The sequence below is a fragment of the Aricia agestis genome, chromosome 10 (genome assembly GCF_905147365.1).
Source record: "Aricia agestis chromosome 10, ilAriAges1.1, whole genome shotgun sequence".
Lineage (NCBI taxonomy): Eukaryota > Metazoa > Arthropoda > Insecta > Lepidoptera > Lycaenidae > Aricia > Aricia agestis.
The window spans coordinates 4854048-4915478 of record NC_056415.1 but is presented as its reverse complement, the minus strand read 5'-3'; the positions used below and the strand labels follow the sequence as shown (position 1 = coordinate 4915478).

Below are 61431 nucleotides of genomic sequence, written 5' to 3'. Positions count from 1 at the left end.
TTATTATAGTATTAGTATTATTGTACTCAACATTATTAATGTTTTTAACATTCCTATTCCATACTAATACTATTCTATAGACTATATACTTAATTAAATATGTCTCCAGATCTATGTCCTTTCCCGGGACTCGAACGTCGAAAGTAAATATTGAGTACCGGGAAAGGACTTTTTATCCCGGAAAAATATTCAGTTCCCGGCTATAAAGGAATTTTCAAATCAAACATTTATTTCGGGCATCAGAGGCCCATATAACAAATATTGTATAATACATACTTGTTATATAATAAATACTTTAAAACTAACATACATAATTATTAATTACAGAGTGTAACAAAACTAAGTGATATTACTTTAGAGCGTGTATATGTTCCTTGTAGAGAGTTCACTGTGAAAGTAGCATCACTTTTGTATGGGAAAATTCGTGACGCTGGGGCCTATTGAATATGTGAAAAAAAATTTGGTCTTTCAGAACTGCTACTTTCACAGTGAACTCTCTACAAGGAACACATACACATCCTTAAGTATTATCTTAGTATTGTTACACCCTGTTTATATACTTAAATACTAACATTGTCACGTTTTGCCGACTGACTCGCTTCGTTCCGGAGTCTCCACCGGAACCTCCGGTAGACTACATTCATCGGCCAGAACTCCGACCCTCAGGCGCAGTGTCGTCTTCTTCTGGATGTAGTCGTCCTCGACCTCCATGGACCAGTGGGCAGTGCAGGCGGGATATCTACAGGGGCGCCGCAGGGACCTCGCTTCGCAGACGCAGCTCAGGTATATATGGTGCGGTGCCGCGATGGTTGCGGGCGGCGGGCTTCCTCTTCCTTCGCTTCACCAGTATGAAGCCCTCCTCATCGCACCTCCTGCTGTCGTCCTTGCCAGGCCGAGAAGACTCCACCTTGCGGGCTGCGGCTCTCCTTAGTCTTGCGACTCTCCGGAACCTTGCGGCTCTCATTCTCCCCTTGGGGGTTTGTGGCAGCGGTAGTCTTCGTTGACCCGTCCGATAATGCTGATGGGCTAAACGTGATCGCCTGCGCGCCTCGCCGAATGGCGTCACCATTCGGCGAGGCGCGCAGGCGATCATGTTACCTACATTACATATTGAATTACCACTTTTTAATTGCGATAATTCAATACGTAAGTCACTGATCGTAGACTCTGATGCCTGCAATCTACCTCCAACTCTGGCCAGCTCCTCCTTCAGGAACCTGATGTCCTTTAGTAGGCTGACGACTTCGACGTGGTCCAGCGTGACGGGCGGCAGCTTGTGCAGCTCCTTTGCCACAAAAGCCGGCACCTCATCAGGACCCGTCTGCTTCAGCAGGGAGATGATGTCCTGCACGTTCCTTTCCGTTCCGTCTTTTCGTCGCGACGGCATATTCGCGCTCTGTCCGAGCGTCTCGTACAGCAGCTGCTTGCCCTTGCAAATCTCCTCACTGGAGAAGGACGACTTGCAGATCTGCATGATGCTGACCTCGTCCATAGTGTCGATGGCGTGCTGGATAAACGCCAGCAACTCGTTGGCCACGAGCGCCATGGTCACGTGCAGCGGCAATGTGAAGCGCAATTTGCGAAAATATTAATTAATATTTGCAGCGTGTGCAACGGGGAGCACGACCGTTAGCTAGCTCGACAAATGTGTCGAGCTAGCTAACGCCTAACGGTTAATAATAAGTAGGTTAATAGTTAGGTAAGTATATGTAATATAATAATAAGTGTAATGAGTAATGACACACTTATTATTATACAGCACGACCAGTGAGACATGATCAATACTTAAGAAGAAAAATGCCCCTTCTTTTTTGTATGGGGCATTTTTGTATGGGACCCGTACCCAAGCTGTAGCACGTTGAGACATATATTAAATAAAAGGGCTTGAAATATTGTACATTTTCTTGTATGACATAAAATCTCTAAACCATGGGAGAAAAAAGTTAACGAGGGTAGAAGGTTAGAAAAAATCCCAATAAAACACCGTGTATTTACATCATTTATAATGTTGCTGGTAAGGAATCATTTCTAGAAAGTAATAAAAGTAAAGTTAATGATAAACTTGAGAAAAGTGTTGTATTTTAGTATATTCTTTCATATTTTAAAGAAATGTATGAGAAAACAATAAAACCTTAAAATGTAACCTTTCCTGGATTTGATCGTATTAACGTACAATGAAATGTTCAACTTTTCAAGCCCTTTAATTTGGTATAATATGTCTCAACGTGCTACATTGGTGGGCACGAAGTGCCCCTCCTTCTTTCCCTAATAAATTAATCATGGACACTTTAATAAATTACTACGCGTCCGGCGCGGGGCGCATCTGCGCGCGGTGTCCATGCGTTGAGTAAATAATTATTTAACTTTAAGCTACATTTACTCAGTGATCAATTGATTTTTTTTCAACTAATATAATAGCTAAATATCACGTGTTACCGGTCATGCTGTATATCAATATACAACAAATCAGCTGGTTAGGGTTCCGTTTTAGGGTTCCGTAGTCGACCAAGTTTTGTTGATTACAGAACCCTAAAACGGAACCCTAACCAGCTGATGTTTTGTATATTGATAGGTTGCCTATTAGCTGTTGCTGTAATGAAAAAAAATTGTTCTAAGGAACCCTGACCAACCCTGACGGAGGGCGTTCGCTGCGTTGAGCATGTGCCCGGCGCGGCTGCCCGGCGCAGGCGCCCGCGAGTCGCGACGGTCAGACGGGCCACAGTATAGCAATATGACATATTCTTTCTGTGGGCCAGTATTAATTTCGATCGCGCGAGTGTACAGTCGATTACATAATATGGATTTTTTATTGGTATATTACCTAGCCAACAGACGACGACGCCGACGTAGTGTGTATAAAGGCGTCAGCCAATCAGCCCATTTGTCACGTGACACGTCTAGATTGTTTACCCGTCGCCCGCGGGGCGGGCACCGTTGCACGCGCCGCGTGCGACGGCTGAACCGCCTCACGCAGCGCTTCTTCTTCGCTTAAAAAATCTTGTACGAGAGGACCTTCCTCTAGCGATTTCAACTATGTACTGAGTACCTACTGACGCTGATAATATTGACCGTGTAATAGGGCGCTTCAATACTTGTTATTCGCGTGATACTATAGGTACTTATAGAATCATAATAGTATTGATGCGTGTAATATCTGCCAATAGGTAAGTCACAAGGTTTGTTAAAAATTATAAGGGAATAAATGAGTTAATTGCTCTTATGTTATAAAAAATTATTTGTTAATTATCCACCTCATCCACTCATGTTTTCACTGCGCCTAAATGTGCAGCTTTCTAGCACATGACACTGACACAATTTTTTTACTTTGCGTATGCGCAATACGCATTAAAAATTGAAACGAATACGACTAAAGTCAGTTGTCTGATATTTACCTTTTTAAATACGGAGAAAAATATGACGAGAAAAGTTTTAGCCATTTACTGGAAAAAGTAAAAAAAATGCTGTCACCCTGCACGTCTTTCCATTGACTTTGTGTCTTTCTCAATGAGTAAGGAAACAGATGGAAGCGACATAACTACAAAAAAGTGTGGCCGGCGCCATATTGCCAAGAACTAAACATGGCGGTCTATAGTGATGGGACACTCGGTTGATATTTGTCGAGGATATCGATAAACTAAGATGTTATAAGTGAGCGTCCTGTTATATATATTACAGGTTGTACAGATTGTATATATTATATTGATATCAAAAATGTTTTTTTTTTAATATTATATTAAAAAAATATTTTTGCCTATTTTGTCTCTATGTATGTACATAGAGACAAAATAGGCAAATATGTTTTTTTTTATATAGGAGCCTCCTTTATTTTAATAAAACTATTTAATTTATTTTAAATTTATTAATTAAATAATTTAAGTTGCCATTATTGATATCGGGCAAAAATTACCAAAAAAATCGGACAAATACTAGTTGTACTCGCGCACGAAGTGTTTACAGTTTATTTTAATTTTGCCATAAATTATTATTATTATTAAAGTATGTATACAACTGAGTATTTTGTGAACATTTCAAGTGCCTATTTTTTTCGCGATATATCGAGACCGATATTGATATTTTTTCAAATATCGATGTATCGATATATCGATATTTTTTTCAATTTCGACATCCCTATAATACGACACTTTGATAGTTTATGTACCTCGGAAAACCGGAACATAAAATGGCGGACCGACCACAGTATTTTGATTTGGTAGAGACCATTATGCCGAGTCCACTTATAAAAGTCAATGGTCTTTCTGAGATCTGACAGATGTCATTCTTGATTCTGAAAAAAAAAACTGTCATTTACAAAAGCCAAAACAAAAACCTTACCGATTCTTTAGTAAAGTTTTTATAAGTACCTAAAAGTTTTATCACATTAATGAAATACACAATATTATCCCAGCTAACATAATGACGGCAAGAGAAATTCTTACCTTGCAATTCGGCCATTATTCAAACTACATTGGAGCACATTTTTGGAACATTCAGGAATTAAGTTTTGATTACACAGGGCTTGTTAAATCCGAAACTAATCCGGATATATTGTTTCGCGAAGGAAAAACATCGACAGGGGCTGTTACATACACTCCACGCCTGCTTGTAGCAGATTTAAAAGGATCTCTAAAAACTTTACCAAGCACAGGTGGCTTAGAGTCTGAAGAAGTTGAAGAGCCTCAGTGGGAATCAGTAGAAACAATAGAGGAACCACCAGCCCCTAAAAATGAGTTTATCAAAGACATCAATTCGGACTCTGAAGTGAATACAGAGGAAAAAGATTATCAGCTAGATCAAGAAGTCAATACATGGACTGACTATGTTTATTCTAGGTTTCATCCCCGTACCATAAACATTGTTAAAGAATACTGTCATGGAAATGAGAGTGTAAGTATTAAAAGAAAATAATAAAAGAGCCTGATAAATTCTTATAAACATTATATTTTTACCTCTGCAGCTTATTAGTTTTTTAATTTAAATGTTTGCAGATTATTATTTTTATTAATATTTTCATGAATTTTTAGGGAGGATTCGATTTAAATATAAGTGGACATTCTCTATGGAAAACTGATTACGGAGATAATTTTGCTGACAATATAAGAAGGTATGTAGAAGAATGTGATAGTATGCAGGGTTTCCACATTAACTTTGATTGTACAGATGGTTTTTCTGGGTTGGCACTCAGTTGCATCGAACATTTAGCCGATGAATACAATAAAACAATAGTAGCATACCCCATAATAGCTTCTCACTTTGAAGACAATGATCCCTCTACTCCCGAAGAAAGGGAAAAATCAACTCTCAAAGATTCAACAAGATTAGTTAACATAGCACTCGCTATGGAGCAGTTATCGGAACATTCCACAATGTTTGTCCCATTATGTACCTCAGATAAAGGTTGGAGAAAACCTGGACATGCAAGAAAATTTGAGTATATAAAATACGACCCTGCAAAGTACTATCATAGCTCAGCATTACTGGCTTCTGCTCTCGATACGCTAAGCCAAAAGTATAGACACAGAGATAACCTTTTTACACTCTCAGACTTGTGTGCTGACATGACAGGCTACGGCAGAAAAATGGCTTCTGCGTCTCTTGGTATGCCCATTGCCTTGAATGAATCTGAGTATTTAATTGATTTCCTTAATAACACCACCAAACCTATATATCAATCGATTACTCCTAGTTGCAAGATAGCAACAGATAAAATCTTCCAACTCATAACTGTAAGAGGAATACCAGATACCTACTTGAAGGCTCCCCCGAAGGAGGCAAAGGAACAAATGAACTTGCCAGCTTACAGGTGCAATAATGTTAAAGAAATGTTTGAATTGTACTTCCAAGCTAACAATTTCTTGTCTGCCACGAACATGACTGTGTGCGAAAAACCAATGGACATTAAAACACCATTCCCCTCAATATTTTCGCCTGAATTAAATAAATATGGATTTGTGAGAAATAATGAGATTGAGGAGAAGGTACAAAGTTGTCCCATAGTAACTGGGTACCACAATGGTAATTTTATGGCTGATATGATAGAGAAGCTTCACAGAGAAGTTAGTCGGATAAAGATAGCTAAACTGCATAAATTCAAAGAAGAAGGTTTAGAGGCTGCTGATTATCAAGAGAGTTTGGACAAACTTGCTGAATTCAAAGATAACTACGAAGATGATTTTGAGCTTTAAAAACACTTTACAAAGATATTTACAAATAGTCCGGGTTCCCTAGAACAACTTTTTTTTATTACTATCAAGCAAAATTTATGTGAGTAGCTTCATTTTGATAGACGATCAACAATTTTATTTGCTAAAATCCCGAAAGTGGTAGCTAACAGAGATAGAAAGGATTTCATACTTTGATTTGATGGTCCTAAAATATGGATTGTTATAATAAGAAATTAAAACAAATTTTGTTCTAGGGAACCTGGACCAACACTAATTAATTGTTATTTAATAATAGTTTTAAGTTTTAACTATATAATTTAATAGTAAAAGAGCTTAAATGACATGTTTGTGTCATTTATTTTATAGTTCAGACTTCATTTTGTGGATCCTAAATTTAGGATCATGCCGCAACATTACCGCACAACATTGCTGTACTACATTGTCCTGCAACCTGAATTTTGGTGCCTAAATTGAGAGGTTGCTGAATTTAGGTTAGGTACTGAATTTAATATTGCGGCCTCAAGTTGCACGATAATTTGAACATTGCCGCGCATCAGTGACGCGTAACATTGTCGTGCCACATTGTCGCCGCCACATTGCTGTGCAACGTTGTCGCTGCAACATTGCCGGGTAACATATTGTCGTGCCACATTGAGGCCGCAACTTTTTCGTACAACATTGTCATCGCGACATTGTTACTGCAACATGGCATTGCATTGGTGCACCATGCATGCATTGATGTACTGAGTGCTACTTTGCCGTGCAACGTGGTTGTTGGTTTCTGAATTTTAGTTTCTGAATTTAGTTTCCTCAATTCAGATCCCAAATTCAGGTTCAGGGAAATGATTGTTAAGACAGTGACATTATTTTTTTACTTAGAGAAATGGATGTTTGACACTTAAAAATTTCGATTTTTCCAGAGCGTTAGAAAAACAAAAACACAGGCAAACAGTAATTTCCCAGACTGTACAATTTAAAAAACCTACTGTCACACTTATTTGCCAAACTACAATTTAAAAAAAATTAGAAACCCACCGTCAAACATGTATTTCCCCACTGTACGATTTCCGTCAAACACCCACTTCCTTAATTGTACAATTTGCTAAAAAATTGATATTTCGCTGTCAAACACTCATTTCCCAACTGTACAGTTGTCAATTAGCAAAAATCCAAAACCCACCGTCAAACACTAATTTCCCAAACTGCACAATTTGTAAGTATTTGAAATTTCACTATTAAACAACTGTACAATTTGTAAAATATGAAATTTCACTGTCTGTGAATGGAATCGTGCGAGAACAATCGGCCGACTGTTGTCTAGTCTGCGCACTCACCACCAACCCAACTGTGTAGTTGGAGTAGTGTGCGCGCGCGCGATTAGTGCAGGTGATTATTAATCAGGTGCAAGTGTGTGGACAGCGTCTGATTAGTGCCAGTCCATTATTTTCTCTAAATCACTTATCACGTGCACTTATCACTAGCACTCGCACTAATCAAAGTGAATACAGGCCCTAACAACCCAACCCTACCAAACTATCGGCCGATAGAAAGTCTGCAGTCTGCGGGGGCTCATTTTGATGTCCATAACATTAGAATACTTTTCTACGCCACGCAATGTCACATCTTCCATTTAATAACTCTCCTGACCATTTCCTAAGCAAAATATACAAAAATAAAACAAAACTTACAATCATATAACTTTATTTTAAATGATTTAGATAAAATAAATCATTTCAACCACACATGTACACAGTCACAACCACTCTCACGACGACCTTTCTAGCGCTCTTTCCTTCATCCTCGTTATAAATGCTGCACCTTTGTTCTTCCTAAAGTTTTCATAAGGATCATTCAAGTTTACTCCTACACCTGTAACAAAAAAACAGTGTTGTCAGTATGTGTGGCTGTTATTGGCAGTGTACAGCAAGTATGACCACCATAGAAAGCCTTGTCTGCGGAAGATTCTGCGACGAGATAGCGATGGACGTTGCCATTGTTTGCCGTTTGCCGAAACAGCTAATATATATTATATAAAAAAAGTTAATCTGCGATATACGGTACATAGCAGAACCGTAGTTCAAGTTTTAAGTATAACACATACCTTTATACTGGTCCTGTTTGTCCCTCACGGCGCCACCGCTGATGGGCTCGGCGATGCCCTGGCCGGCGGCGCCCAGCCCGCCCGCACTCCAGCCCATCTTCTGCAGCAGCTGGTGGCCCTTGTTGCTCGGGTCTAGCCCGCCGGACGCACTGGGAAACGTCGCTCCACCGCTGTAATGGTTTTTTTATACTTACATGAAATACCTGCACTATGTATAAGATAAAAACGGGTTACCCCAATTGGCAATTACAATAATTAACTACAACTAATAAGCACTGTCTTAACTTTTTTTTATTAATTAATTTATTAAAGTTCAGTTTAATAAATCTTATATTTCTACTCCCATCTATCTACTCACAAGCTAGGCGGCGTGGGCGATCGTTCTCTCTCCACTCGCCTCGCGCGCGGCGAGTCGCGGTGTCTGTCCCGCTCCCGCGACCGCGACCGTGAACGTGACCGTGACCGCGACCGCGATCTTCGACGACCTGGGAAAAAGAATTTCAAAAATATTCTTTAAATCTGTCAGTTACTTGTTAAATAAGTGCAGATTTACTTTTATAATTTGGAGTGCGCTAGAATCACTGGTTTCCGAAGTTAGATCAAAATATCGTCAGTCTACATAGCTCGTAACTAAATTTTTTTGGTAAAATTAGATTTTGATGCAGAAAGTTTTACTAATTAAATTATTGATCAGGTAGTCTAAATTAACCAGGAATTGTTAGCATATCACATCCAGTACGACGATATAATTTTACCCGCTACTGTGTCAATGTTAACATTAATAGACTGCTCAGTAAGAATAAGCGGAAGTACTATACAGAAAAGCTATAGTATGTTACATAAAAATTGTAGCACAAAAGTCGAAACAATGCAAATAAAAACACTTTAACACCCATTAATTGTAGTGGTTTTAACATGGTCCTTTTAAACTTAAACAAAGCAAACAATTATGTCCTTATAAAATCATGTAAATCCACAATCGCTAGTAAAGAAATAGTTTTTGTTTTGTTCTATCGCGGTGCAATTATGGCTTCTTTGAGCCTTTAGGAATTTGAAACGAATCTGATGATATTTTTAATTTTAACATCAAAGCTTGGATGCATCAGATAACTGTTACAAAATATGACATAATATTATGTCTGATGTTCGTATACATATCTGTGACATCATGATTACAAAATATATCTATCTATGGACGCTTCACACCACGTCAGTCTGGCCCTGTGGTAAGTACCTGAAGGACTTGTGTTACAGGTACCAGACAACGGAAATATATTTAATACTTTTATACTATACATATATTTAAGATTTTTATTATATGATACATATATTTAATACACATCCATGACCCAGGAACTTTGAAAACTTTTTGTTCCGTCGGCGGGACTCGAACCCGCGACCCCCGGCTTGAGCTACCAACGCGCTCACCACTGAGCCACAGAGGTCGTCAAAATATGAAAGGCTTATTTTGATGACTTTTTATAAGTTATACCCGACATGAATAACATGCTTAGCGATATCTCATCATCACCATTTAAAAAATCCATACTAGTATTATAAATGCGAAAGTCTGTCTGTTACCTCTTTATGGCTGAACCGATGTTACTGAAAATTGGTATGGTGATACCTTGAGTCCTAGAAAAGGACACAGGACACTTTTAATTCCGGAAAAATGTACGGTTCCTACGCGATAAACGAATTTTGGCCCAACGAAGTTGCAGGCGTCATCTAGTCTAATATTGTTGATTCACTCACTATTATCTCTCTCTCTCTCCCGCCGCCAGTTGTTGGGTTTCCTTTTGGGTGACGGCGAACGTGACTTCGCCGGTGACACCGCCCGCTCCGGCGTTCTACTTAACGACCTGAAATAGTGTTATAATTTTTTAAATAAGGTGCCCTGGGAACCGGGTGGGCTGACTTAATCAAACGTTTTTGGGACTTGGCTGATTGAAAGACTAGAGCTTAGATCAACACTTTCTCAATAGTGTTTCTAAGGTCCTTATCACACTGGCGATTAGCGAGCGATTTGAAAGCGACGCGACTGCGCAGCGCACACGCCGCGATTGCGCGGCATGCACGCAGCTTGCCTTCGGCGTTTTGGACACTCAGCAGCAAAATGGATTCTGACGTCTTCTCCCTAGACGAGTCTACTCTATATAATAATAATCTGTGTAGACGAGTGTACAAAATGGCGTCCACGCCACGCCGCGACGACGCTGCGGTATCACGACGTACACGCCGCGCAATCGCGGCGTGTGCGCTGCGCAGTCGCGTCGCTTTCAAATCGCTCGCTAATCGCCAGTGTGATGAGGCACTAAGCATCTCTAGGCTCGAGTGTAAGAATATGAAGATATAATTATTATGAAATACTACGACAAGCAATGTGAAACAATTTGATGACTTTTATTTAAAACAACGTCTTGGTAATACACAGCATTGTTTTTTTTATCTGTACTTTAACTAGTATCTAGTAATTTAAATGAATGAAACAAAAATTTATTACAATATTCACAAATTTACCTATAACATCTCCCAGGTGGCGTAGGCTGTTTCTGTAGATCTTTAGGTATTGGACTAGGCGACTTTGATTTCTGTCTTCGACCTTGTGCAATTGCTTCCTCTTTATTTTTTCTCGCCGCATTTTTCGCTTTATAATATTCGTACAAACCTAATTTCTCCCAGCCCTCGCTGAAATGAAAGAAAAATATTTTAATAAATGAACAAGTTACATAATCGATAAAATAATAATAATAATAGAAATTTATTCAAAAAGCACATACACATTACACCACATTACAACAGATGACAGCAAAAACAGAAAATAAAAGACAAAAATACATTTAAAATATAAAAAAGAGGACAATAAAGCTCATGGGTAAAAAAAAAAGTAAAATAAAAATAAACAAAAAGAAAAAAAATTTGTCGCAGGTACTTGAAATGATTTAATGCAGTGTAATGCGAGCGCAGATGAAAAAGACCCCACTCAGTACCTACACCGCGATCCCTGGTATTCTATGAGGCCTTGTTGTCGATCGCTCGACAGATGCACACAGCTGGCGTACTCAATAAGTATAAACTAATAGGATAATATAAGTAATGATAATAATAATACTTGTATGTATATTGTATAATGTATACTATACAGTGTGTAACAAAAATAAGTGATAACACTTTAGGGTGTGTACGCGTTCATGAAAGTAGCAGCTCTGAAAGACGAAAAAAAAATTTTGGTCCCTCAGCGCTGCTACTTTCACAGTGAGCTCTCCATAAGGAACACGTACACACCCCAAAGCACCATCACTTACTTTTTTTACACCCTGTTTACAAAATGTAATATTGATATGTAAATAAAATAAATATAATGTGTAAATGGTAGCAATATGCATAAATTAAATAATAAATCAAATATGTATAAAATATGACGTATTTAATATATAATAAATAGTGTCAATTTATACTAGCGCGGAGTCGAAGTGCATCGAAGCAAATTACCAAAACTGAACTTAACAAATTCCACCTTAGCTTCAGAGCGTAACACACACCCTACTTCGCCTCTGCGCTAGTATAAATTGACCCTTGGCATAAACAAAATTCTCACTTGTCTCTCGGCCGCTCGTGGTTGGGCGAGGCGTAGAAGGCGTCGACGGCGGCCAGCAGGCGGTCGTTGGGTGGCGCTGGCGGCGGCAGGCGGATCCGCGCCGGGTCTATCGGCTTGTATTTGTCGTCTTCTAACTGGAGAATAGAAATATTTTCTAAGGGCCTGTTTCAACACCTTCTGATAAGTGCCAGATAGGCTATCCACCACTTATCTGACAGATGCTCCATACTCTATGACGAAGGTTACATAATCAGTTTTTAATCAATCTGATCCATCAACCTGATAAAGATTGACGGAAAACTGATCGTCTAACCCACGGATTGATGGACTGATCATTTTTTAATATGTACTTTTTATAACCATCAATTTGGCGTCAATCCAGATTTACGCCAGATTGATGACAGATTAATCGTGTAACCTATGTAAATCTGTCGAGTTAAGTTGTGCATAGCCTATGTGGCACTAATCAGGAAGTGGTGAAACAGGCCCTTAATCTTGGTGTTAAAAAACAAAAATATCACTAAGATGCTGCTCTGACACTATGACATATGGCACTAATATATTTCAAAGGCTTAAAACCTGAATATTAAGATTTAATTACTATTCATAGCCACTTTTTGTCTGGGTTTATTATATTTTTTTTTAGAAAATGTACATATTATTATTTCTCTTTCAAAGCTTAGAAAAAAATGGTATTTAATCCAATATTCATTTAAATCTTTACTGAAAAAGGTAAGGCAACTTGTGACAGGTTCTTAGCAAGTTTTTCTCTAGCAAACTTACCATAATGAGAGGAACCATGAGTCCCGCAGGTAGCTCAAAGTAGGGGACGGACGGCATAAGATCGTCACTGGACATTTCAGGGAACGGTGGGAAGCCAGGCGGGGGCTTACTGAGATCGGGGAGACCGTTTTGGAAGGCAAAAGGTGGGTCAGGCACAAAGCCAGGAGGGGGTTGGGAGAAGTTTATGTTTGGAAGAGCTGACAGATCAGACTCTTCGTTGCCATCTGCCTTATCCCTTGACATCTGGTCAAATAGCTGACTGTCATAGCTGTTTTCGTTCCCGCTCATACTGTTATTCGACTGATAGTTGTCCCCACTCTCGCTGCCGTAGTTTTGGTGGCTAGAATTAAAGTTTTGCTGCGGAAACTGGTGGTCCCGCTTGGGAAACCCTTGATCGCTGAAACTGTTGTTTTGAAAGGAATTTGACATGTTATTCTGTTGGCTGTCGTTGTGATCTTGGTTGTTCTGGAGCTCCAGGGCTCTCTTCTGCATTTCCATCTGCTGTATTTGCTGCATCGTGTGCGTGACGAAGGCTTGATGCTGCACTTTGTAGCTGAAAAATTAATTTTATAGTGAGTACAAAGAAGCACAAAGGAAGCCTTAATGTATCAACTAAAACATACTTCTCGAACGTGTTTTTAGTTTGCTGCGTCAAATGCGCAATCGCGTTGGAGTGTTGCGCGATCAGATTGTTTTGATACTCTTGATACGAACTAGTCGGGCTCTTCATTTTCTCAATGACGGCCGAGTCGAAGTAGTTGGACTTGGACTCCCATAGCCGAAGCAGCTTATTCAATTTAGCCTCCTGCTCTTCCGTTACGGCTGAAACAGCAGAACGATTAAAGAGTTGTCATAAAAGCGAAGATGATTCAAGCAAGTTACCTGAGTGGTATCTCACGGCGATGTTCTATGTACTTTAAATGAGGAATGACAATGCACAATCATACAAAAGACCTAAAATCTTGAGGACATTATTATAAATATGTTACCTATACTGGCATTGCAAAACATTGGAACCACGACATTTTCCAAATTTTTCTTGAGATCTTCGGCATTTTTTCGTGCACTGTAATTAGGAATAATAGTATCATAGACACCGAAATTATGATTTCACGGGACACTGGATTAGAGTCAGTCAACAATTGTAAACAGCAATTCAGACATTTCAATCTGTTTATTATATTTGTAACACCAATCTAATGTAATTAAAATAAAAGTGAATCATTAACATCAAATTTTTTTCCAAAACAGATGAAAATGTCTAAATGAATATTTCACAAGCAATTATAAAAATTAATACATAATATTCTGTAATTATTTTACAATAAACATTTTTGTAATAAAATAAAATCTTCTTTGAAGTTATTAAACTACATTGAAATACAGTGTAAACTCTATATAACGACACTGAAGGGACCATGCATTTTATGACGTTATATGGAGTTGTCGTTAAATGGAGAGAAGAAAAATCAATACTTTTTCGTCATTATACAGTGATTTTCTTTTACTAACCGTATTTACAGTTTGAAAGTTTATGTAACTATAACTGAGAATAATTATTATGATAACAAATAGATATTAATAATCCATGACTCCTTATTATTAGTTAGGGACTAGGGTCTAAAAAAACCTACACGTGCAATCAATCTCAATTTGTAAACAAAGGGACTAATTTCTTAGAAAGTTCTGTATGCATGATGCCGAAAGTCGAGTTTATTGCGGGCTAGGATAACAATGCGACAAAAAAACGTACACAGCTGTGCAGTTTTTACTAATTTTAGTAATTTAAAAGGTACTTTTTATTGTTAAATTGTTGTAATGCTGATGTTATTGGGAGTGGGTGTGATGCTATGTAGAGTGTACCATTGTTTGGTAGACAAGCTAAACCAACCAAAGTCAATTGATTTCGACACTTTAGAGTTTGTCGTTAAATAGAGTGACATTACATGGAGTTTACACTGTATATTGGTACTATATTTTGTAACAAATAAACTACCTGATTTGTTTCTTCCTTGTGCAAATGAAATTTAACCAAAACCAAAATCTTCTTTCAAAATCAAAAAAAAATTCAAAAATTTAATCAACATATTTTTTTCTAATAAGAAACTTTTCCTTATTTTTATTGCATTTCTAAATACTTATTATCTAATACATATTGACAAAAATCTCTTACCAGTACACTATATGAATGAGATAAGTACAGTACAAATTTGAAAAATCACCTTAAGCTAGTAATTAGGATATAATATATATTCGTACTAACCAGTGGTGTAACACGTCATTCACAAGGTAAATGACATGCAGTTTCTGTGTGAATTGTGCTCCGGGCTGCGTCACCTTTCTGAGCAGGTGCTGCGATATCACCTTGCCGGCGTTGTTGTTGGTTGCGTGTTGCAGTATCCACCCCTTGCCTGGAAAAGTTAGAATTTATCTTATATCCAAGAAAGCCTTTGCTCAATACAAATCTAGTCATGAAAGAAAAGCTGAAACTCAAAGGCACATTATGCTTAAGTATAAAGCAAGCAAAAAATTATCTGAACATCACAGAAATACAAGATATCACAAAATGAAAAACCTACTCCTAAGCTTATAAATTATAATTATAAAAATCTTGGTTGTGTCCTAAACTGTGAATGAAATGAGATAGACATAAATATAGGTTTTCAACTGTGACGTATCAAGCAAGCATGTAACGCGTTACATGCTTGCTTTTAGGCGTTACATGCATCAACATTATCACGATTCCGTGATAATATTGATGGTGTAATAGGCCGAATCGCAGTATCACAGTACACTTGTGAATCGCATGATACTAGAATCATGATAATATTGATGCATGTAATACCTGTCAATAATCACGGGAAATATTATGTATCAATATCATTCTAAAATAAGAATTGACCAATAGAAGTGTTACTAAAATATTCTAACCTGTAGAGATGCTGTCTTTAGTGCATGTATCAATGATTGGTTGCAGTATGCTATCCAGCTCCGAAAGGCTGATGTTGTTCTCTTCAGCCATCATCTGGATGGTTTCCACCTGAGCTTTGCTGACCAGCTCATTGATCTTAACCTGCTGCTGTTGTATTAAAACCTACAAACATACACACAAGTAAATATAAATATATTAAAATTGTGTCATGTGTGTGCACAGTCTCTTAATGTGAATGCATGCTTTAGCACTAATAGTATTAATGCGCTGTTAAGCATATTTTGTGTATTATCCCACAAAAAAAATATGTATAAAGTTATGAATGAAGTCATGTTCTTTAGATTGTTTAGAATGTGACAGAAAAAAAAACATTTTTTTTGTGGATTAATACACAAATGCTTAGTAGCCAAATAAATATTGTATCTTTGGTGCAAATGTCACAAAGAATAATCTCATGTGTGTAAATTATTTGGCAGAAGGCTGGTTTGTTGTTACATGAAGACAATCCTAATCCCACAAGTGATGTTTATTAAAGGGTATAGCTGAAATAGACATAACCATTATTCTCAGACTTTAAAATGTATACCACAAAAAAATTAAATGCATCAAAATTTTATTTTCTCACATTCACAAAAATTTGTAGTGTTATCAAACATCATAATAAAGCCAGTGTTGTGAAAACTCACATTATGTTGAGCATTCAAATTGCTCTCCGACTGTGTTATTTGCTCCTTTAGCATGTTGATTTGAGTATTGACTTGCTCGATGTCATGCGAGTGGGGCTGTTGCGGGGGCACGGAGTTGGCTGCCAGCCACTGTTGCAGCGCCGGCGCGGCCGCGATGGACGCCGCGAGGCCCAGCTGCACGGGGGTGGCTGCGGCCTGTTGGGGCATTACATATTGCCTGTTCTGTGCCATATAAGCCCCGGCGGGAGCGGGTGCCACCTGGCCACCGGACGATTGCTTTAGAACTATAAACAGCGGAGGGTCACTTGAAACTGTTATAACAACACGCATACAGCGATCTCGGGCGACCGCGATTATTTGTATCCATCATCATCAATATGCTTACTTGCTTGCTCTGTCGTCACTTTATACTGGTAGTAGTTGAAGTAGTCGCCGCCGTAGAGAAAGCTGAACTTGGGATTGTTCTTTTGCTTTGTTTTGGTCATCTTCTCGAACTCAGGTCCATTTCTTGCGACAAACTGCGCCAGTTTGTCGATGATGTTGCGCAGATCCTGATCTAAGTAGTAAATAATTAACCCAGATTAGAATTACGGCGTCAAATCATTCTGTAAAATGATTAAACGATTTTGTCCTATCTAACAAACCTTGCGGTGGTTGTGGAAGTTCCATTTTGGCTAGGTTTTGAGGTTACTGATAATTTACACAATCACTCATATGAACTGGATGTACACTTCTTTCATCGTACTTTTTATTTTCTTTGCTTTTATATTTGAATACGACGCCAATAGACGATACCACAAAACTTTTATTTTTAGCAAACTCTAAAGTAAAAAACACCATCGGCCATATTTTGTAGCTTTGTAGAATCATTGACATTCAATTTTTTTCATAATTTTATTTTTCCTTATAATGGCACTTCGGCTATAACCATGGCCAGTGTCGAGTATATATTATGGCGGGAAAACAATATTCTTTAATACAATTTTTTCTATATTATCGTCAGGTCAGTCAGGTCTAAAGTCTAGTCAAAGTCTAAGTATAAAGTCAATACAGTCAAGAACTCAAGTCGGTCGATTCAGTAAAGTGGTAGACGCTTTGTAAAGCTCCAAAACTCCATCGAAACAGAAAGGGAACACAAAAGAGCACGTTTCTGGATAAATACAAAATTTTACATAATTATTGTTATTACAAAACTGTACAGAAACTGAAAAGATTGATTTTGATTGGCTAACAACATTAGAAAACGACATACAGAAAGGGATACAAAATATTCACAAATTGAGAAAGAGAAAAAAATCGAGTAAGAAATATTTACAAAGTTTTAAGATTGCTGCGCGGGAAACTACTCTCGCGGGCCACGAATTCAGTCCGCGCGCGCATTCCATACCGACGTCGTCTCGCTCGCCGCCGTGCCGGTAATAATTGTAGTGCCGCCATTTTGTGAAGATGTTATGAAGCTCTGCAAACGCCATGAAGACCGTAGCCACGCTGCGAAGATCTCTCGCTCGACGTAGCCTCGATGTGAAGACGTGTAGTGTTGTGTTGCGAAGAATTCTTATTAGAAAAATGCCTTTTTCAAGGCCGGTTCATGTCCGGTATTATTACACGGACAGTTTCTCTCGTCATTGCGAACGTACGTTCTTTGCAGAGCGCGTTGTTTTCTTTGTTTCAATCGGCGCACGAACGTAGGTACTGCTACAATATAATAAAAATCTTAAATATATGTATAGTATAAAAGTATTAAATATATTTCCGTTGTCTGTTACCCGTTACACAAGTCCTTCAGGTAATTAGCACTGGGCCAGACTGACGTGGTGTCCATAGATTAAAAAAAAAATGTTACGGTCACAAATGTCACAATTCTTGTTTTGACATTTTAAAAATAGATCATTTAATGCTTCCTTTAAGCCACTCTGACATTGGCAACTCACCTAGGCGGCCATTTTTAAAAGAAGAAGAAGATCATAATGCTTGCTTTTGCAGCACAAATATTGTGGTAATATCAGCAGCACGTCCCCATAATAGATAGCCGTAAGACATTCTACTATTAAAATAACTATAATAAATTAATTTCGCCGCGTCTTCATCACAAATGTCTCAAAATTTTCTAATTGTATATGCTGCAGAACTGAGCTTATTGGCCAGTTTGGCAATATGGGAACCCAACTGTAGTTTACAATTTAAAAGGGCCCACTCACGGCAGGACTGCCGTGCAGTCCTGCGTGAAGAGCCTCACTGATTGGTTCACACTCTGTGTTGCCGGCCGGAAACACAGAGTGTGAACCAATCAGTGAGGCTCTTCACGCAGGACTGCACGGCAGTCCTGCCGTGAAATGGGCCCTTTAATGTTACTTCTAGAAACACAGTAGTTACAAAAATTTTGCTTTATGATATTATTTTATTAATAATATTGATGAAAACCCATTTATTGTTTAATAATTGGGTTTTCAATATTTACTAATGCATACACAACATAAACTATTTCATCCCTGTATTTTAAAAGACTAATTGGTATTTTATCAAAAACATGGAATTGCTTAATCTGCTGTATTACTATTTCAATGTGGATTCTATGTGAAGCTATTTTATAAGTTTCTTCTACTTCCTCTGATGAAATTTGTTGTTCATGAAGAAACAGTGACATAACTAAAACAGCTTTTTTATCATCAACAGATGTTTTGATAGCAGGGAAACCTTTATCAGCAAGAACCATGGCTCCAATAAGTCTATCACTCCGCAATGATTTGTAATGAAACTGTCACCAGAATGTCCTCCATAACATTTAGATACAAAACTTATGAATCCACAAGGAGTACAGCCAACCAAAAATTTAACTGTGTAACCATGTTTATAATCAGAGTACATGTGAACTCTCTGTTTAACTGTTGGTGGACATTCTGTGTGAATCTCGGTACAGTCTATTATGACACGAGTGTTTGGATAGTGTATTTTGAATGACTCTGGCATATTTATTTGCACAGTTGATTTTGAGGGCCAGATGATGATTTTTTTTAACACAGAATGTAATAAAAACAAGTAGGTTTTAAATATTCTACATACAGTTGTTCTGTGTATTTGAAATATAACACTCAATGCTGAAAAACGTAATCCAGTTTTTAGTTTCATTAATAATATCAATAGTGTAATAAGTAATTTCGTTTTTTTATTTATAACTGAGGTTTCTACTTCGGGGAGTAATTTCAGGAGTAGATTCAAGACTGGAAATGTAATACCTTATTAAATTTGCGAGATTTTCTTCAGTTTTTATTGAACTTATCCCATTGAATTCAGGGCATACCAGACTTTGTGAATTTTGGACAATAGGGTCACAACTGAAATCCTTCATAACTTTGTTAACCACTTTGATCTTTGCTTCACAGCTTTTGTCTGTCATTATTTTTGACGTAATTTCGGTCTGGACCTCAGCAGTGCAAACACCATTTATATTGATTAAATTACACACAAAGACTGCACTATCTATAGTGCAGTCTTTGTGTGCAAATTTATAAATCTTATTTCCACTTGAAGTATCATCTTTCTGGGAACCAACACTTCTACAAGATGGTTCAAGTTCCTCACTATCTTCACTGCTTAATTCCGGGCAGGACTTCTCCAAACTTTGTTGTTGTTGTATTCTATGTTTATGTCTCTGAAATCTTTCAATTTTTTTATCCAAGTTTTTTCGCTTTTCTCCTCCAGGAAAAATTGTTGGTATATATGCCGGGTGAAAAGGATTTTCAGATTTTTGTTGGCCGATAAAATGAGCGCTGCATATAGTTGAATATTTGGATGGATGCCAGTTTGGACGTTTACTGAAAGAAGCAACAGAGGTTAGGTTCATAATATTATGTTCATCAAAAATGAAACAGTTTTAAATCTTATCAACAAAATTCTGTGTTTTTTGAGTATATAAATAACATCCAAGGAACTTTTAAATACTTACGTATGTTTTTTAACAGCGTTTATCCATTTATTACGTTTTTCAATAAGCCATGGCATGTGAATGCTTTTGGCCGGGAAATAGTAAAATTTTCCATCTTTTGATTTGCATTTATTTTTCTTGTATGTATTATAACATCCAGGAATACAACAATGCATTTTTAATTCGTGAAAAGGCTCAAATTTCTCAAGCTTAACTTGAGCTTGACAAATAACGACAATAAAATTTTCTCAAAAGTTTGAAGTTTCGGATACCTACTCGTCAGTCGTCACTAGTTCCAGACTCCAGTATAAAGTTCCACAGATTACTAGTATATATTTGTAGAACTAGTATTTATTTGTTAAAGTTCTCTGTGGTCATTAATGGCAGTTGGAGCGGTAAAAGCAGCTCTACAAGATGGGCCAGCGTAGTGGCCCATCACGTTAGGTCAGCGTGGGGAAGACGTAGACCATCGACAACTTATGGATACTACGTATACGTAGACGTAGGATGGCCGACGCGATCACGATGGCGCCAGCGATGGCCGTGGATTATTTAGAACTTCTAAATTTAGTTAAATGGAATAACAACTTGTGTGAAGTGCCAGTATTAGTGGTGTTACCTACATTAAAAAAATGATTTTTTCCGTCACTCGTACAGCGTACTATGGATCAGGGTTACATGTACGATAATTTTGCCCCCGGTACGATGTACGATGCAATATGTATTATCGTACGCAAAAGTACGATAATTTACAACCCTAGTCCGAAGTTATGTAAAAATACTAGTATCCAGTGCCATAAAATCATCAAAAACAACAAAATAATGTCTATGGTCTGGGACTTCCCCTCTAATCTATTAATGAGTAGAAGATTAAATTATAGTTCGACAAGGCTTTTTATGAACGTGGGTGATATTGACGGGAGCGCTGCTGGTAAAGGAAGAACTGTCATTTTTCTTTGCTTGTTTCACAACTTCCAAAAAATCCTTTGTTTTGTGAAATAGCATGTTTCACGCAGTTCTGGCAGTTGTACGATATTTTTTAGTCTGGTACGATAATTTTCGAATTTCACTTGCACTCATCTGGCAACCCTGGACCCTGGTATGGATCAGGGTTGCCAGATTGGGCGACAAGTAGCCAATTGGGCTATTTTGCGGTCCTCCGCGGCTACAAAAAATTTGGAATGGCGACTTATCGCCTGTTGGGCGACACGGTTTTTTACTTATCGCCTATTGGGCTACTGCCTACTATTGTATTTTCGTGAACGCGGCCATAATATCAACGAACGCAGCGATGCGTTGTCTATGCGCGGCCACTTTCACTCATAATCTGTGGTTCGCCGCGTGGGTGGCTGTTGAATATCATTCTGTTCAGGAGCAGAGAGAGCTCCGGTAGGAGTGTTAGTGTTCTGTGAGAGAGAGGCAGTAGATATCATAGATAATCTATACTAATATTATAAATGCGAAAGTATCTCTGTCTGTCTGTCTGTCTGTCTCGCTTTCACGCCAAAACTACCGAACCGATTGTAATGAAATTTTGTATACAGATAGTCTAAAGCCTGAGAAAGGACATAGGCTACTTTTTTACTGGAAAAAAGGGTTGTAAGAGGGTGAAAATACGAAAATTTGTTCAAATTAAGTTAGTTCCAAAAATTCATACTAGATGGCGCCTTACGTCTCTTACATCGCGCTAACGCTTGCCCAACATCTTTCTATAAGAGGTGGTATCATCGTGAATTTGAGTTTCGATTTTTTTCGATTGTTATTTCTTTTTTACATTATTTAATAAGTCAGTACTTTATATTATATATACAGTGACGTAACCTTAAACCTATCAATGATAAATAGTTTATGGGTAAAGTTGTGTAATTGGAGGGCTAAATAAGCTTTAAAATTTGGCATATTATATTATAAAGTTTAATTAAAAAAAATGAAATATTATGTGCACACTGCACAGCTGTTTTGATTTAAGGGGTACCAGGGTTTTTTTTATAAAAGCTTTTAACACCAATTTTGTTGACATCGCGCGCTATAAACTGAAGTCCACGCGGACGAAGTCGCGGGCAACAGCTAGTACATATATATACTTACTGAGTAGATATGTTGGATCGTAATTTGCTCGACACCATCCAACTTTTTGCAGCAGATGACGATTAATATGCATAAAACATTTTTTATTTGTAAACACATAATTTTAAAATAAATACTACGAATTATAGATTTTCATTGCTAAATGTCACTTTTATAGTCGGGGAAAAAACCCCAAAAAATAAAAATAACTCGTTACCACTAATGCAAATTTACAAGTATCCAAGTAAACCAAGAATCTTATGTTATATTATATAAGCTTCTTGAATTAAACGAAGCAAGTCTCCTTAAAATATTGATAAAATTACATGTAAATACATAACTCTAATGTAATAGAACAGTAGCATATAATATTATTCATACGTTTTATTGACATTACGTTTAATTACCGTGTTTCTTTTTTATTGGGCTACTTTGGGCTATCTTTTTATCGCGAAGTGGCGATTTGATCGGTCTTTGATCTGGCAACCCTGGTATGGATGACACTTGACAGATAAAATGTCAAAAGTGACAAATGAGGATTTCAGAATTTGAGGACAATTATTTACGATACCTACGGTATTTATTTTTTACTTCATTTATGTATTAAATAAAACCAAGCTGTATCAAATAAGGATACCTATATTTCTCATTTTAAAATTTCGAGTTAGAAACAAAGATACCGGTTAGTTATCAGGAATATTTAAAATCAATAATTCTTGTATCAACAAAATCACAGTTTTGTGTTTGTGTAAGTACATAATTTGCCTATAATACTTTGGACTATTCTGTTACAGATATGGGTCGCCGTAAATCCAAACGTAAACCTCCCCCTAAACGGAAAGCAATTGAGCCTCTGGACCAGCAATTTAATTGTCCATTTTGTAATCATGAAAAATCATGTGAAGTGAAAATGTAAGTACTCAGTTTTGAGGCTACATTAGCATGCCGGTCTCATAAAACGACATTAATAATATATTACCACTGTTTTCAGGGATCGAGCCAGAAATACAGCACGAATACAATGTCGAGTTTGCTTAGAAGATTTTCAAACAACAACAAATGTTTTATCTGAACCTATAGATGTTTATAATGACTGGGTAGATGCTTGCGAAACGGCAAATTAGAATAAGTTAGTTATAATTAAGTGTAAACTATGTTACATCTCATTTTATATTTGTAATATAATATAATATAATCCAATATACCATATATCAGGGGTCACCAATTAGTTTCGCTCAAGGTCCATTTTCAGGATTGAACCTGACCTTCGCGGTCTGCACATTTAAAAAAAAAAAATTATTTATTAACCCCTCAATTCCCATGCGGCACCATAGAAATTGAAACTCTACTTGTGTCTGCAATACCCACAATGGAGGTGTATGCCAATACATTGTCTCAAACTTTTCATTAAATTTAAATTTAATCATCATTAAAAGTCCCTGAGTGCAGCAGTGAGTCTTCAGAAATAATTGTTATGTAGAGTTTCATTAAATGTTCAAAATTTAGATCATATAACTAATTCAACTCCAAGGCAATGCAAATGTGGCATGGCAATTATTGTGAATAACTTGTAGTAATTTAATGTAACATAATATTTACATGAAACTTTTGGAGTCAAGTGTCTCAGGACTCATGAATAAAACTGACCTTACTGACTTGATATAATTTTATTTCATCAATCTGAAACCTGATCAATACTGATTACAATTTTATACATCCATTTGTAAGCATTCCATTTTTTAACATTTAATAAAACATAAGTACTAATAAATTGAACTTGATATGCAGATATTATAAATCTACAAAAATTCTGTTACATCACAAACGCTAGTCACTATTACTTGGTACTATTATAAGATACCATTTGATCTAAAAGCATCATTAATTACTTGAAATATTGAGTATAATAGTAATGATTTATGAAAATGCAAGGAGTGACAAGGAATGTACATTTGCTATCTCATAATAATTGATTATTAATGTGTTTATGAGCAGCTACAAAGTTTGTTGTGAAATTTTTAAACATTCAAAGCGACTTCTTTATGTAATATTCCTAGATAAAACATGCAGTAAAATGTAAGCTTTTGCTTTAGAAATAAATTTAATATTTTTGATACATCAATCACAATGACAATAATTTACATGTAATTATTTTTAAGTAGATAGTTTTATATACTTTGACACCATTCCAAATATTATCGGTATAATTTAAAGTATTATCCTTTTGCTTTTAAGCTTCTAGGTGCTAAGTTTTTGTAATATTTATTTTTGTTCCTAAAGAAGTGCAAAAATTGTAAATTTCAACAGTGTTAAATCTCTGATTGTTCCTCTACTTTTGAAATATGCAACAAAATTTTGCTCAAAGCAAACAATATAATTAAAAATTTAAAACATAGCAATATAGGTACTAACTGTTTTAAACGTAATAATATAATCATAGGAGGGAATACGGCTTTGGTTGCTAACATTTATATTTTCTTTAGATCTCTTTTATTGTTGTAAAGAGGTATTTGGCAGTTTTCATACTTGCAAATCTGTCTTTATAAAATTACTTTAACCAACAATTTCAACTAACAATCCGTTCTTGGTTTAGGCTCAAAAAATATAACCTAATATTGCAAATACTTAATAATAAGTACAACATCTAAAGCTTATCTTAATAATTGTACTCTGCTAATTGAGTGTTCAAGAAAATTGTATCAACATATTCACTTCTACAAAGACAACACCAGATAAACTTGTAACACTATTAGTTAACAATAAATATTAAATATTGACATTACTCTTACATTAAATATATCTATTATTCAGTGTCGTAACGCCTACCTGAAAAACTAATTTAACAGCCCAAGCTGCGTCGTAACAAAAAATTAAAGTAAAACAATACAAAATACTATACAAAACAAATTGTTTTAGTGAAATTGAGCTATTGTCTAGACTTACAACCCCGGAAATATCGTAACCATGCCACAGTCTATAGGGTAAAGTTTATCTACAAAGAACAATATTTACAAATAAGACTCGGAGAAACCTTTTATTTAACAAGACATTCTAGTAGTGGCACGGTTACTAGAGCCGCATACCACTTAGCCCTCTGCGCAATAGCTAAAGGTTTGTAGGTATATATAGCTCAGGTTATATTCTAAACATTTTCTGTCATTGGAATGTTGTATACTGTAATATCCACTATGGATAAAATTTAATACTTTTATAACAATATGCACCAAACAATAGTAGCATCAGAAATAATTTTAAACCAGTGTGAAGTTGTAGCTATTAGTTATATACAGGTTCTATAAAACCCTTGTTTTACAAAGGCAGAATCGGTGTTCAGAGTAATAATAATTTTAAACCGCTTCTTCGCTTTCGCACATAGCGTTAGTATGAAATGATCCTAATCATTTTACTTTCACTATTTCTTGGTTCGCCCATAATTTAATGATATCTCCGTAACTACAACTTCACACTATCTTCATGTATAAAATAAATAGAACATTCAAAATTTACCCATATCAACAAAGGAATCATACTGCAAATCATAGCTGTCGCATATTTGTTCATCTTGATTTACGTCATGCTGAATAAACCTAACCTCTGGCGGTCCGTCGCATAGCGCCGTATCCTCCGAACTGTTGCTGTCGGTGTCGATATATTCATACAATCTATCGTCCATATTAGATATACTATCGGATAAGTCGCATTTCACGTTCGTGACGTCATCAATGTTAACTGCGTCGAATGAATGAGAAAGCGCGGCGTCGTCGTATGATTTCTGCATGTCGAAATGAGATGTCGAAGCTTCTTCTGTGAAACGGCCGGAATCACCCAACTCCGAGAGATTTAGCGAAGCGCTGTCCTCGTTTGATTCGAGTACTTTGTCTTCAATTGTACACTCAAATGCTCTGGCATCAATCATTGACTCGAATCCTCTATCATAAATCGTAGATTCAATGGCTCTTTCTTCAATCGTAGAATCAGGAACTCTATCATCGATTGCAGATTCAAGCGCCCTATCATCAACTGTAGATTCATTTGTTCTATCTTCGATCGCAGAATCACGTATCCTATCTTCAACTGAAGACATAAGCACTCTATCTTCGATAATAGATAGCTCAACTTTATCTTTAATTGTAGAATCAACCTTATCTTCAGAAATAATAATACTAGGCTGAAATATTTTTCTACTTACAGGTAAAGTATTATCATCGGACAACTCTTCAGCGTTGAGTGTTACTGAATCATCGTCCCTCTCATTGTGCAAATGTTCCAAATCATCGATGCATTTGGTCGAGTCATCGCTATCAGAGAGAAGCAATTCCAGACTACGATCTAGTAGGCCTGTATCGGTGCAAGTAGACATTTCGTCTTCGAACACGATTTCAACGCTTCTGATTCTCATGAGCGGGATCTTAGCGGGTGAAATTTCGTCACCTCGGGCCGTCATGCCTCGTCTGTGTTCGCTGACGTCGTCGTAGTCTATTTCGTAGCTTTTGAGATCGGACGAGCAGGGTGAGCTTTCCGTTCGTCTATGGTCGGGTGAGGGAGTGGTATGCGATATTTCCTAAGGTTGGAGCAGATCTTATTGTATGGTGGTGCCGAGGTCTAGACCACCTTCCTCCTGCATTTTCGTCACGAACTTGAATACCCTCGACTCCTCGTCTGTCTGCTTCACCATGTCCACCAGAGCCAGTAGCTTCTTGATGCCAATGAAGATTCTGTAAAAGAATACTGATATTGAGGCGTCTGTTATGCAAAGTTACTTGTACAATAATTATTATGTGTTGTATTGGTGATCATATCACAACCTCTTTAAACTAAGGAAGTTCATGATTAAAGAGTATGCCTTTAAATTAGAAATTACTTCGTGTATTTAGTAAACATATACCTGTGCGTGGTTGGCAGTTGTTTATGGCCTTTTAGCCCATCCCACATTCTCATCATCATAAGCGGTCTAAAAGGAAAGTACCAAAAATGTGGCTTTTTTGTGTACAATATCTGTAAAACTGGACTAGACTAAACATGAAAACTATACTATCACGTTCGGCGTTTCCAACGTCTACCTGTGGCAACAGATAGCAATATATTTGAACGCTAGAGTTAAAAACGAGCCGAGTGCTTCACAAATGGACTATAACGATATAAAATACGATAGCGTAAAAGTTATATGTGGGCCAAAACGGAAGGCTCAGGGTTAGATCTCATTGGTAGAACAGTAATCAGACGGCTCATTATTGGTAGAGTGCGATCACACAACGTGTGATACAATATTCATTATAGCATGTCATGTTATTGGTAGCTATTGTACGATAGTGGCAGATATTGTTGCGCCCCCAGTTTCTCTCAGCAAAACTTAAAGTTATTTGTATATCTGTGTGACATAATATTATGCTGGTAGATATAGTATCTTACTTGGCACCACGTAGGTTCTGTTGTATCTTAGCGAGGTCCCGCTTGGAGAAGGCGTCGCTCTGCTCCAGAACGGCCATGACGTGTTCCGGCTGTGACAGATTGGGCACGTGCAGGACGCCAGTAAACGCGGATAACATTTCCATGTCTTCTAGCACTTGCCTGTATAAAAAAAGTTATGTTTTTTTTCTTTACAATGTCACAACACTGAGGTCTTTGTGCAACAGTCTAACAGAAGACATAATACTTGTGGTCCTACTTTACATAATTATTTTCTAGTAACTAGACAATATTCGCAAGTAAGGGGGGTATTACATTATCATTTAAATTGGATCATTTCTATGATCATTTGATCATATCTGCTTATTACATTATCATAATTCATTGATCCTATTTTACGTCATATGTTTCAATAGCCAATGGAGAGCGCTAACGCTGACAGGTATTGACGTCAGGGTTACTAGATCTCAGAGAATTCGATTTGTCAAAAGACATCGTCATTTTTAATATGGCTTGTTTTTTGTTATTTCAGCAAGATTATCCAAGTATATAATTAGAAAAATAATTACATTACATTATTTGAAACATATTAACGAACAAGAATTAAAAGCTCTTTTTTGTATTAAATAACTGGCAACACCTATTTCTATGACCGTATTGGATCCAATCTCTCAGCAAATGTCAAAAATCTATGATCAAGGAAGAAATGAATCATATGTCTATATTACATTATCCAATATCATTGACTCAATGATCTCGGATCCAATATATATGATAATCTAATATCCCCCTTAGTGGAACAGAATTCGATCAAAACTTTGTCCTTGGATCAAAAGTATCATTCTGCCAAATGTCATTAAAATCGGTTCGATGGTTTGAGCAGAAGAGGTATGTGAAATAGTATTGATACTTATTAATTAAGTAAAACAAAGTAAGTAATTATTAGTATCAATATACTTTTCGGAGTGCAAAAACAACAAGTACAGAACTTAGCACACAGGTCTCTTTAGAATATACATTATTAGCTATGTTCACACTGTGCACTTTTATCTTCAATTTTCGTCATCAACTTTCATATTGGCGCATTTTCGCTCACGTTCGCTGTTGACTGCGCTATAACGCATGCTCTTGACGAACAGAAAAAGGCACAGTGTGAACAAAGCTATAGTTATCATTATCTTATATTTAGCATATATTTGGGCTAAATATTTACCTTCTGCTAGTAGTACACAGGATGAGTAGCTTGCGTCCCTTAGGCGGTTGTTTCTTCAGTAGCACGAGTAGAGCTTGCAGGGTTAAGTTAGAGTACCGCGGTCCAATCGGCCCGTAGTCTAACAGACGCTCGATATTGTCCACCAATATGCAGGAGAGGGTTGAGCGGTACGCGTCGTCGAAATACTGCAATATAGGGTGTAAAATTAGTACCGATTTCAGTGGGTTTTTTTTTACTAAAAAAATATCCACAGCCAAACATCTAACCTCCTTTTTGGAAGTCGGTTAAAAAGAATAATTTTGTCAGTGCAAATGAATACATTAAAAACCATACTCAAAAACTTTTGGAAATATTGTTCAATTTACTAGCACTTAACTAAACCCACAAATCCTACTATGACCTCAATCGAGTACACCTAATATTGAATGTAAAGTCAGACAGCTTGGCGTGTCCACGATTAAGAGACTTTTGGCTGTTTGGAGGGACCCTATTTTTTAAGTGGTAACTAAAAGAATAAACAATAAATACCTTTCTGATCTGCAAGCACTTCGCAGACTCGGTGAATCCGACCATGTCCTCAGGCGAGCACACCTTGACGAATGGGAAGTCGGACATCTTGGCCAATTCCGCGGCCATAGCCGTTTTACCACTGTTTGGCGGACCCTCCAGAAGTACTGATACCAGACCTATGTGAAAACGACGAAAGATTTGAAACAGATTCAAAATATAAAATTATAGTTTTTTTATACAATTGCTATGAATATTGTTGGAGTTTTTTCAGGTCATGTAGAAACCTACTAACCATATTTTAAAACAATATTATATTTTTATTCATATAAAATCGACCAAGTGCGAGTCGGACTCGCGCATGAATGGTGCCGTACCGTTATAGAACAAAAATTGTGTTTTTCTTATGGGGACCCCTTAAATATTTATTTCATTTTGTATTTATTGTTAAATATTAGAGTACAAATAAAATTAAGGATATTGTGATTATTTCAAATGCCTACCTGTTGCCACTATTGATTACGATATACGAGCAAAAAAGGTAAAATAAATCACGTTTATTTTATAGCAGCCCCCCTTTAATATTAATTTTATTTTATTTTTAGTACTTGTTGTTATAGCGGCAACACAAATAAACAATCTGTAAAAAATTCAGAAGTCTAGTTGTAGCGGTTCTTGAGATACTGCCTGGAGACAGACAGATAGACGGACAGACATCAAAGTCTCAGTAATAGGGTCCCGTTTTTACCCTTTGGGTACGGAACCCTAAAAAGTAGAAATGCGACTAAACAATCTCGACTTTACATTCTGTTCCCATACTATATTCCAGTGCCCGTGGAAGAAAATCATGTTATTATACTAACCGCTAGCCTCTGTAGCTCTCGCCTGTTGTATATATAGCAGCCCGTCTTCCAGCACCGATGAAACCGGGGAACCCCAATTGATGATACCACGAGACAGGAAGTGTTCTAACGCCTCGGCTGCTGTACCGAACGCCTGTACAGAAAATTAGGATGTAATAAATTTATGATGTATATGTATACTACCTATGAACTAGGAATCAATTTCCTCGATGGTACATTCGTTAAGCTTGAGAATAGGTTTTTTTCTACGTTTTAAATTGATACTAGAAATAATAATTTATATGGCAAAACAACGTTAACGGGTCAGCTACTTAACTATTATAATAGCGTGTTATTTCTTTTAATTACAGAAACACACTTATATAGGAATTTTACGATTATTTTAAGCGTTACTTAAGTTACTTAAGTTTTGATAATTACAGTTTATTATATAGCGTTGTTAATATCTGATATTAGCCAATCAAAACACTTGTGTTTTTAAAAAGAAGTATTTTTTCTATAAATGTCTTCATTAAATATGCACGAATTTCAGATATTTCACGAGGGATGATAATTCTCTTAACACAGTTTAATGGTAAAAAAATATTCCTAAGTCAACTCACCGGTTTGACGTCATTCTCCAGCGCATGGAGGAAGTCTCCCTTCTCCACCATGAGTTTCTCCATGGCTTCGGGATCCACTTCCACCTTGCTTGAGGCCTTGATGAGGCGGTTCATGGCTGTGGACTGAGCGGCTCGCACCAGACCCTCAAGCTCCGCACCAGAGAAGTTCTTGGTTAGCGCCGCTAGCTCCTGTAGTATTTAAGTGGAGTTACATTAAGGGCTTTCACCACTTACAGATAAGTGCCGATTAGGCTATCCACGATTTATCTGACAGATACTCCATACTCTGTCAAGTTAAGTTCCGGCACTTATCAGAAAGTGGTAAAACGATTTAAACAGCCCCTTAACCTTACAAACGATGAGTGTTTTGCACTATTATTTGAAACTATAATAACAATATTATTTCAAGTCAATGTTACAAATGTGTCATCGAAGAGCAATATAAAACATCAATCGTTTTGGATATAGCTTCGCGTCAGAACTCAGAATGTTACCAACATTCTTAAACAAGTAATGGCAAAACGTAGAAACATTACAATTTTCAGTACACCAACTCACTTAATATCCCTCGACTTTTTTAACACGTTGATTCGAAAGGAATTTTAAAAATGTAGTATGTATGTACTTGGTACTTGGCCATTTTTTCAGTTTTCGATAGTTACAAAAGCGAAGTAATAAAAATTAAACGAAATTCGACATCGCAAGCGCCATACTACAAACATAATTGATAGCTCGCTGCTATGTCGACGTCAATGCCATCTCAATGCGAAAAATATACCATCTTTATCACCTTGGTGGGTGACAGTCTTCCACCGTGCGTTTTTCGCGTAACTTTCTACCGCTCACTGTAAAACTCTGGAACGAACTGTCACCAGCAGTATTTCCGGACCTATACGCCCTGCAAACCTTTAAGAAGAGAGCGTATTTCCTCTTAAAAGGCCGGCAATGCACCTGCAGCTCATCTGCTGTTGCGAGTGTCTATGGGCGACGGTAGTTGTTATCCATCAGGTGACCCGTTTGCTCGTTTGCCCCCTTATTTTATAAAAAAAAAAAATGCAATTTGATTGTACCCGATTTAGTATCTAGGATTCTAGTCTCTAAGTGTACCTTGTATGTACATACCTTGCTATCAACATCTTCAGCGATCTTCTTATACTCTCGCATGCGTTTGGTGTGTATATTCAGGATCTGTACTCGGCCGTTCTCATCAGGTAGACCGATCTCCATCTGGACTTCCAATCGACCAGGTCTCATGAGGGCCTCGTCAATCATGTCCCGTCTGTTTGTCATACCAATGACTAGAATGTTGTTCAGTTGATCCACACCTGAGGAGAAACATCCATACAAATTACTAATATAATAAATGGGAAAGTGTGTTACTTTTGACTTCTACGTTTCTGTGAGAAATGTTGCAACGTCATGAGTTTGGACATGCATACAATTACACACTTCAAAGTATTATCATTTTGTTACATCATGTAGTTCTTCACAGATACATACCGTCAATTTTAGACAGCAACTGGTTAACGACGGTGTCATGAACTCCCGTGTTGCCGCCGACCGAACCACGAGCTTTGCAGATAGCATCGATTTCGTCGAAGATGATTATGTGTAGACCGCTGTTGGGGCCGCACTGTCAAAAGCAATTAAAATTTTAAATGAATAAATTCTAAAATTTTTCTCTGTATTATGCCGTTTCGGGGCCCGGAATTCGGCCTATTCTTTTTTTCATTGTCTTTCAAATATAAAGTAAGTACACATTAGAGGTGTAATTTTGGAATGTCGAGATAGTAAGATAATAAAATACAAAGCTTTATAGATACTTTTTTATGTATACCCCACTGATTGCGTTATGCTCAGTGGGAAGGTTCCACTGAGCTTAACGCAATCATTATCACTAAAACGATGACGTTATGAGAAGAGGTCTTCTTTTTGGCGATATTTTTTCTATGTAAATTAAACAACAAATTGTAAAACTCACCCTTTTCTCTTCTTCCTCAGCATCAGCGAACAGCCGTCGGATATTGGCCTCACTCTCACCGACATATTTGTCCAAGATCTGCGGACCGTTGACAATCTTCGGTTCACGAGCGTTCAACATCTTGCCGATCTGACGAGCCATTAGCGTTTTGCCGGTACCGGGAGGCCCATAGAGGAGAATACCTTTGACGTGCTTGCAACCTGCAATTTAAAAAATTTATAGGAGAGGTGTCCTCATTTGGGGACAGCCGGCGTAAAGGGGTTAATACTAGCTTTGTGACACAAGACAAGACTCATTGCACTTCAAACAAATCAGTCGATGCTGCTAAACAATCTTCCAATAATAAAGTTTAGCTATAGCTTTGACAGGAATTTGTATGCACAATATTATTACACATTGAAAAAATTTAATAAAAAAGATAATTTTTAATTCAATAAAATATGAGATGAGGCATGAAATATTATATTTAAACAATCCTCAAGGCCACTCTATAAAAAAGGTTGGTTAACCCTGTTCTACTACTTTAATGCAGGGTTACTCAACCCGTGGCTTACTTTCATATTTATTAGGGTGAACCACTGACATAGATCAAGATAGATACCGCATGTCCCTCCATTTCTATGAAAACGAGCGTGTTACTTTTTCTGATACTTTGTCCGATTGCGATAACGGTGGAGCGCAGACTAAAGATCCGACTTTCGAAAGACGAGTATTGCTCGTCTTTTGGGAACGCGATATGACACGCGAACTACACATGCGGTATCTATCTTGATCTATGTCTGTGGGGTAAACCATGGTTAGAGGGTTCTCAGCTACTCACCCAACTGCTCCACCACCTCTGGCGGAAAGACGCGCGAGGCGAACGCTCGTCGGAATATAGCGTTGAACTCCTTGTCCAAACCACCAATGCCCATCTTGCCGAAGTCCCAGTCGGGATTGATGATTGATTGACGAGGTTGCTTTCTACAAGAGTGGATTTAAAGACAGATTGTTCAACTACTGATTTATATTTTTTTTGTAATAACATAAAATTTGAATCACGTGTTGCTTTTGGTCGTAAGTTATTTTGTGTTGAAACAAGGGGGACAAATAAAAACGGGGAAGTAATAATATAAGGTAAACCCTGAAAGAACATCAAGGGACGAAAAGTCTCTTTTTTCTCTTGGTTCAAGGTTGTCTCAGTTTTGGAGTCCAAAAGTACTTTAACTTCTTTAACCCTTTAGCCGCCAAGGTCGGAATAATCCGACAAATATTTTCGCCAAGGTCGGATATTTACGACCAGTACCAGTTACCACTACTCGGTTAATCTGCCTTTTTTGTTTGATAGCACTGTATTATATTAAAATAATGTTTATACTTGGTAAATAGTTAACGAAGTAATCATTTACAATTGATTACATTTTAGTTTCTTAAAATAAAGCAATGGTTACTGAACAAATAAACGTGTTTGTTTTACTTGATTTATAATAAATATAGTATAAAATTTCAGTGATTGAATTGACGATTCCCATCGTCAACAAGACGACCGCTTCTGACGTCATAAGCGTGTGCCGCCTTCTAGAATTTTCCACTAGTGTTGTGCTTATGATGATGCTATCGATAGATGTGATTGTAGTGGATACTTAAATTAGAAATAAAATTACAATAAATTACAAAGTAACGCTTTTCTATCTGTCTGTCTGCTACGACATTTAGATGAAATTGTATGCGTGTAAAGGGGATGGAGGGGATGAAGTGTAATAACAAATATCGGGAATTATGTCACTTCATTATTCAAGCTGTTTTTATATCTAATGTTTTTGCCAGCGTTGTTTATTTACTAACAACATTATGGATTCAAATACTAGATATCAGTTTATACTTTATATAAATTATAAATTAAGAAATAAATTATCGACATCGAAAAAGATAACTATTGCACATCACTATTTGTTGTAGATATAAATTTTTCGATTTATGGTGCCGGCAAGTAGTAGAGGCACGACAATTGATTTTAAGCTCGGCGGTTAAAGGGTTAAAAGGTCTCTAATAAAGGAATCCAACGCCGTAAATTTGGATTCCAAGTCCATATATTCAGTGGACTGGTGTCCACTGAATATATGGACTATAACAAAAGGCTGTTGCGACCACCAGTCGCAACAGCCTTTTAAGCCTATCCGGTATTTATTCTGTCAGACCTTACTCCGAGGCAATCCACCGTCTGTATGTCATGTGAGTCTGTAGTAAAGCTAGTAAATGATATACGTCACACTTACCCCTTAGCTTTACCGACCAGGTTGAGGGAGGAGTTCTCTGCTTTGTCGAACTGGATACACGCGTCGGGCAGCAGTCGACCCATCCTCACCCGACGCGGCACCGCGTTGGCACCGGCCGCTAATGCCTTTACATCCACAGCTATGAAAATAATTGACTAATTGACCTAATTGTAATCCATGCTTCAAGAGTGTGTCTGTGTTTGTAAACTCTTTCTGCCTTTAGCTGAAAGGGTTTTGACGCGTAAAATTTCTAAGCCAGTGTTTTTCAACCTTTTTCATGATGCGACTGTATCATAAAAAAATTCGCGACCCCGAACCCTTGGCTTTTTCTATCATGTATGTAATTATGTATGTTTATGTTTTTTTTTTAATTAAAAGCCTCTTACTACACTTGCGAAAAAAAAAATCGACCCACCCCGCGCATTTCTGTTCAAGTCGCTATATCTTAAAAAGTTATAGTTATTTATTATTTCTTTTTATTAATAATGCGAGTTAATATGATAGGGAATGTGTACGTTTACTCTACATTTTCTAAAACCAACATGCTTGACTACAAACGACACAAATCACTAAGCACCCCCATCACTCAATTTTTTAATCGTTAATTGAACGGTTTTGTTCTGTATGAAAAATCGGTCAAATCTTATTGTTTTTGTTTTGTTTCGATTTTTATTGATTTATTGTTCATTTAACTTCATTTTAAACGTAATTTCTTTGTGGCAAAATGGATATTACTCCGAATAAAGCCTCTCAAGCAGGGGCTTTGCTAAGAGCTGAATTTAGACAACGAGTTGTAGCTAGAAGTCTTAATTTAAGTCGAACTTCGTTTACAAGAGTATACCGAAGTATTCTAGAGACTCTAAACTTTACCATGCGACCATGTTCAGGAAGACATTGGGCTACATTTGAACGTGATGACCGTTTTAAGGTGTCAACGTCCTTGCGGAATCGACATCTCATTTCAGTTCAAGTGCAACGACGGCCAAAAGAAGTCCGATGAGTTACAGTAATTGAGTAGACTGTACGACGAAGACTTGCAGGCAGCTGTTTGACTTCACAAAAACTCGCTAACGGTCCAAAATTAGCCCCAGCACACAGTCAAGCGCAGCTTAGTTTCGCACGTTCTCATGTTGATTTTTCATTGGAGCAACGGCGGGTCGTGCTCTTTTCTGATGAAAGCTAAATCAGGAGGATGATTTGCGCAGGCGTGCATTGACGAAAGGCTTCCATTTGGTAGGTGTTCGGGGACTGTATGGGGCGAGATTTCTTTTGATGCATAAACCAATCTTGAGTTCGTAACCGGGCCGCGCCTTGGCACTTTGAGTACCTATCACTACATTCAGGGCGTACTGAGACAACATGCGGTGCCATGTGCTGGTTTTGTTGATGAAGGTTCCATATTGATGTAGAACAATGCTCGACCGCACGTTGCTGCGAAAGTTCGTCAATATATTCTCTCCGAAGTCGAAATTTCGGGTTTGGATTGGCCAGCAAAGAGTCCTAACCTTAATCCTATCGAGCACCCATGAGGAGAACTCAAAAGGAGGTCCAGGGCCCGGACTCTTGCCGCAGATACCCTTTAGGACCTCCGGGTGGCTGTACAAGAAGATCGGCATAGTATCGCTCAGGAGTTCATCATAACTTTGATAAGGTCAAGGAAAACCCGGATAGAAACCTAAATTAGGGTAATGGGTGGCACTACGAGCTATTGAAATCAATTTATTAGTGTTTTTTACAAGAAAGATGTCATTAATCGCCTACTGAAATGTTATGCCAAACTGACCGGTTTTTGTTTTAAGGCTGTAGAATTAGTAAACGATTTACAGTTACAATAACTATAGCATTAATTAAATCCTTATTGTACTACCTTTAAAACGATACCAACATTTATTTAATACTAATTATATTTCTTGAGTTATTACCGTTTGAATCATAAGGAGAGAGGTGGTTCGATTTTTTTGCACGCAAGTGTATTTATGATCTTTATTGATTTTTTCTGAAATAGTTCATCGACCTCTGGCGACCCCCAGGGGGTCGCGACCCACAGGTTAAAAACACTGTTCTAAGCGTAGGGGCAATAAAACCGTATTATATTACAGCCCAACCAACAAATCAGAAGAATAAGTGCAATCCATACTAATATTATAAATGCGAAAGTGTGTCTGTCTGTCTGTCTGTCTGTTACCTATTCACGCCCAAACGGCTGAACCGATTTTGCTGAAATTTGGCATGGAGATACCTTGGGTCCCGGGAAAGGACATAGGATATTTTTTGTTCCGGAAAAATGTATGGTTCCCGCACGATAAACGAGTTTTGGCGCAACGGAGTTCCGGGCGTCTTCTAGTAAGTCATAAGCCCAAGCTATGGTTATGTCATAGTCTTAACATGGTTGACTTGGGGCACGTAAAATGTAGTCTCACTTTAAAAATGAGTCAACTATCCAGAATTCTACCCTTACTTATGAGTTATGCAACCATTATACAATAGCTGTAACTTTGTGAATATAACTCACAAACTATTCCATTTAGGTGTCCCTTGAGGGCCTAAGTTTTATGTGCCTCGGAGCCAACTAGCTATACCAGCTAACAAGTAACAGTGAAATTATAAAATATTCGTGATGTGAAAGACTTGTATTGTTCACTTTTATACTTTGTTTTCTCCTGACTGGCGTACTTTATACGCTGCGAGTCTCCAGCTATATATTATGCAGAAAATATTATAGGTGTCAACACAGGTAATATTATATTTACATGTTCTGGATTTGTGACGCCAGTTAAAGGCAGCAGTTTCGTTGTATAAGAGAATTTACAGGAACTATAAGGGGCAACTGGCAGCACATATCAAGTAAATGGAGTATATGCTTAGGACAGGCGACACCAGTTAGAAGAATTTTTTGTTGTGCTCATTCCTATTGTTGTTGCAATTTTTTATGTCAAATATCCAACCCTTATTGCTGTCAAATAAGTGTCACCGCAGACTTACAATTTAAAGTTGGCCGACTATCGTACAAACCACAGAAATAGATCAAGATAGAAGCGCCATGTATGTGCCTGAAGTTCCGAACGTTCAAGTGATTGAAAACTCTAAAAAAATGTATGCTAGTATACTTATAGATCCTACATACGATGATAATATTTTCAACCATTATATATTACCATCCTATGTAGAATCTATAAGTATACTAGCATGAATTTTTTTAAGAATTTTCAATCACTGGAGTGTGGGAGAAAATCGACTTTTAATTTTAGGGGAAGTTTTAGGGGTGAGTCCGCAAGTTGAAAATATTATCATCGTATGTAGGATCTATAAGTATACTAGCATGAATCTTTTTTAGAATTTTCAATCACTGGAGTGTGGGAGAAAATCGACTTTTAATTTTAGGGGAAGTTTTAGGGGTGAGTCCCCAAGTTGAAAATATTATCATCGTATGTAGGATCTATAGGTATACTAGCATAAATTTTTTTAGAGTTTTCAATCACTGGAAACTGGGAGAAAATCGACTTTTAATTTTAAGAGTAAGTTTTAGGAGTGAGTCCGCAAGTTGCAAATATTACCATCTTATGTAGAATCTATAAGTATACTAGCATGAATTTTTTTAGAATTTTTAATCACTGGAGTGTGGGAGAAAATCGACTTTTAATTTTAAGGGTAAGTTTTAGGGGTGAGTCCGCAGGTTGAAAATATTACCATCGTATGTAGGATCTATAAGTATACTAGCATGAATTTTTTTAGAATTTTCAATCACTGGAAACTGGGAGAAAATCGACTTTTAATTTTAAGGGTATGTTTTAGGGGTGAGTCCGCAGGTTGAAAATATTACCATCGTATGTAGGATCTATAAGTATACTAGCATGAATTTTTTTAGAATTTTCAATCACTGGAAACTGGGAGAAAATCGACTTTTAATTTTAAGGGTAAGTTTAAGGGGTGAGTCCGCAAGTTGCAAATATTACCATCCTATGTAGAATCTATAAGTATACTAGCATGAATTTTTTCAATCACTGGTGTGGGAAAAAATCGACTTTTAATTTTAAGGTGAGTTTTAGGGGTGAGTCCGCAAGTTAAAAATATTACCATCATTTGTAGGATCTATAAGTATACTAGCATGAATTTTTTTAGAATTTTCAATCACTGGAGTGTGGGAGAAAATTGACTTTTAATTTTAAGGGTAAGTTTTAGGGGTGAGTCCGCAAGTTGAAAATATTATCAACGTATGTAGGATCTATAAGTATACTAGCATGAATCTTTTTTAGAATTTTCAATCACTGGAAACTGGGAGAAAATCGACTTTTAATTTTAAGAGTAAGTTTTAGGGGTGAGTCCGCAAGTTGCAAATATTACCATCCTATGTAGAATCTATAAGTATACTAGCATGAATTTTTTTAGAATTTTTAATCACTGGAGTGTGGGAGAAAATCGACTTTTAATTTTAAGGGTAAGTTTTAGGGGTGAGTCCGCAGGTTGAAAATATTACCATCGTATGTAGGATCTATAAGTATACTAGCATGAATTTTTTTAGAATTTTCAATCACTGGAAACTGGGAGAAAATCGACTTTTAATTTTAAGGGTAAGTTTTAGGGGTGAGTCCGCAAGTTGAAAATATTATCATCGTATGTAGGATCTATAAGTATACTAGCATGAATCTTTTTTAGAATTTTCAATCACTGGAGTGTGGGAGAAAATCGACTTTTAATTTTAGGGGAAGTTTTAGGGGTGAGTCCCCAAGTTGAAAATATTATCATCGTATGTAGGATCTATAGGTATACTAGCATAAATTTTTTTAGAGTTTTCAATCACTGGAAACTGGGAGAAAATCGACTTTTAATTTTAAGAGTAAGTTTTAGGAGTGAGTCCGCAAGTTGCAAATATTACCATCTTATGTAGAATCTATAAGTATACTAGCATGAATTTTTTTAGAATTTTTAATCACTGGAGTGTGGGAGAAAATCGACTTTTAATTTTAAGGGTAAGTTTTAGGGGTGAGTCCGCAGGTTGAAAATATTACCATCGTATGTAGGATCTATAAGTATACTAGCATGAATTTTTTTAGAATTTTCAATCACTGGAAACTGGGAGAAAATCGACTTTTAATTTTAAGGGTAAGTTTTAGGGGTGAGTCCGCAAGTTGAAAATATTATCATCGTATGTAGGATCTATAAGTATACTAGCATGAATCTTTTTTAGAATTTTCAATCACTGGAGTGTGGGAGAAAATCGACTTTTAATTTTAGGGGAAGTTTTAGGGGTGAGTCCCCAAGTTGAAAATATTATCATCGTATGTAGGATCTATAAGTATACTAGCATAAATTTTTTTAGAGTTTTCAATCACTGGAAACTGGGAGAAAATCGACTTTTAATTTTAAGAGTAAGTTTTAGGGGTGAGTCCGCAAGTTGCAAATATTACCATCCTATGTAGAATCTATAAGTATACTAGCATGAATTTTTTTAGAATTTTTAATCACTGGAGTGTGGGAGAAAATCGACTTTTAATTTTAAGGGTAAGTTTTAGGGGTGAGTCCGCAGGTTGAAAATATTACCATCGTATGTAGGATCTATAAGTATACTAGCATTAATTTTTTTAGAATTTTCAATCACTGGAAACTGGGAGAAAATCGACTTTTAATTTTAAGGGTAAGTTTTAGGGGTGAGTCCACAAGTTGAAAATATTACCATCGTTTGTAGGATCTTAAAATATACTAGCATGAATTTTTTTAGAATTTTCAATCACTGTGGTGTGGGAGAAAATCGACTTTGAATTATAAGGGTGGGTTTTTTTTGCACCCTCTAAAAGTTTCCTCATATCTCACTATGTTACATCTTATATTTTGTTACTCAAGATAATTTGTTTTTGTTTTGTAGCTAATTCGTTCACTTGAATGTTCGGAACTTCAGGCACATCGCCATGTTGCTCCAATATCTCAAATGGCGCTTCTATCTTGATCTATTTCTGTGGTTTGTACGATAGTCGGCCAACTTTAAATTGTAAGTCAGCGGGGCCCTAAAATTTCACAATGATTATATAAACTTACCTTCCAAGTTCTTGACAATCAATGAAAGTACTTTCTTATCTTGGAAGGAGAAAGCCAGTTGCTGTCCCACAGTGAAGATTTGGTTTCCAAATTGGATGAGAAAGTCTCGTGCCATTTGCTCGGAGTCGTAGGGCTCCATAGAAGTTCTGGTAAAAATAACAGTTCATGAATATCAACTAAGTAGTTTTAGTGCAATATTATAATAAACATACATTATAATATTATGCAGGTGTTAATTGATATAGTTGGGCATATAAAGTCTTAAAAAAGCATACCATAAATTAATACTATTTAATTTGATAAACCTGCTAATGTTCTAATAATAGATATTACATGCTGATTTCAATGTTAACACTTAACATGCTTAGTAATAGATGGTGTAATCACATTTACAATTTGGCTGTAAGGCACAACTTACGTTTTCTTGAGCATGAAATCAGCTTCCAATGTGACACTGCACAAGCAGTCAGCATTTTGGGGTTTGAATGGTTTTACTTCAATTGGCTGAAAAAAAAACAGTCACACAAACATAACAATTTTTTTTAGATCATTGCAAAATTTCATTACTTACTTATACTTATCAAACAAAAAAATATTTGTCATTATATTTATTTTGTGTGATTAGTGTCTGTTTTACGTTACTGCTTATCAGCACTGATAAATAATTTAAAGCTTACTATATTCCAAGCTGTCCATTAGATTACACAATAAAAATCTTTGTTGAATGTTGGGCAAAAAAAAAGTCAAAAGAAGCCCATCATATTACTTTGTGAATAGTCTATTAATTTTTTGCATTACCAAATCAAATGTATAAGTTTTCATAATATCATTTTATAATATTATGTAGTAAAAATAATACCTGTCCAATAGAAAGTGTAGCCCATTTTCGCTGCGGTGATGAAAATCCCACTGTTCCTCTTTCCACTCCACTAAAAAATCTTATGCTGAAGATGTAATGTTGAGATGGACCCGTAGCCACCTCAATGTGCCTAAAAAAATTATAAGTTAAAAAATACTTCCAATAATCTGAAATCTGAGTGAAGGAAAGGAGATATAAAAGCAAAAGCCAAAGTCTTACATTACAAAGTTACATTTCTGAGGGCAAGAGCAAGGGGTTTTTTCAGGCTTATTTGTGTAATTTGTATTATTGCATCAACTCTTAAATATTGTCTATGTATAGCTCTTAAAAGTTCACTTACTTTACATCACTGGGAAAATCATCTGGGTGGACAAGGGCACAATTTGTGAGTGCTAACTCGTCTGATGGGCATTTAGCTGCTTTCATGCGCTGAAAGTTAATAAATAAGATTATACCTTAATCATAACAAGGAAAACCTTCATATTACATCATCTAATAAGATCAGGTAAGTCAAAAATATATATAATAAATTTACAGACCCTTGTGGGCTTGGGTTAGAAAATTAAAACAAATAATAAAGATAACAACAGAGATATTTTAAATGAAAAATAAGGTAACATGTTTTATTGATTCCTTGTAGGTAACTATTTATGTGTTACTATGTGGTACTTACCAGTAAAGCCATTTTTGTAAATATTTATTTTTAAATCGATGTTTTGACAAAAATGATTCACGTTTATTGATGTGACATCAACACAGGCGATAATTTGGGCTTTTTGTGCCCTCGAAAGAAACAGCGAATGACTGCACAAAAGACTGCAGTAAAATATTTTGCTCCAAATCTAATTGGCTAAAATCGATCAATACGGCAGGGGAAGGTATTGCCATTTCAAAAATAGACGTTAAAAAGGCTTCCTTTACTTAAAAAAAAAGTTAAGGGCTAGAGTCTGGCTAGCGAAAGATGAGACTGGCTTTTTATTCCAAAATTGATTATGGTAACACTGTCATTAATGTCAGTGTCACCTATAGCATCTGTTGTTTATGTGTCAAAGTGAAAAATATTTCTGTGGTTTACGATGGGTTTACGTGATTTTATAATTGAAACGTGACGAAAACTTTAAAAAGAGATTTGCGAAAACTGCTTTTAGCTATGATTAGTAAATACGAACAAAAAAGAAGTGAAAAGGATGCAATTTTTAAACAAAAACAAGATTGTTTACATAAAATATCCCAGTGCATTGGTAAGTACAGGTAAAAGATTTTGATAATTAATCAATATTATTTATCATGTAATTGAATATATTGTTTTGCAGGTAACATGAATGATGCAAAGGATTCAGTTATGCAAGTTAAAATATCAAGCATAAATAAAATATGAGATATTATGTTCCAAGAAGAATGTCAAAATCAGTTCCCTGATGAGATTTCTTCTTAGACCGGTAAGACCCTAACGTTACAAAAAAAAAAATACCTGAAAGCAACCTTGTTATTGAATTCTAACTTTATTTATGAACATATTTTCAGATGTCAGTGTTTGTACCCTAAAAATGATTAAAAAAGAAGGCCACATAAATAAAGGCGTGTGGTTACGGGAGTTTGGCTGGGAGGTGTTAATGCATCCGCCATATAGTCCTGATCTTGCACCTTCAGATTTCCACCTGTTTCAATCGCTGCAGGATTCCTTAGGCAGTGTCAGGTTGACATCACAAGAGGACTGCCAAAACCACTTATCGCAGTTTTTTCATCAGAAGCCCCAAAATTTTTATAGCAATGCGATAGTGTCCCTACCAACAAGATGGCAAAAATTTTATTTTGCAATACATTTCATTGTATTTTGTTTTTGACGAAAACTCTTGCATGTTTTTGTCGAAGTATTAAAACTTCTTTTTTAATACTTACCGTACATCATGAAATATATTACAAAATATAATTTAACCAAACAATTATCTTCATTTTCTTAAACTAAATTGTCACTACTGTTTCTAAGTTTAAACATACATAATTTAATTTAAATGTTACATAATTTCCTATATTATATTATTACTCGCAAGCATCATAGATTGTATTTATTATACTCAAATATGTTAAAAGTAATAACCCTCTTTTGCAAGTTGATTAAAAACCAAGGATTAAGGGGGATGAAAAAACAACACAGAAAATCAAAGGTTACGGAATTTTTTTTCGCATTTTATATAAACATTCGAAAGGTTTTTTTTTATAAAGTTTATTTACAATTGACTAAAATATATAGGTGTCATTTTGTTTGACAACTTTTTCCATCTTGCTCGTAGGGACACGATCCCATTGCTGTAAAAATTTTGGGACTTCTGATGAAAAAACTGCGACAAGAGGTTTTGGCAGTCCTTTTGTGATGTCAACCTGACACTGCCTAAAGAATCCTGCAGCGATTGAAACAGGTGGAAATCTGAAGGTGCAAGGTCAGGACTATACGGCGGATGCATTAACACCTCCCAGCCAAACTCCCGTAACCACACGCCTTTATTTATGTGGCCTTCTTTTTTAATCCTTTTTAGGGTACAAACACTGACATCTGAAAATATGTTCATAAATAAAGTTAGCATTCAATAACAAGGTTGCATTCAGGTATTTTTTTGCAACGTAAGGGTCTTACCGGTATAAGAAGAAATCTCATCAGGGAACTGATTTTGACATTCTTCTTGGAACATAATATCTCATATTTTATTTATGCTTGATATTTTAACTTGCATAACTGAATCCTTTGCGTCATTCATGTTACCTGCAAAACAATAAATTCAATTACATGATAAATAATATTGATTTTAATTAATTGTAATTGAAAGTATCAAAATCTTTTACCTGTACTTACCAATGCACTGGGATATTTCATGTAAACAATCTTGTTTTTGTTTAAAAATTGCATCCTTTTCAGTTCTTTTTTGTTCGTATTTATTAATCACAGCTAAAAGCAGTTTTCGCAAATCTCTTTTCAAAGTTTTCGTCACGTTTAAATTAGAAAATCACGTAAACCACAGAAATATTTTTCACTTTGACACATAAACAACAGATGCTATAGGTGACACTGACGTTAATGACAGTGTTACCATAATCAGTTTTGGAATAAAAAGCCAGTCTCATCTTTCGCTAGCCAGACTCTATATATATAATATATATAGTGAATTATTTAGACTAATTTGGGGTGCAGTCTTTTCGAAGACGACTTAAACGGTACAAATTATTATTCGAAAACAAACTTCGTATTTTAGTCGCAACTCGCTACTCTACTCGCTGATTCGGAATATATATTTTTTTCATAATAGCAACATCTCGTATTTTTATAATGCTAAAGACGAAGAAGGGATTTTGGGAGAATGTGAAAGAGTGATGTTGTGTTTTTATATTATTTTCCTAAAATTGTGTTATCTGGGTTTTTAATGTGTAATATTGGTAGGATATTAACCATTAAATATTCGTTATCGTGCACAAGTGTGGGAAAGTGGTGTAATAACCAGTAACGTGTTCTTTTGTGTTCCCTCTAAAACTTTATCAAAAGTTTCAGTAAAGCATCCTACCACTTTACTGAATCGACCGACTTGAGTTCTTGACTGTATTGACTTTATACTTAGACTTTGACTAGACTTTAGACCTGACTGACCTGACGATAATATATAAAAAATTGTATTAAAGAATATTGTTTTCCCGCCATAATATTATACTCGACACTGGCTATGGTTATAGCCGAAGTGCCATTATATGACAAAAAAAGACGAAGAAGGAAAAAAAATAACATTGTCAGATCTGTTGTCAATTGTCATTAATGTCATTTGTCAAACGGGCTTCAATTTGTTCAAGATTTTAAATTTTATTTTCTGTTGCTTAAAAATTAATAAATGTAAGCCCATTTCTACGAAAATGTATTTCATTGATCGTGGATACACATCTTTAGCTTTAATTATTTTATATGGAAGTAAGTTAAAGTTATATTTTATTCATAAATACATTGCTAAAGTTGCGACGCTTACACGGTAACGCCCAAATGTTTTTGTTTCAGTTTCCTCTATATCTACCGAATGCACAATTCCTGTAGTTTTAAGAAATACATGGTTTTCTTTTGAAAATGGGCAGCAGACGATTACAGACATCAACGCGAATCAGATGACAAATAGGTATACTTATGTATTTGTTTATTATATATGTATGCGGTATTGCATGAATTTTTATAAGTCTTATAATAAATGAATAAATGCATTATGGTTTTGTTTATGCAAATATAATACAAAAACTCATAAAATTGTGGTAGATCTATTAGATAGATAGACATTCTATAATAATTGAGGTTATTAGTTGTAGTCATAACTTGGAACCAATAAAACCAAGTTTGTAACAAAAGGGTTACTTCCTTCATTTTAAAAATATCTAAGGCTAAAGTTTAGAATCATACCCAATATTGGTGGTGAGATGGGTTGAGGAGGGATGGGTTTACCATATCTAATTTCTACTATTTCTAGGGGAACATGTGTCAACATAAAGGCAGATTACCATGTAAATTACACAATGGTGTTCAGTTACACAAAATGCTACTACTGTGTGAAACTCATTGTACGCACAGTTAATGTGTTGGAGAAGATTGAAACACCCTGTGTAGATTTGGAAGCCAATGAGGAGCCAACTGTAGAGAGAGTATGCAGAGGTTTAAATTCACACCAGAATCTCATTACATTGTTTTCAGAGAATTCAGTGCCTGTAAGTATTAAGATCATTGTATCTGTGACCCCCTTAATAACATTGTCGTGAAGATTGATGATGATGATGAGTTTGTGAATGACTTGACAAAAATAAATCATTGCCCTCAATTATGAATCAATTCATAATTTCCAATTTTTAATTCATAAGTTTCTGGTTTTATTTTTCCTATAATAATAATATCTATAATATCTATGGACGCTTCACACCACATCAGTCTGGCCCCATGCTAAGTACCTGAAGGACTTGTGTTATGGGCACCAGACAACGGAAATATATTTAATACTTTTATACCATACATATAATATATATTTAAGATTTTTATTATATTATACATATATGTATTTAATACACCATCCATGACCCAGGAACTTTGAAAACTATTTGTTCACCCCGCGGGATTCGAACCCGCAACCCCCGGCTTGAGCTACCAAAAGCCCACCAACTGAGCCACAGAGGTTGTCATCTATTTAACCACAGATGATTTTTGTTATATTAAATTATTAACTTTTATAATGTTTTGTAAAGTATTGTATTACTATATAATAATAACTAAATTAAAAAAAAATATATAACTTTTTCCGTCGTTCCAGGTTAATTGCAGATCATCACTTGAAGGAGTATGGCAATTTGCATACCAGAATCGTTTTAGATTCACTGGAGAATGCAGTCACCCTGATGCCCAAATAAGATCATGTCAAACTGCAGGCACTCAGTTTCTTATAACCAATCAGAAATTCAACATCACATACAAGAAATGTCCGGGAATGACGGGGACATTTGAAGGTGTTGTAGAGTACAGCTGTCTAGGTAAGTTTAAAGCTGCGCATGCACTGGATCGGAATCGGAGCGTACGGATTTGTTGCTTTGTATTGATTTGTGTGGTGCTGAGTGCACTGGATCGGCATTTCTGCGCCTGAGACCGGAATTTATGCCGATGACGTCATCCGCAGTGAACGTGTCATTCAGATTCCGATGGTTTCAAGCTCTGACGTGTTTGCGACGACGCGACGGCTATACATAAATACTTATTCACGATGAATGACGATGATAAAATACAGCTAATTACAACAATATCCTTGTCACTATTCTCCATAATGAAAATGCACGTTAACAGACTATGAAGGACTAAAAATAACTAAATTGCCGATGCTGAATGCGAATGCAGTGGACGCACCCCATCGCCATTTCGTAAATGACGACGCTCCGTACACTCCGTACGCTCCGATTCCGATCCAGTGGACGCGCAGCTTAAATTGGAATCTATTTTAGATAGCTATGCCATCAAAATTTTTATTCAAGAAACAAAAAATTTGACTATCAAAAGGTTCAACCATTTCCGTATGTCTGTTTTCACTTCTGTTATAGACTACAAGTTCATACAATAATGAATCCTAAAATGTCTTGACAATATTTTAGGATTCATTTATTTTATTTATGCTTCGATTAAATTTTTTTAGGTCATTGGTTTGTTGACAAGAATCACTTCTTTGCTGTTGCCAATACCAAGGAATCTCGTAAAGATGAAAGGTACAGATGTTTTCTGAAGAACAGAGATGATGATTTGTACATTGGAGCATCTATTACACCACAGTGTAACACCTTGAAGACTGTTGAAAAATCTCCTGAGAGATACAGAGTCACTCCTGTAAAGGTAATAAAAATATAAATTATTCCATACTTATTATAAATGCGAAAGTGTTTCTATCTATCTGTGACCTTTTCCAAACTGCTGAACTGATTAAGCGGAACTTTGAAGTCCGATTAATCAGTTCAGTCCCGTGAAAGGGCATGGGATACTTTTTATCTCGGAAAAAATGTATAGTTTTCGCGTTTTAAACGCATTTTGGCGCATTGAGTTGCGGGCGTCATCTAGTATGATAATATTTTTCTCTTAGATTGTCCAGCAACTCAAAACACATGACCATGTTACCATTTATTATTGTAATAACAAAAAATAAATTCACATGCTTATTCCTTTTTATGCAAACTATTTTTTTAGGCTGAAGTTGTAGAGCCAGGGTGTAGATTGCCTCAGAACTTCTCTGGTGATTGGATAAATACTGCCAATATAGATGCAGATGTTTTCATAAATGAGACACATATCATTGAAACTTATTACCCAGATGAAGGACGTTATAGGCGGACAATTTATGTGTGCAGGTAAACTATTGATTTATTTAAAATTTTATTCTTTTTATTGGACATGTATAAAGATAAATTTGTAGCATACAAATGAGGAAAATAAAATTTTAAAATGGTGTCTGTTAATTATCAACAGTTTTCATACCTTCTTATGCTTTGCAGAGAACAGCGTGATTCCCGAGTAATGATGGCTCGACTTACAGTAGATGGATGTCAAAAGGATTATGTCTGTTTTGACTTTGTTCCTCAACATCACAATGTTATAAGGTGAAATTCTAAATGACTAGCTTTTATGTAAATATATATTATGTAAATATTATGAAACATAATAATATAGACTTTTATTTCATACTTTAATTTCAGATACCGCAAAGGACTGGCCATGATACAGAGCAACTTCCACACAGTGTGCTCCTGGGTCCAATTTCCGAACAAACAAAATTGGCGATATGACATTTTTCTGAAGAAAGATCCATCTCCAATCCGCTGTCCAGTTGCTGGCAAGTTTAATTTCACACAAAAAGGCGATGTAAAATTTGAAACCAGAATCATAGGTGGTGTGACACTCAGCCCTCGACCGAACTTGTATTGTAAGCTGAATCTAAGTGATTTTTCGGTGTGCGACACAGACCAGAAAACTATACAGATAAAAGAGAATTATTGTTTGTCTGTGGACCATTTGGGTCGTCCTGTAGACATTTACAGTGACCCAGATTACAAGATGAAATGCATTGGATATTGGAAAGAGAATCTGAAATCCTATCTTATTACTTATGATGAGTTAGATCCATTCTCAAAATACAGATGTTGGGTGTACCAGAGAGCTGATCTTAACAGGTATGTTTCTGTCAACTTTAATTATTATATTTATATTGACAAAAAAAATAATGTATTGTTGATATAAGCCTATCGCCTAACATTCCTGCATCGCGCTATCTAAGTTATCCCCACAAATTCGTCGCGCCGAAATTAATATTTAGTGTGGATAATTTTGACACAACAAAAAGGCCAGTAAATAATATCAACAGTAGGGGGATATTAGATTATTATATATATTGGATCCGAGATCATTGAGTCAATGATATTGGATAATGTAATATAGACATAATATGATTCATTTCTTCCTTGATCATAGATTTTTGACATTTGCTGAGAGATTGGATCCAATACGGTCATAGAAATAGGTGTTGCCAGTTATTTAATATAAAAAAGAGTTTTTAATTTCTTGTTCGTTAATATGTTTCAAATAATGTAATGTAATTATTTTTCTAATTATGTACTTGGATAATCTTGCTGAAATAACAAAAAACAAGCCATATTAAAAATGACGATGTCTTTTGACAAATCGAATTCTCTGAGATCTAGTAACCCTGACATCAATGCCTGTCAGCGTTAGCGCTCTTCATTGGCTATTGAAACCACATATGACGTAAAATAGGATCAATGAAATATGATAATGTAATACGCAGATATGATCAAATGATCATATATATTGGATCCTATATATGATCATAGAAATGATCATATATAAATGATAATGTAATACCCCCCTAAAATTATAATTCTAAAATGTTGCATAAAGTTTTAAAAATAATTAATTTCTTTGTTCCAGAGTCCTAATGTCGCAAGCTTTAGGTCCATACTGTGATTTGAAACAGGATGTGACCTCCTGGAATTATACTGAAGGCGCAGCCGTCGCTGTCGAGATGGAGGAATACGAGAGAGAAAGAGACCAATGTCCAATGCATTTTGACGACGGCAGTGACCCATGGTCTACTAAAGAGAACCACATCAAAATTTTCTCATTCTCCTACTCGTTTTGGAGAAATAACCATGCAGACGCATTAAAGGTGTCGAGCGTGTTAATAGCCATTGTATTAGCTGTATTAATTCCATTCCAGTAGGATTAAGAGCACTTAGACTGAATATCAGCAATGCTACTAATATGCAAAATAACTATTCACTCCTAATATCATGTAGTAATTTCACACCAATGTAAATACATTTGAGAAAATTCGTATTCATTTAATACCATCAAGAACAGGCAGCTTAACTACAGTATTTGTAGTATTTTTATATTATAAACATTTTATTACGTACAATTTTACCTTAATTGACAAACTTGATGATTAAAACACACTGTATTTCATCTTTTAACTTAACCATTGATCAAGTATAGAAAACAATATTAGTGTAAAGTAGGTGGCAACAAAGAGTTACAAGAAAATACAAATATGTGTATGATGTAGATTGTAAGTTTTGTAGGTCTTTAGATTGTAAATACCGTTTGTTAATACAGTTTTTTACATTATTACTGCGGTTACAAATATATAATACCATAAAGTAACTATAACTTACATATCGAAATAAAGGTAGGAGCTTCTAAAAAATTACCAGTAACACCGACGTTCCTCAAAATACTGGACATTGTTCTGTCCGGTATGACCGTTTATTTTTTACCGGACAGGCCTCGAAAATACCAGACTGTACGCTTAAATACCGGACATCTGGCAACCCTACCCGTCATGAGTGTTGTCAATCGCGCGCAAATCCGGTCCGCGTGCGGGTGACGACATGCTCCTGGCAACGCGCTGCCTGCATGAAAAAAACATCTATGAAGTGACTGAGTGCGTGCTGGCAACTTTAATGCGGACTAAATCCATCATCTTTGGTATGGTAAACCACCGAGTACCAATAGTTGGGCAGTATGCTCTATTTTGTTTCAGATGAAGAATCTAGCATACAGTAGTCAATGTGCTTTACCTTTGTCTCCGTCCAAATAGCATTAGGGTCATAAAACTTAACAATTTTTTTTACATTATTTTTTATATATCTAATAGGAATCTCATTTCAAGTGATAAGATTTTGATATTTCTTTGTTACTTTACTGTGTAACTTTTTTAAGAAATGTAATAATATTGGTTACTTACATCTATTGAGAAGTGCCTAGAAACTAAGTTTATAAAACAAAATCCGTCCTTATATATATTTACATTATTTTACACCAATAAATGATAATACCAATTTTGTAGTACTATTTTATTAGATACATCCCAAATATCTTAAACCTAGATCTTAAATTAGTTATACTAAAATATAACTACAAATAAATTACACAAAAGTTAAAAGATAGATAAAGATATTTTGTTGTCTCATGTTCACAATGAAATATGGAATTGGAGGTGATAGTTGAAGATGAATAAGAATGATGACATAAATTAGTTCTCTATAAAAATATTTGTAGGCAACTAGTGGGCCTGTGTTATTTACGGCCGTTCCCAATATTTGATCTATCTCTGGTTTTGCCCTACTAGATAGGAATAGATCACATTAGACATTAGAGACATATATTTTATGTCAATTCAATGTAAGCCGCGATCGGTTGTATGTCAAAACAGAGATAGACTGAATATTCGGAACGGCCGTAAGTCGAGTTACAGTAAACCCAGATTGACAGATAGTAACTTACATTGACTTGACATAGCCCGACCTTATTATATCGGTCCTGTTTAGGGTTGCCAGGTCACTAAACCGAAAAGCTGGACAAAGCAGACAGCTTGGCTGGACATTTGTCTAAAAATGACTTGCTATCGAATATGTTCGTAATTTTCTGTTTTATTAAAACAATTTAACATACAATTTTACATTTTATTATGTGTAAAACCTTCTAAAATTAGTAGATTTTCATATAAAATTATTGATTCAAAGCTCTACAAAAGCCGGACTCCTCTTAATGTTGGCCGGACACGCAATCATAAAGCCTATGTCTGGCTTTATCCTGATACTTGGCAACCCTAGTCCTGTAAATAAATTTTTCTGATGGTACATATACATTACTTTATATCTAAATCAACCTTCTATCCTAGAAGTGAAATAAGTATCTTAAAAACATTTTGTAGTTCTGATGATATTCTGGCTTATTTTGTCCATGACACTTTAGGTATATCAAAGTGTTCTGTAAGGCTGTCTAGATGTTGGTTAAACTTCTCTACCCTTTGTTTGTGAGTCATCTCTGCTTTTTGTTGTATTCGTTGCTTTTGCTGAAACAAAAAAAAAAAGGTATTAAATATCTGCATGCTATGTATGTTTGAATATCTGTTATATGTATATTATTGATCAGTAGAAAGTAATTACGTGGTTAAGAATCAGTAAATATACCAAGAATTATGCTAATTAAAGAATGAAGTGGAAAAGTTACAAGTACCATTTTCTCTTGCATTTTTTGAAATGCTATTTCTGCTTTAGTGCGTTTGTCTGCATTTGCTTGTTTTAATTGTTGTTTCAGATCATTTTCAATAGCTTTCTCTGTATCTTTATTTGCCTTCTTTTTCTTTTTCTTCTTGATTCCAGAATTATCCTTGAGTTTCAGCTGTGCTTTGTTTACACACGCATATTCATCCTCTTCGCCCATTTTGAATAAAACAAAAAGGGTTTACAATATCAGCACTGATCTTTTTGTTGTTATTAGTGAGATATCAGAGAAAATAATTCAATTATTACAAAAATACGTGCAATATTTGCTAAAACAGCAAACAGCAAAATAAACTAGAACTCACGAAGAAACGTCAATTTTGACAATTTATAAATGTCATCGTGACAACCGTACATTTTTTAATTATTCGAGACGGCATAAAATTATTGCCAGTGTCATAACTTGACACTGGCAATAATTTTATGCCTAATTATTTTATTTTAGCAAATCTTTAAAAAATAATTGTTGTTTTTTTTTTAACCGACTTGGTTCTGCTACGAAACTGTATTATTTTATATTATATAATATTAAGTAGTTTATGGTACTAGACGTGCAATACTTACCTAGCTTATGTTCTTAATTTAAACTTCGGCTGTTTCCGTATCCTGTCGGCCTACCCTGCCCCGGGGCAGTTCAGATACCGAAAACGAAATTAGTTTTGGCAGGGTGATTTTATACTAGATGATGCCCGCAACTCCATTGCGCCAAAATTCGTTTATCGCGTGGGAACCGTACATTTTTTCGAGATAAAAAAACTTGAGAGAGGAGAGGAACGAAGTAAAAAAAACAAGTATATAAGTACTCAAAAAAAAGAAACAAAAAAAAATCGCCGCTATAATACTACACTGTTCAATGCGAGAGAGAGACAGAGAGAGAAACACGCGCTACCGCACGGCTTACAACTATAGCATTTTTGCTATAGTTGTAAAGCACTTATTCCACCTTACTAAAATACGTCTAATATTAATATGATTCAGTAACTAAATTTAGTCAAGTGGAATAGCATTTAGAAAGTTACTAAATGCTATTCCACTTGACTAAATTTAATAGTAATCAGTTCAGCGGTTTGGGCGTGAAGAGGTAGCAGACAGACACACTTTCGCATTTATAATATTAAGTATGGATATTGCGATCAAAATTGCGACAACAGTTTGTAGAACAAGTATTTGATGTCACTTAGATTTTGAGCAATTTCCTTTGAATTTATTAAATTATTAATCACAATCAGTACCTAATGCTGAGGCGGGGGATGATTTATATTTAAATAATAGGTACGGGCACCAGTAGTCAGCCTTTTAGTGGAAAGTGCAAGTTTAAATGTGGATAGAAAATTATTTAAAATAGTAATCAACAACCTTTTGTACTCGTTCACTTAATCATTTACTAAACATTGTTATGAAATTAACATATAAGATAATTTTTCTTAATAAGTATTGAAAATAAAGTATTTTTCAAAATAAGGCACATTTCCCCAGTACTCAGCCGTCACAATCCAGTTCTCGGCTAAATAGCTACCAGTAGTCAGCCTCTCCTTAGATGGGCCTCGAAAGAGACATATGGACCTGAAACATTCCTGAAACAAATAAACAGTGCCAAAAAACTAAGAAATTACTAGGTAGGTAGGTGCTTCATAAATAAATGAATAAATTAAGCAGCGTAAGTTACTGATGGCTGAACACTGGGTATACTGGTGAGGTATACCGTATACCTCACCAGTACTCAGCCGTGGTTCCACTAGTTAGGCGGCCGACTACTGGTTTTTATATGGAATTATGTATGACCAGTACTCAGCCGGGGGTGGACGAACACTAGATAATGTACAAGAAATGCATACCCGGTAGTCAGCCTCCTCATTATTTAAATAACTATAAAGAAACTGTTACATAACTTATTTGATTTAGACGTAAAAAATGTAATAACAATATATTTTAATAAAACATGACACAAAAGTTAATAAGAAATCACAATAACTCACCTTTTTGTCGGGCATTTCCCACTAAGAAAATTTTGGCGCGCACGCCGTATCTTGGCTCGACTAGTGACAACGTCGAATTGGAATCAGATTACCATTTCTTGCAGCCACTTAGCGTCATTGTGACGTTCTGAACAGACCAATAAGAAGGCCAAGCTTTTTTTAAAAGTAACTTGATTGGTTAATTTGCAATAGAACGCTATTTCTATAGGTTTTTAGCTGTAAAGGCTGACTACTGCTGTGGGGCTGACTACTGGCGCCCTTACCTATATAAAATATATTTAAATTCAAAGCTAATTTCCTACTCTTCGCATGCACTAATTTTAATTTTTATGGAGATAATAATATATTCGCGAATTGCCTAATCCCAACCTAATCCGGTTAATTCGCGAATAGGCTGTGTCTTATTTTTTCTTGTTGGAAAATTACAAAGACCTGTACCTATACATCAATGGCAAATTAAATGACAAAAATATAGAAACATCACTGAAAGAATGTCCCCGTTAGTTAAACACTCTCCAAGATATCACAATTTAAAAATCATATAAAATAGACATTCCTAAAAGGCTAAAAACCCTCTATCAATACGGCGTCGGTAATATCCATAATAATATTATAAATGCGAAAGTGTGTCTGTCTTTCTGTTTGCAGGCGCGGTCGAAGCCTGAAATTTGGGGGGGGGGGGGGGTCACTCAGTAGTCACTACACTATTTTTTTATCTGCGCCCTCGGACGGTTCTGGCTTTTATTTTATTTTCAATTTTACCTTACATTTTGGGGGGGGGGGGGTCATGTCCATTGTGACCTCCCCCTTCGGGTCGCGCCTGTCTGTTTGTCTGTCTGTCTGTTACCTCTACACGCCCAAACCGCTGAACCGATTTTGCTGAAATTTGGTACGGTGATGCTTTTTATCCCGGGAAAGGACAGACAGACATAGGTTACTTTTTATCTCAGAAAAATTTCGTGATAAATGAATTTTGGCGCAACGGGCATCGACTAGTTTAAAATCAAGCAGAAACTAGAAAGATCCTACTGAGATCTATCAATATTTTAAATAAAATATAAAACTATGTTTATTGAGCTTGTCAACAATACGTAATAATAATTAATACAGTATCACAATCATCGAAGTATAAACTTTCTTTTGTATACACCCTCTATTATGAGTTAAGAAAGTATAAGGCGAGGGTGGCAGGTTGCAGTGTCATAAATAAATATATGAGTCGCGACAAAAGAGCGGGGAATGAATGGTATTCTTGGCGTTATCGCGGCGCGCACGCGTTTCGCCCGCCGCGCGCACGGCACCGAGATTAGTTCGATTTGCCGCCACGTGGCGCCGCGTGCGCCTCTACCCGCCAAATAAGATTAACGGATTTGCACACTACAGATTGCACACGAATGGGCAGGAAGTGTAAAGTGAAACGGTAATGAGATTTCTGTGGACGCGCTATCGTGACGCACAATCGAAAGTTTATATTGAAATTGAGCTGCATCCAACTATGATTTTTTTATTTTGTTTTAATTATTGTACTGTCCAAAATGTAGTCTGGGCATTCAAAAGTATTTTTTTTATTACCTGGGAGCCTCCTAAAACTGGAAAGATATAGGTGGTTAGATATAAAATGATAATTGATAACTGACTTACTTGAGTAGCGCATCACTAGATAACATTGAAATATACTGGCGTAGCAGCTGAAACGTAGCACCGTAGAGCGCGTAGCTGAAACGTAGACGGTCTACGTAACGTTGCAGGTCTACGGTAGACTGCTACAATACAAAAAATCTGTGATTATTGTGTCAACTGTCATTACAGTAATGTGTAATTACATACTTTATAAATTTACTAGCTATCCCGGCCAATGTTGTTTTGCCATATAAAGTATTTCGCTCATATTATTTTATTGAAGTGACTAAATAAGTATGTCACCATGGCAACGTCCATCGCTATCCCGTCGCACAAACAAAGGTCGCCGTCGGTCTCGAGTTGTAATATATTTACTATTATTTATTCAACAAATGTACTTATCGATATAAAAAGTAGCCAGTAGCCGATTCTCAGACCCACTGAATATGGGTATAAGATTTGGTAAAAATCAGTAAAGCCGTTTCGGAGGAGTAACTAACATAATAACACGATAATTTTATAATTATATAAGATTAATATATTATTGTATAAGAAGACATCGAGCCTCAGATGAAAATATAAAACATTAACTTTCTACCGCACTCGAGCAATCACACGCTACGACAACCTTTCATCCCAATTCTTCACTGTATTTTAAAGATATTATGCCTTTGACAGAAACTGCAGAAGATCAAACGTAGAAAAACTCACAATGCCTCAATTCTATAATAAAAGGTCGATTTTGACCCACGTCACCCCGATAAGGCACCCTCGAAATCTCTTATCAGTATGAATGGGATTGGACCTTCCACCTCTTTGACAAGTTGTGATGCTTGCTGGTGTATTATGAATTTATGATATTAAAACTCAGGAAAATATTGATCATTCAGAGTTTATAATATAACGAGACGATGCCCGGAACTCCGTTGCGCCAAAATACGTTTATTGCGTGGGGACCGTACATTTTTTCAAGGATAAAAAGTATCCTGCGTCATTTCCCAGAACTCAAAGTATATTCATACAAAATTTCAACAAAATCGGTTCAGCTATTAGGCCATGAAGAGGTAACAGACAGAGAGGCAGACATACATACTTTCGCATTTATAATAATACTAGCGGTCCCGGCAAACGTTGTTTTGCCATCTAAATTATTTCGCTCAGTGATTTTTTACTATAAAAACATCTTTGATTTCGCCCATATTATTTTATTGACGTGACTAAATAAGTATGTCACCATATTTTATACGTGGGAGAGCCATGCTTCGGCACGAATGGGCCGGCTCGACCGGAGAAATACCACGTTCTCACAGAAAACCCGCGTGAAATAGCGCTTGCGCTGTGTTTCGCCGAGTGAGTGAGTTTACCAATCCCCTACCCTATTCCCTTTGCTTCCCTACCCTCCCCTATTACCCTATTCCCTCATAAGACCGGCAACGCACTTGCAGCTCTTCTGATGCTGCGAGTGTCCATGGGCGACGGAAGTTGCTTTCCCGTTGACCCGTTTGCTCGTTTACCCCCTTATTTCATTTAAAAAAAAAACATGGCAACGTCCATCGCTATCCCGTCGCACAAACAATGGTCGCCGTCGGTCTCGAGTTGTAATAATTTACTATTATTTATTCAACAAATGCACTTATCAATATAAAAAGTAGCCAGTAGCCGATTCTCAGACCTACTGAATATGCATATAAAAATTGGTTAAAATCAGTAAATCCATTTCGAAGGAGTACGCGGCCTAACATTGTGAAACGAGAATTTTATAATTATAACCTATAACACAACAAAGTGATAAAACATACTTTACGTTGTGTACGTGTCCCTTATAAAGAGTTCACTGTGAAAGTAGCAGCGCTGAAAGATTTTTTTTAAACTCTTGTATGATCTAATTCATGACGTTGGGACATTTCTCATAGAACCACATTAGTCATTATTATTTTTAACAAAAAATTAAAACCGACTTCCAAGGTAAAACAATAATAATATCATTATAATATGAACTAAAAAGTATTAAATAATTTTTCCTATCTAATAGTGCCTTTTTCCGTATTCGGCTAATACTCAACTATTTCTGTACTCAATCTTCATCATTTTGAAGTCGGTACCAGATAGCTGAATCTTTAGTTCTATGACAGAATATTTGAAACTTTTGTAACTGTCACCGACTTAAATTATGAAGATTGAGTACAGAAATAGGTGAGTTTTAACCGAATACGGAAAAAGGCACTATTAGATAGGAAAAATTATGTTATTATTGTTTTACCTTGGAGTCGGTTTTAATTTTTTGTTAAAAATAATAATTTCACTCTTTTTAGTTACCTAGTAAACTATCGCGTACTATACGTAGAATAATTAATACACTATATTATTTTTGAATGTGAAGTTTTGAGAATACACAAACTGTGTTGCGCTCGTAAAAATCTCATAATTCGGTATTTTATTCGAAGATGAACTTTTCTCACATCCTGAGAATTATGCCCCACGTGCATTGGTTGGTTACATATTAAGGTATCTATGACTATCCCGATGGCCGCTGCGGCTCGGCCGCGCGCCACTCGCTTGACAGATTAAAGCGAGACGGCAGACAGTTATTGTACTAATGAACGCTAAACGCAATACATAAGGTTGAAATTAGGTTGTTTTCCAGAATAGTAGGTAAATAATATCTCGGCAATTTCGCGCAGTTTGTATTACTTTGTATGGAAGTGAGACATGCATGTTACTTTATCGAAGCAGCTTACTTCTCAGAAGTAATGTCAAATGTGTGCCTTACGCTCTGGAGTTAAGGCTGAATTTGTTATGTTTAATTTTGGTGACATTGGTGACCCTGACGTGGTAATGATGATGATGATGATGAATGTAATTTGCAGAGTAGCTTATGCTTTCGGTTCTTAAAACAGCGCCTAAGCCCCCAAACTTGTATTTATAAGGAATCCGGAGTTCTGTTAGTATCTTCGGAACCATACCATTTTGCACTGAGGTGCAAGATTTTGCACCTTGGTGCAAAATCTTGCGCCTCAAAAAAAATAATATCCACAGCCGAACATATAACCTCCTCCTTTTTGGAAGTCGGTTAAAAAGTAACTCTTCACGTTGCAATATGAATTGACTCGTTTGCCTTCCATTCAATGGTCTTTTTTGGAAGAATCTCGGATGCTTTGCGTGAGTATAGCAGAACTAACCAGTAGATAACTTTTAATGTTTACTCGAACTAAAGTGTCCACTCGACTTGTTTATCCCGGGCTGCGCGGGCTTAGGCCGTCACATTATCGTCAAATCTGAATAAATCGTCGGCTAAGTTGAACAATGCCGTCGTCCTAATGGGCATTAATACGGCATTAGCTGTAAGGGCTCGGGCACACGCCGGCGACGCCTTGTTTGCTAAACTGCCCTAATCCGCTATTTGTACACATGCTCACCATGATGGGTGGTATTGTGGGACAAAACTAAGACGAGCTACAAGCGTTTTTCTAATTTTGTTATTATTAATTTTGTTAGTAGCACCTCCATCGTGTGTATCGCAGACACAATAGATTTTCAACTGCTATGCGGCAGCCGGCTGCCGCTTGGGGATTGATGGGTTAATGCATAAGTAGATTATTATAATTTAGACTAGCAAAATCTGTTACCTTCACGTCTTTTCCAATTCTTTATTTAGATGAATTAAATTGTAGATTTTTATATGTGACACAAAGTATACTATATATTTAAATTACATATTATAATAATATTCACACTTTACACAAAATTAATATATATTTGTAATCATCGATAATGGCAGTCGACTTGGTGTTATTTTGTAAAAAATTATATTTCCTGACATTTAACAATTAGGTAAATAGGTAAAAAAAAATATATTATTTTACAAATTGTGTACTTAGAATCTATGTAAAATACCAAGTATCTTCTCATAGATATCAGAAACAAACGGTATCTCTATGTTTCTACCAATACTAAAGAAAAACATCCACAAAACACCTAAAACCACAGCCACCATACATTTTAACGCCGCTTTGACTTCTGAGAGGAAATCCTTTTCCCACGAGCTTTATTCAAACATATGTAAAGCATATGATGGATGACGCCCTGCCGCCCTCGCCCCTAGGGTAACTCCAAATCGTTTACCCCCTAACTTTTTCGCTGGTCACTGTATTTATGATGTAATGGATACCCTGAATGGGCGAAATGAAAGAGTTTAAATTGTGATATTATTGCACGTTTTATTTTTATGGCCTGCGAAATGTGATAGCGGTTACGGCGTTCTCATACAGTATTTTTAATTTTATTTCACACTTGTATTATAAATGCAGAAGTGTCTCTTTATCTGCTTAACTGTGACCTCTTTATGGTTGAACTGTTGAAACGATGTAAATAAAAATTGGCGTAGTTTACGCCTGTATACCTGTAGAGTAGCGGACCAAACAGTGCACATTCCTGCATCGCGCTATCAATGGGCCTCGGCCTCACGGAGTATAAATATAACCTAGCTGGGTCAGAAGCAGGAAAGGAGGACGAGCCGCGTATTTGCCCAGAGCTGCAAAAAGGGGGGCAGCAAAATTGACTTATTCTTATCTTCCAATTTCCATCCAAAAAGCCATCCACCTCCTAAGTTTGAGAATTTTACTTCCAAGGTGGGATAGTAGAAATATTTGAGTAGGTACTTACATGTATTTTACTCGCATATTCCACCTATCCCAATAAACTAGCTTATGATTTAGTGTTTTTCTTTATGTAAAGTGCGGCAACAATTATCT

The 61431-nt window shown here is 36.2% G+C and overlaps 7 protein-coding genes across 9 annotated transcripts; 3 read left to right on the top strand and 4 right to left on the bottom strand.

The window, feature by feature from the left end:
- The first annotated feature begins 4310 nt into the window (after positions 1-4310).
- Positions 4311-6256, top strand: LOC121731434 (protein misato). Its single transcript, XM_042120851.1, has 2 exons — positions 4311-4884; positions 5022-6256. Exons 1-2 carry the CDS (start codon positions 4414-4416, stop codon positions 6180-6182), a joined length of 1632 nt encoding a protein of 543 aa, XP_041976785.1. The 5' UTR covers positions 4311-4413; the 3' UTR covers positions 6183-6256.
- A 1593-nt stretch (positions 6257-7849) lies between these two features.
- On the bottom strand, positions 7850-17116 carry LOC121731429 (calcium homeostasis endoplasmic reticulum protein). Its single transcript, XM_042120845.1, has 14 exons — positions 16906-17116; positions 16647-16817; positions 16262-16545; positions 15575-15737; positions 14907-15054; positions 13633-13709; positions 13267-13465; positions 12644-13196; positions 11861-11994; positions 10783-10950; positions 10018-10124; positions 8621-8747; positions 8263-8432; positions 7850-8030 (listed from the first exon to the last, which is right to left on the bottom strand). The coding sequence occupies exons 1-14, from the start codon at positions 16928-16930 to the stop codon at positions 7927-7929; spliced, it is 2430 nt and encodes an 809-aa protein (XP_041976779.1). The 5' UTR covers positions 16931-17116; the 3' UTR covers positions 7850-7926.
- A 5667-nt stretch (positions 17117-22783) lies between these two features.
- Positions 22784-23905, top strand: LOC121731443 (transcription elongation factor 1 homolog). Of its 3 annotated transcripts, none has more exons than XM_042120870.1 (3): positions 22784-22826; positions 23045-23162; positions 23242-23905. In XM_042120870.1, exons 2-3 carry the CDS (start codon positions 23047-23049, stop codon positions 23372-23374), a joined length of 249 nt encoding a protein of 82 aa, XP_041976804.1. In that variant the 5' UTR covers positions 22784-22826; positions 23045-23046; the 3' UTR covers positions 23375-23905. The 3 variants fall into 3 exon arrangements, with proteins under 3 accessions (XP_041976804.1, XP_041976801.1, XP_041976802.1); XM_042120867.1 differs by lacking the exon at positions 22784-22826 and adding an exon at positions 22835-22932; XM_042120868.1 differs by lacking the exon at positions 22784-22826 and adding an exon at positions 22835-22932 and having other exon boundaries at positions 23039-23162.
- On the bottom strand, positions 23902-26694 carry LOC121731437. The gene is made up of 2 exons (XM_042120858.1): positions 25667-26694; positions 23902-25584 (listed from the first exon to the last, which is right to left on the bottom strand). The coding sequence occupies exon 1, from the start codon at positions 26692-26694 to the stop codon at positions 25747-25749; it is 948 nt and encodes a 315-aa protein (XP_041976792.1). The 3' UTR covers positions 23902-25584; positions 25667-25746.
- On the bottom strand, positions 23902-42821 carry LOC121731430 (vesicle-fusing ATPase 1-like). Its single transcript, XM_042120846.1, has 16 exons — positions 42640-42821; positions 42307-42395; positions 41967-42096; positions 41526-41611; positions 41108-41253; positions 35078-35216; positions 33643-33785; positions 32823-33022; positions 32342-32474; positions 31964-32166; positions 30842-31030; positions 30240-30372; positions 29398-29555; positions 28870-29054; positions 27660-27818; positions 23902-26965 (listed from the first exon to the last, which is right to left on the bottom strand). Exons 1-16 carry the CDS (start codon positions 42649-42651, stop codon positions 26830-26832), a joined length of 2241 nt encoding a protein of 746 aa, XP_041976780.1. The 5' UTR covers positions 42652-42821; the 3' UTR covers positions 23902-26829.
- Positions 42822-45783: 2962 nt separating this feature from the next.
- On the top strand, positions 45784-51307 carry LOC121731431. Its single transcript, XM_042120847.1, has 9 exons — positions 45784-45912; positions 45997-46111; positions 46454-46688; positions 47282-47498; positions 48149-48342; positions 48691-48851; positions 48996-49100; positions 49197-49670; positions 50446-51307. Exons 1-9 carry the CDS (start codon positions 45858-45860, stop codon positions 50735-50737), a joined length of 1848 nt encoding a protein of 615 aa, XP_041976781.1. The 5' UTR covers positions 45784-45857; the 3' UTR covers positions 50738-51307.
- Positions 51308-52549: 1242 nt separating this feature from the next.
- Positions 52550-53384, bottom strand: LOC121731442 (protein FAM32A). The gene is made up of 2 exons (XM_042120866.1): positions 53038-53384; positions 52550-52873 (listed from the first exon to the last, which is right to left on the bottom strand). Exons 1-2 carry the CDS (start codon positions 53242-53244, stop codon positions 52751-52753), a joined length of 330 nt encoding a protein of 109 aa, XP_041976800.1. The 5' UTR covers positions 53245-53384; the 3' UTR covers positions 52550-52750.
- Positions 53385-61431: the final 8047 nt, after the last annotated feature.

Coding starts and splice junctions, on each gene's coding strand:
- LOC121731434 (XM_042120851.1), top strand. CDS start 4,414: ATGACGGCAAGAGAAATTCTTACCTTGCAATTCGGCCATTATTCAAAC. Junction 4,885..5,021: donor ACTGTCATGGAAATGAGAGT/GTAAGTATTAAA, acceptor ATGAATTTTTAG/GGAGGATTCGATTTAAATAT.
- LOC121731429 (XM_042120845.1), bottom strand. CDS start 16,930: ATGGAACTTCCACAACCACCGCAAG. Junction 15,055..15,574: donor TAAAGACAGCATCTCTACAG/GTTAGAATATTT, acceptor TAACTTTTCCAG/GCAAGGGGTGGATACTGCAA. Junction 13,466..13,632: donor GTTTTGCAATGCCAGTATAG/GTAACATATTTA, acceptor CTGCTGTTTCAG/CCGTAACGGAAGAGCAGGAG.
- LOC121731443 (XM_042120870.1), top strand. CDS start 23,047: ATGGGTCGCCGTAAATCCAAACGTAAACCTCCCCCTAAACGGAAAGCA. Junction 23,163..23,241: donor AAATCATGTGAAGTGAAAAT/GTAAGTACTCAG, acceptor CACTGTTTTCAG/GGATCGAGCCAGAAATACAG.
- LOC121731437 (XM_042120858.1), bottom strand. CDS start 26,694: ATGACGGCCCGAGGTGACGAAATTTCACCCGCTAAGATCCCGCTCATG.
- LOC121731430 (XM_042120846.1), bottom strand. Junction 41,612..41,966: donor CTACACTTTCTATTGGACAG/GTATTATTTTTA, acceptor TTTTTTTTTCAG/CCAATTGAAGTAAAACCATT. Junction 32,475..32,822: donor CTGAGGAAGAAGAGAAAAGG/GTGAGTTTTACA, acceptor TGCTTTTGACAG/TGCGGCCCCAACAGCGGTCT.
- LOC121731431 (XM_042120847.1), top strand. CDS start 45,858: ATGTATTTCATTGATCGTGGATACACATCTTTAGCTTTAATTATTTTA. Junction 46,112..46,453: donor GCGAATCAGATGACAAATAG/GTATACTTATGT, acceptor TACTATTTCTAG/GGGAACATGTGTCAACATAA. Junction 47,499..48,148: donor TGTAGAGTACAGCTGTCTAG/GTAAGTTTAAAG, acceptor AAATTTTTTTAG/GTCATTGGTTTGTTGACAAG.
- LOC121731442 (XM_042120866.1), bottom strand. CDS start 53,244: ATGGGCGAAGAGGATGAATATGCGTGTGTAAACAAAGCACAGCTGAAA. Junction 52,874..53,037: donor AAAAAATGCAAGAGAAAATG/GTACTTGTAACT, acceptor TTTTTGTTTCAG/CAAAAGCAACGAATACAACA.